This window comes from Lontra canadensis, unplaced genomic scaffold, assembly GCF_010015895.1.
Source record: "Lontra canadensis isolate GAN:19392208 unplaced genomic scaffold, GSC_riverotter_1.0 scaffold17, whole genome shotgun sequence".
Lineage (NCBI taxonomy): Eukaryota > Metazoa > Chordata > Mammalia > Carnivora > Mustelidae > Lontra > Lontra canadensis.
This window is the reverse complement of record NW_022631011.1, coordinates 19,233,659-19,305,747: the sequence shown is the minus strand read 5'-3', so window position 1 is coordinate 19,305,747 and position 72,089 is coordinate 19,233,659. Positions and strand designations below refer to the sequence as shown.

The following is a 72,089-nucleotide window of genomic DNA, read 5'->3' as shown; positions in this document are numbered from 1 at the left end:
CCTGTATCACCCAGGAAGCAGGACACTGAGCCCTTCCTTACTCCAGCGCCCACTAGCAAATCTCTCCCATCCCTATCCCAAGCCCTCCCTTCCGCTCCCTGGGCCAAAGCAATCCTCCCGTAGTTCAAGAAAAAGTCCTCTCCCCTCAAACCTTATTTTATCAAACTCGGCCTGGATCCCAAATCTTCTCAGTTATACCCAGGGCTTGGATTTTTAGAAATGAAAGCTACTTCCTCTTTCTCTTTGACTCCTCGTCAGTCACATCCCTCCCTTAAGGCAATGACTCCCTAGGGCTTACTTCACTGGGTGGAGCAGTAAAGGGAAAGGCAAGAATCAAAGCAAGAGAGGAAGGAAAAAAAAAACATCAGTTAATATTTTAAAACGCCATCACATTTTCCTCTGCTATTACCTGATCTGGAACCGTCTTGTTCTTAAATCTCAGAAGACATTAGTGATTGAAAGATGCCTTCCCTGCAGGTTAATTTCCTATGTTCTCTGATCACGAGCCTTGCTCCCTGCTTATCTCCAGCCTGGAAATATGTTTTACACCATCACTGATAAGCCTGAACCCATCTTTCTAGCAACCACTTCTGTCTCCATTACTCCACGTAGGCATTCTTCTGCCCATGGCTCCTGAACCACTTTTCATTTCATTAGGTGTTTCATCAGAAAGGGAAGGAAGAAGTGGGGTAGCTGAAAATGACTGCCTTCGTTTGCTGATTTCTTTGTTTTGTGCCGGAAAGCATTTCTGCATCTCAGATGGTGTGTTCAAGCACAGTCAAGAGAAACCCCTCCTGTCAATTCCGATTCCACTCCATTTACCAGCATACACAGTTGAACGAGCTGTTTAAGTGGGGTTGTTATGAAATGAAATGAATTGGAATTTGCATTACATATTCTTTCAATTATTTATGGGTTGGGGTAACCCATATGAGTGACTTTTCCCCTCTATCCTCCTGAATCATCAAGAGAAAGCAGAAAGAAAAGTAACTCAGCACTTTTTTGCAGGGCCTGACGGTGATTACTGCTTACTGTGCTGAACAGACCTTCATTAAGGGCTGGTAGCCCGGCTTCTCACCGCAGCCCTTCAGACCTTTGAAGATCTTGAGGTCTAGGGCCACCACTCTGCGGAGCTAAAGAAGACCAAGTGTGGTTCGTGAAGCCCTACCAGGTATCAAGTGTTCTACCCTCCTGAAATCCCCAATATTAAAGTCACTACTTCCAGAAAAACTCTTAACTATTCACTATATGAGTGACTTTGCAGGGGAAGGGGCATGGCCCCTTAAAGGTCACTGGTAGAACGTTATGTTTGTGGCCCACATGCCACAGGGACTCTCCCCTAATTTCATCCCATTATCACCTTAGCTAACCATCGCCTGGGAAGGCTCAGAGACTCCGGCCCCATCGTAGGGGGAGATTTGTAAATAACTTCAGGACTATACTCCGGTTCCTTCTATTGATGAAAGGGAGGGCGTGACTATCCACTTTTCAGCCACCTATCAAGTTCATGCACAGACTCCTAAGAATGTACAGAAAAGGCCCTTACTTTAGAAAATGAACACAATGTCTCCTCAGTTGAACCTTGAAGGCCAAGCACAGGGGATTGAGGCATTTGCCCCCTCCTTCCAGGGCTGAAGCCAGTCACCAAATCCATATTCTTAAGCCTGCCCTCTCCTGATTTAGTCCATTTCCACAACATTTGTTTCCATCAAAGTCTGTGCTGTCATTTTGGTGATTTTGTCAGTTTGGTTTTTGTTTTTTTAAATAAAGGAGGTCTATATTGGAAAATGGAGGTGGGATATTATTAAAAAGCATGTACAAATTTTATTAAACTAATATGGTAACTAAAAGTAGATTACAGAATAAAAGCCTAGAAAAAAAAGTTTAAAAAACAAAATTCAGCGAAGTAACTTTTAGAGATCTGATTCAACAATTCATTACTTGGGTAGCACTGCATCGAGCAGATAGAAAAGAGCTCCGAGGAGCTGTACAAAATGGAAGACTTCTACAGGCAGACGGGAGCAGGACAAGGAAATTATACTAGCGAAAAGTGGGTTGGCTGTGGCCAGATCACCTTCCTTTAGGGAACAGAGGTATAGAAGGATGGAGGGTCTATCAGACAGATTACCTCACTAGTGCTGATCAGGTAGTTCCTGATTAACTGGTTAAAGATTCTATTCCTGGGAGAGGTTAAAATTATAATTAAGGATTAATTCTTGGTTTGGTGACATGGGGCTTAGCATAAGTGACTCCATTTTGGATCTGTTGTCTTATTTTTAACAAAATGAACATAAACAAAATTAAAGGGCAGCCTTTGGAGGTCCTTTAATTACATGGTAATTGGGAGTCAAAGCAGAATCTATTTAGAACCCACAAGGTCTATTAGGAGTCCTGAGAACCAATAGCAAGTCAACCAAAATTAGGAAAAGAAATCAGACTTTAATTGTAAACAGAAGACTAATCATTAGCTGGTCCCTTTCCCTAGAGTAAGTCATGGATAGCTGCCTGACATTTTACATTTTACTTTAAGTTAAAAAAAAAATTACACAAGTGGCCTCCTCATTAGCAGTTTTTTCTGCGGTAGTGGCCATCAGAAATGTAGCTAAAGTCCAAGATTAAAAAACATCTTCCCAATTCCTCCATGACAGCTTACTCTCCAAAGTCCTATATCCACTCCAGGTTCACAAATGCAGACAAAGACCTCCACTTTGCATATGTGCTTGAGAGCTCACCTGTGGCTTTATGCCAAGTCACCACCTGACATGCAGATCAATTACATGTGCATTGAAAATACAGTTAATCAACACTTAGAAATGTGTCTTATTGCTAAGTAGCCAAGAACTCTGTTCAATATAGCTGCCATGTTCATGGGACAGACATAAATAAGGTCAGCGTAAGCCACAATTACACACATATCAATACAGGAGCAGATGATCCTGATTGCTTAACATCTTTTAATAACCGTACTTATAACACAGTAATCAAATGTGATTTTTTTAATACTTAAGTTAATCTGGCCATAATACCTTTAACTGTATTAGGATTCCATTAGCCTAGCACATTAGAGCAACCGTTGTTGAGTTAGAAATGAAATTATGACAGATAGGGTTGAATTGGCAGATTACACTGAAAATCACCAACTGCTAATATATGGAAATATTAAATAATATCTGCTACCCCAATCTCTTAACACTATTTGGCTTCACTTTTAGATCCTAAAATTCCTTCATCAGATGTATATACCAATCTTCTCTGTGTAGGATCTAAGAACATTTCTATGGTTTAAAAAAAAAAAAACAGATTTACTTTTTAAACTTCAGTTTTAATTTCATTTAAATTCTTTCTTATAAGGTTTGGGCAAAATTTCATATCCCAAGAGCTTCACGTTACGAAGTATTAAGAAGATGGCATTAAGTCTTCTGTCCATTCAGTAAGCACCTGGTGAATATAAGGTACTGTGAGAGGCAGTGAGGAGGCTATAAAAAGGTATAAAGTGGCATAGGACTAGTGTAATAAAACAAGGCCAATGGAGCTCAAAGGAGGAGAGAAGGCTTCCAGAGAAAGGATCAGGAAAGACTTCATGGAGGAGACGACACAAGAATGAGGCAGAGAAGAGTAAGGAGAGGGACTCTTGTGCAGGAGCAAGCAGACGCTCCATTCATTCATTTGTAACCTGTGCTGAAAAATGCCACGGGTGAAGACAGCGGGCCGATACACTCAAGCACGCTGCCTTGACTACCAGATGACTGACTCTGAGGAGACTGGCTAAGTTACGGGCAATGCAGTTCAGGGCTGTAGGAGAGATCTGGCTCTCAGGATACAGCAGATGACTCAAGTACCTAAGGGCCAGCCCAGGGAGTCTGGGCTTCACTTCTGGGCAGCACGAAGTCATTGGATGTTACCACCAGGAAAGGAACATCAGCAGCAGGTTTAACTTGAGAGAAACTAGAGTCAAAAAAAATAAGGCAGAGGCTGCACGTGATGTTTCTGGACACCAAGACAAGTCAGAGCTAGTTTTGTTGACTTGGACGGCATGCAAAGATGGTATTCAAAGCCCCAGATTTGCAAGAGATGATCTAGAGGGGAAGATGGCATAGACTAGAGCAACAAGGGAATAAGATCAAAGGATACAAAGTGGAAGCAGACGACAGTGGTCGGGGAAAAGAGAACTGGGGGGTGTGGTGTCTCAGGCACTCAGAAAGCAGAGTTTCAGGAAACAAGGAGTGAACAACTCAGGTTATGCTACAGAGAGGTCTCATAAGATGAAAACTGAAAGTGAGCAATTAGGAGCCCCTGAATACCCAAATGCAAGCAGTTTGGTAGTTTTATAGGGATAGAAGCCAGAATATTGTGGATTTTGAAGAATGAATGAACGGGAGGAAGAGACAAAAACTAGACAGAATACCTGTTCTAGAAATAGGGCTATAACAAGCTCCAGCAAGGGATAGCAGTGTCTTGACTAAAGAAAGAATTATTTAAAATAGGAGAGATCTGGGAACATTTGAGCCAGAGAAAGGGGAAAATTAAAGATACAGGGGGAAAAAGATGAATAAGTTGATACAGTAAGAAAGTAGAATCTAGGAAGTATGTCATAAGAAGTAATAAGGAAAGAACAAATGCCATGGCTTTCCAGAGCCCCTAAAGCCCACCACCACGGATTCAGGAATGACATCAATATGTTGAGGTGGGGTGGGGGAAGATGAAGGAAACAAAAATAAGAAATTCCAACCTGGGCCAGGAATATAAGAAACATAAGACAGTCTTCCATCATGTCAGGATGAGAAACCTCACCCAGAGTGACCTGAAGAACAATCTAGAAGGAGTTTCGCAAGACATACCGACTGCCTCTACTACCAAAGCATTGCAGATGTTCCTGATAATAAAATGAGTTCTGAGATGCAAGTTAGCCCTGGTTTTCAAAGACTGGTCCTTGTAGGTACCTCTGGAAGAGGAGGAGGGGTTTCCTGGCTGTGGGTATGTGGAAGTTACAGGAAGAATGAGGAAGGGTGCATATATACTTAAAAAAGCAATAAAGGCTAGGGTGCCTCAGTCCACCTCCCCTTGGCCACACTGATATAATTCTTGATGACGTTTTAATTAATTAAGTAGAGGAGAATGAGAATGAGCAAGTAAAATGTAGTACGTTATGCAAAAGACTTCCAGTAAATTCCTCAAAAAGTGCCCTCCAATATTTCACTGAGAGATATGCAGGTTTTTGAAATGAAGAAAGTTTACTGCTGAATTTCTAGGGTGAAGGCTTTGAGAAGCGCCTCCATCCCGAGGATATCTCCAGTTGCCATGACTTGCCAAAGCGTGTCTCCCCACAGACCACTGAGCAAGGTCATGTTGTAAAGAGCCTAGGCTGAGGAGGCCTACAGAGAGAGCTGAGGGCTCTCCAAATTACCACAGGGCCTCTTGGCTTTGCCTATTAGAAGGTTAATCCTAATTCCTGTAAATGAACCAGGTTTGAAAATGGGTGTTTAGGAACAGAAGCAGCCCCAACGACATGGCTCACAGAGCAGCCGGGCACGGAGCATGTTCAGTCCACCGTTCAATGATAATAGGTTTACCAAGCGAAATAAATGCTAAATTGGGGATAGGGGAGAGCATTTTACCCTATTTGACCTCTTAGGAAAGTCACCCAGGGAGTCCTGAGGGGAGCAGAGCAGCTAGGAGGGAACTACCAACATGCCCCCTGACTGAGTTGATGGTCCCTTATTACAGAACAAACAAACAAAAAAGAAAATGTCACCAATTACTCTGAAAAGTATTTTCTTTGTTGTTATTTTACACATTGAAGTAAGTCTGTGTTTGTCTCCTGCTCAGCCTCTACTTATTAGGACACAGGGCTGTGCAGGGGACAGCCTCAGTTCCTCCAAATCTCTCCCGGCTCCTGTCCCTGAGGCCACCCTCTGTCCCCACAGGCTAGAGATACCCAAGGACACACCCAGAAATCCTGACGGCACTCCTCAAGGAGAGGCTGAGCAGGAAGGCTGTGGGTGGAATAAACCATAATTTGGGAGCTCTGAAGTTCCACACTGCTTGGTGTTGTTTATTTTGCCAACCCCCAAATTCTGCTTTTAAAAAAATGTTTAAGTCGATCTGTCTATGGAAAAACAAAATTATATGGATTATTAATTCTGTTTATGCCTTTTTGCATAAAGATCATTGGGTTTTCGGACCACTGGCTCTGCACACGCATACACACATCACATTTGAGCAGCCCGTATGCACTCCCTCGCAAATGGTCATGTGTCTTTGTTAATAGGAATTCTTGTAGTGGGTGTGTATAGATATATGCACTATGTACAGTTTTTGAGCCATTTTTGCCCTCCTGATTCCCATCATTTTCCAAAATAATATTTTCCTTACTTGCAAATGGAGTACATGTTTATTACAGAAAATTTAGAAAGGAAAGGAAAGCACAGGGAAGAAAATAAAAATCATTCATAAGCCCCAACCCAGAGATAAACACTCATCATTTTGGTACATATACTTCTCATCTGGTAGTCTACACATTATTACACTTTTTGCTTCCAAAATAGTATTACTATATACTAGTTTATAGACAGCTTTTTTTACTTAATACGTCACACACACGTTTTTTTCTCTATCATTAAGTATTCGTCCAAGCATAATTTTTCCAAGTGACATAATGTGCCACACAATGCATATACCTAGTGATACTCAGCCATCCCCCACTGCTGGGTACTTAAGTTGTTGCCAACATTTTGTTATCCTTAGCCATATTACGTTGAACATCCTTTTATCTTTGCTTAAATCTAGAATTATTTCCTTTGGGTAAAATCTTGTAAATTGAGTTGCTGAGTCATTGGGAGTAGGCAATTATTAAGACTTTCTATAGATTGTAAAATTGCTTTTCAGAAAGATTATACCAATTTTCATCCCTACCAGTAGCATATCAAAGGGCATCTTTCCCCATTTTCCAAAACTAGTTTTCCCATTATTTTGATATTCTGTCTTTTTGGAATGGAACTTGTTGTGACCCTTGTCTTCAAGGCAGTGAAAGAACAGAATGGTGTGATTAGAGTTAAACATGTTCCTATGATGTCTTCTGGAAACCTGTCGGGCCACACCGGCCATCAGCACATTAAATCTGATCACTGAACACTATTCTAATATGGCTCCCACATCTTCACTTTCTATGTTTAGTCTGTTCTTTCTTCATCCACACAAAATGTTTCTGATCAGACATCTACATGCTCTTAAGTAAAAATAAAGGCAATTTCAAACAGTTGGGGACAGAGATTCCAAATATGGTTCTATAAAATGTAATGAGGTTTTGAATTGTAAAACTCTCAGTTGAGGGGAGCGTTCTCGGCAATGACTGTGATGCTCACAGGAAGATCTAAAGAGTAAACAGCTCAGATCCCTGAACGGACCTCAGAGGGATGAAAGCAGGGTAAAAGCTAGCAGGAGTGAACAGAACAGTATCAGAGTAAATAGACTGTACCGATTCCAAGAGGTAAGATTGATAAGATCCAGCGTAGCGCTAATATATCCCACCCACATAGTTCTATAAATAGGAGTGTGGAAGAGCGCTTATGGAACTGTGTGCCCTGAAAATTTTTTTTTATTTTAAAAAGGAAGAAGGAAGGAAGGAAGGGAGGGAGGGAGGGAGGGAGGAAGGAAAGAAGGAAAGAGGGGAGGGAGAGAGAAAGAGAGAAAGAAAGAAAATAGAGCCTGTGTCAGGCCATGGCAGCGGGCTTGCTTTATGTAATGAACAAACTATCTCCCCAAAGAATTCTCCTGAAACAGGATCTGAGCCTGGGAAGGGAATATAAAATGGGATGTACTGAAAATAATTCTTTTAACTAGCAATCCTAGTACCTATTAAGTTATGATCTACATCCAGTTTCTCGTTTAAAACAGTTTGGAGCTCAATAATTAGTATGAAAGGTAACTTCCAGAAATGTCTGACAGGAAAACCCATTATTTCTGTATGAGGCTGCCACCTGGCCTCCATGTTCACTGAAGAAGTAAATGAGTCCCAGAATGCTTAGGAAAAGCTGACACACTGAACTAATCTTTAATTTATTGATTTGCTACTTCACTGAAAAAAAAATAGTATATCAATAAATGGCGTTAGTTAAGAAGTTAAGGTCCAAAAAGAAACGGTGAGGGTTTGCTGGAATACATTGAGTACATCAACATTTGTAGAAAATAAAATTGGGAGCTTCTGGGAGAAAATTGATGTCTGGGAAGGACACTGAGAGCATCAAGCAATATAAACTTTAAGATCAACAAACTTGACGACCTATTTTATAATGTCCTTCCTTTTTTTTCTGCCTTCCTATCTGTACAACAACAACAAAGCAATAAGCTGGAAATTTTCAGATAAACTAATCTAAAAACAGTAAGTGAAATGAATAATTTAGAACTCTAGGATCCAGAAAAACATGACTTTGTAACTTATGACTTTATGCTTAATTATAATGATCAATTAAAGAAATCTCTGTATGAAAATTAAAAATAGGGAATCCTAAAATGATAAAACTAAAAAGGAAAGTAAAAGAGAAAAGGCAATGATGTAAAATTAAAATAATCCTTAATTCTGAAGATGAAAATGGTCCCTGAACATAGTTAAATTACTTCTTGCTCTTGCAGGCTCATATTAGTCTTTCAGAAGAAGAAATTGTAAAATTTTCTTTCATACCAAGAGAAAATGTTGCTGAAACATATTTTGGAGTGCCTATGGTATGACATATTAATAATCTGGAGGTGTACAAACGGACTCCTTCTTAATAAACATGGGAAGTTGATTTTAAATAAAATTTTAAGTACATTGTATAAATACACATGTGGAATAATTGAGAAGTTGTGATTAGTAAAGAGCAGAGTGACCCAGGATATCGTGCCCCAATACAGTTATTAAAACTTTTGTGTATTCTTTTCTAAAATTTTTTATTTCAATTAATGCTTATTACATAGTGGTACATAAAATCGTGTATCCTCCTTTTTTCATTTAACAGCACAGCAGAAGCATCTTAATGGAACTACATGACAGCTACCAAAGAGTACCCACAATGTGTCATGATTTGATTTGATTTTTTTTTTTAGTTGAAGATTGGAGCAAACCCTGTTGAAATCAGCAGAGCTGGTCTAGACAAGAAGAAATGCCAGTGATCCATAAAATCATGAGCCAAAGAACTGGTTATTATTTCAAGCCACTTTGTTTTGGAGGGGTTCGTTATACAGCTTGAAAGCTAACGAATACAGACTTTTCCTGTATTTCTTTAGGCTGCTTTCCCAGAAATGAATTCACTTGGTCAAAGGGCAAGCACACTGACTACTCACTGACTGATAAGCAGTCGGCCATCTCGACATCCAGTAGCCCCAAGAATGAATTAGCCATTCTGCTGCTATAATCTGAGCCGTTCCGACAGTCTTCAAAGACTCTTCTTCATGGAGCCAGAATGTGATCCTTAGGGAGTCAATGGGCTAAGGGTGCCTGTGTGGCTTAGTCAGCTAAGCATCTAACTCTTGATTTTGGCTCAGATCATGATTTCAAGGTTGTGAGATCAAGCCCTGCATCGGACTCCAGGCTCAGCGGGGAGTCAGCACGAGAGTCTCTCCCTCTGACCCTCCCCCTCCCCACTGATCCTGCTCACATGCATGCTTTCTTTCCCCAAATCTCTAAAATAAATATACAAAATCTTTTAAAAAGGAAGAAGAAGATGTCAATGGGCTAAAGGAGAATGCTTTGCCAGGATTTCCTTAAGACCCACAATTTGAACCTCCAGCCCCAGTAAAGAGACACAGGTCCCAAGTCCCACCACTAATGTGGAAAGTTCTCTGCCCTTGGGCATCCTTACTCTCGGGTCTAATGAGGTCCACTCCATGACAGAAGAGCCACCTGTCTTTTATTTTCTTTCATTCATTCATTCAAAATATAATTGCTTAGAGTTTACTAGCTAATGTACCAGGCATTGGGAGGCAGAAAGAAAATGGTTCCTACCTTCCAGATACTTGGTCTTCAGAAGGAGAGAAGTATCTAGCCACACAGATTCTGGCAGCAATCTCTGGACTTTCTATTAAAATATATCCTGAAGCACACTTGTTTACAACTACCCAGCTCCTGCCCTGATCCTAATTTCATTTCTCTTGATTTTGGTAGTAAAGTAGAAAGTGACTTGACCAAAAATAACTTTTTTTAAAGATTTCATTCACTTATTTGATGGAGAGAGAAATCACAAGTTGGCAGAGAGGCAGGCAGAGAGAGAGGGGAAGCAGGCTCCCCATCGAGCCGAGATTCCCAATGCGGGGCTCTATCCCAGGATCCTGAGATCATGACCTGAGCCGAAGGCAGAGGCTCAACGCACTGAGCCACCCAGGCACCCCCCAAAAATAATTTTTATATTAAATACATGTTGAAATGATAAGATCTCGGATACAGTGAGTTAAGTAAAATACATTGTTAAAATTAATGTCACTTGCTTCTTTATTTTTTAATGTTATTTAAAAATTTTAATGCATGGCTCACATTTGTGGCTCACATCTTATTTCTACTGGACAATGCTGCCACCCTAGATACTTTCAAAGCCCGGGTGAAAAGGATGTTGATTTAACTGAGCAGTAAAGAAATTAATTAAGTAAACTTAACTACAATCTGGGCAGAGGCAAAGAGTCACACCAAATAACAGGATTAGGTCAAGGTATGGATATGGAATTCTCCACATGACATTTAGAAACTTGAAAGATTAGCTAAGCCTTGGGTTGGTAACACAGAATCATCACAGAGGCATGTAACCCTCAAGCCCCACATCCCATCTCCTCCTTCTGACCACATCCTGGCCATGACTTGTCCACCCAATAATCAATCTCTACTCACCCACTAGAGGGAATCTTCTAACGGGTATGTATGTTTTCCAGATTGGGAAATTCATTCCCAAATCATGAGAATGAAATATAAATATGATAAAATAAATCTAGCCTACAGTACTCAAAAGTTGATGTAATATTCAAGAGAAAGTTTTATCATTAGGACAATCAGTATATATGAAAGCATTTTTAAGAGAATTTGACATAGGGAATCTGACAGGTTATTTTTTATGATTCTAACATAAAATATGCAAATAATTTCAGAACTGTTTTGAAAGGATTATGAGAAAACATGGTAAATAATACAGGAACAATTCAGACAATTTTTTATGTTTGTCATTTGTTTTGCTACGTTTGCAAACTTAATGTAGATTTACAAGAGATTTTTAAGTGCATGGGAAATTTCTCCTTGATAGAGTCAATAATTTGCCCTTCCAGGCAACCAAAACTGTATAAAAGAAATAAAATCTATTAAATATATTGGTACATGTTTAAATGTTTAAGGAATTTAAATTAGATTTGTAAATAGCACTACTATTTAAGGATTTCTGGTCTTTTAATTTGAGTAAATGAAATAACTGATCTAAGAAAAAGTGGAGTTATTTGCTCTTATTTTAATCACTTTTTATATAGAATACAAGATTTATAAGTTAAAATTAAAAGCTTAATAAACAGATTTAACTTTTTAAACTTTTGTACATTGTTTACCTAAAACTCAAGTGTTATAAGTAGCTCTTTCTATGCACAAAAGCCCTACTCAGGACATGAAAAAAATCAAGCACAGCAGCAAGGGAAGGTATCCAAAATTCCTGGGGGAAAGCCAAGTCCATCCTTGTACTGAAATGATACTTGCTTCCTGAGTAATGTTTCCATTACAGAATTAGAAGGTAGCCTTAATATGAGGTAAAAGAACATTGTGATTGGATGTCACCTCAGACTCCCTATCTGCCTCAGGAGGTCATGGCATCCCCATCCTTGTAAGTATTTGCCTGGTTATGCCTACAATACTTGACTGTGGGTTGTGTGCAAGCACTCTGTGAGCAGCCCTTCAGCTGAGGGGGGCAGGGGTGCTGGGTTACTGGTACAGTGAAGCACTACACCTTTGGCAGAGGTCTCAAACAGTGCCTTCACATCACCTCGAACCATGAATAAAGACAGTGAAAACCAAGCAAGGGTTATCTTGCAGTCCTGGCATTTCTATCTCATTACTGAAAGAACCAAAGTTGGGGTAATCACAGAAAGAGGATTAGTTCCTCATTCTGGTAGTCCCTAAAGTATCTTCTGTACGTCCACAGTAACAACCACATCAAGATACCAGCCCAGATGTGCCTTGTACTTCGATATTCCATATTTTCCTTTCAGAGAGAAGTAGGAATAAGGTTGAAAACACAATGTGGGAGCCAAATCAGAGGACCAGAAACTAAAACCAAAGGGCATTTAGTTTATTTCAAAGGCATTGGCCAAGACTTTAAACTGACAAGTAAATTTATAAAAATAAAAATAATTTAAGAAAAAAAAAAAGCACTTCAAAAAGACCAGTCTTGGGGCCCCCCGGGTGGCTCAGTTGGTTAGGACTCTGTTGCTGATTTCTGCTCATGTCATGATCTCAGGGTTATGAGATCAAGCCCCATGTCTGGCTCGTACTCAGACAGTGTCTGCCTGAGAGAGTCTCTCCCTCTCCTTCTTCCTCTGCCCCTCCCCTGCCTCAAACGCTCTCTAAAATAAGTGGATGAGGGCACCTGGGTGGCTCAGTTGGTTAAGCGACTGCCTTTGGCTGAGGTCGTGGTCCCAGGATCGAGTACCGCATCAGGCTCCCAGCCTTCCTTCCAGGAGGTCCCTCTGATCTTCTCCCCTCTCATGCTTTCTCTCAGTCTCTCTCTCTCTCTCAAATAAATAAATAAAAGTAAAAATAAAACAAAGTAAAATAAATAAGTGGATCAATCTTAAAAAAAAAAAAAAAAAAAAAAAGACCTTCTTTCCCAGTAGCACACATTCAGGGAGATCCTAGAGGTAAGAGACCAGGTAGGAGGTATTGCAAGCACTGCTTTCAATCTGAACTAGTATTGTATCAGCTGTAGGGCAACTAATTTATGGTTCTAACCATGATATTTTTGTGAGTAAAAGAGAATGGTAGCAGAATGGGGGTGTTTGGTGTAAATTTCAACTGTCCTGAGCAAACTGGGATGTATGGTCACTTAAGCCGGTGGGAAGGCAAAGGAAGAAAGATGATAGAGAAATGTGAAGAAAAAAAGCAAGAGGACTTCATGATTTACCCAACTTAAGAGGTCAAGAGGGAAGGAAGAGTCAAATATAATACTGAGCTCTAGGTAACTTGGAGAATACCAGCACCATGAACAGAAACTGGACACACATCGGTGGTGGTTAGGAGAGAAGGTTACCAGGTAGAGATGTCCAGCAAGTAACAAATGCTGGATTAAAACCTGCCCAGATCAGGAGATAGAAATATGGGACTCATCTCCATAAAGAGAGAGGGAAAAGAAGACAGAGAAAGACAGTGTTAGGAATATACTTATAGTAGGAGGAGAAAAGAAAGGGTAGTCAATGAAGGACTCAACAAAGGGGTAGAGACATACAAGGAGGAAAATCAGACACTATCAACCAAAACAAAGTCTTCTGAGTACGTTTGGAGAAAACAGAACAATGAACCAGAGACTTTAGGAAACACCAGTTTCAGAAGAATTAAGTCAAAACTACTGGATTTGCAATCGGGGAGTTACCAGTGAACCAAGAACAGCTCTTTAGAGAGCTGGGAACTGAAGCTACATTGCAAGAAGGTAAGTAGTTAGTGGAGATGAGAAAGCAGAGACACAGGGGATAGACCATCCTCTTTTAAATGCTCGATAAGGAAAGAAGGAGAAAGACTACAGGGTTCTGGGGAGATAATGCAACCCTGTACAGAAAACATATTTTCAATGGCAAATTCCTAAAGCTAAATTCAAGTTCTCTAGCCAGGTAAGAACTATGTGAAAACCACCTGATTCTCTTGGGCTCTGTCTATTCATTTTGGAGCAAGCCCAACAGAGCCCATATAATAACCTACAGCATGTTAACTTCTGTTTGAAGTCTCTCAGAGATTGTAAATTCTGGATCAATTGTTTCAGTTGAATTAAAGTCAAGTGGTTCTTTGTGTTACTGGAATTTTGTCAAAATTTTCATTGCTCATTCAAATTCCCATTTTTGTGTTACTTAGAAGACTGTCCATTTAGTTACACTTCACCTTAGAAATACAATTTTAATGTGTAACTTACGAAGTAAAAGTTTGTCTTCATCTTTAAAAAGGTACAGAAAGGGGAAAGAGGAAGATGGGAAGAACAGAGAAAGGAGGGGCAACTCATTTATATATACATGAAGGTAAATAAAACTCCCTCTAGATTTGTTCATTTGAAGACTTGGTCATTAAACAAGACAGTACTCCAAGAAAATTTAAATTTATTGTCATTGTTGATTGTCCTGTGCTCACCAATCCCCAATCTCTAGCCCCTTTCCTTGAACCTGTCTAGCTCATGGTCGTGATCAGGTTACAGCTACACATCACTTTGCCATTACTGCCCTTTAAAATGGGTCGGCATGAGATGCCATATGAGATTTTCATAATCCTCAACATCCTTTATCACAATCACTTACTTACTGTCTGTCTTCCCCACCAACCAATAGTCTAAGAGGTTAAGAACCATGGCTGTCATTGCAGAGGGCCTAGCATAAAGTAGGTGTCCAATAATACTCAGTAAATGAATAAAAACATAAAGCTCTGAAAAAAATGTGACCATTTATCAGTGCTGGTTCTCTCTCTAGAGAGACTACAGCATTATTTCTTAATTCTTAGACTCAAAAATCATAGTACTTCAGAGTAATAGTGATATTTGAAGATGATCTGGTTCAAACACTTATTTTTTCTTATTTATTTCTTTATCTACTTATCGTTAGAGAAGGGGGAGAAGGAGAAAGAGAATCTTAAGCAGGCTCCAAGCCCAGCTCATAGCTAGTTGTGGGGCCCAATCCATCACCCTGAGATCATGACCTGAGCCAAAATCAGGAGTCAGACACTTAACCGACTGAGTCACCCACGTGCCCAACAAACACTTATTTTTAACAACAGATTTTTTATTTTTTTTCCAAAACACAAGCTTATAAAGGAACTAATTTCTAAGTCAGGTAAAGTAGAGCAGCTCTGATTGAAACATAAGCTGAGGAAACCAGAGCCCTGTCTATTCTCGTTTTCCAGGAAACACACCACACACATCTAACACAGCACCAAAGAAAGTTGAGGCTTACTGGATGACAATCTGAAAACCATGAGACTGAATTAATAGCCACAATATGTTAAAAGCACCTGGAAAGCAACAAGAAAAATTATATGCTAACCAATGAAAAAAGAGTGTGCAAAGTTTATCGAAAGGAAATGTACTGGAAAAGATACACTCATGGCCAGTTAAGGTACGTAAAGATGATGAACATCTCTGCTAGTCAGGGAAATGTAGGTTGAAATAACAGGAAAAAGACTTTACCTGTAATGCTAGTAAAATGCAAATATATCTAATATCAAGAAGGCAAAAAAGCACTGTCATGGAGGTGGAAATGGAGCAGCAATTCCAATTTAAAACTGTATTTGCCCTTTGACCCAGGAATCGATTCTACAGAAATTCCAAGTATGTGCATAAAGATAAACATCCTTGAATATATCTTTGTGCTTTTATTTTTAGGTGCAAATTTCAACCCTTGTTTGTATTTCTTGTTGCAAAAGTTAACCAAAAAATGCAGGCAAAAGAGAATATAAGCAAAAGGCCAAGTTTAAAACAACATTTTCCTTTGGCCAATAAGTTCTAACTTAAAAGTAAGGTATGTTTTTGCATTTAACCAATTATTTTCCTGGAATATTAAAATCTGTTTATTAATGGGTGCCTGGGTGGCTCAGTAGGGTAAGCATCTGACTCTTAGTTTTGGCTCAGGTCATGATCTCAAGTTTGTGAAATCAAGCTCAGCGGGGGTCTGTTTCTCTCTTTCTTCCTCTTTCTCCCTTTCTTCCTCTGTCCTTGCCCCTGCTTGCATGCTCTACCTCTCTCTCTAAAATAAATAAATCTTTCTTAAAAATTTATTTATTGAAACCTGTATCAGTTTACTTCTCCCAAAAACAATATGTCATGGTACTTGTCAGGTGCATGAACACTTACTTAAAAGAAAAACTTAGACCTCACAAATGTTCTATTAATTCGATATAAAATCGGGGCACCTGGGTGGTTCAGATGGTTAAGCATCTGCCTTCAGCTCAGGTCATGATCTCAGGGTCCTGAGATTGAGCCCCACGTCCGGCTCCTGGCTCGGCAGGAAGTCTGCTTCTCCCTCTCCTTTTCCTCTGCCTCTCCCTGTCATGGGTGCTCTGTCTCTTGGTATTTCTCTGCCTCAAATAAGTAAATAAAATCTTTAAAAAGTATATATGATATAGAATCTTCCAAGCAAGTCACATAAATGTGTTTTAAAATGGCTCTTCAGGGGTGCCTAGGTGGCACAGAGAGTTAAGCGTCCAACTCTTGATTTCGGCTCAGGTCGTAATGGTTTTGGCTCAGGTTGTGATCTCAGGGTTGTGGGATCAAACACCCACTGGGGCTCCACGCTCAGTGCATAGTCTACTTAATATTCTCTGTCCCTCCTGTTTGCCTCCCCACTGCACGCACATGAACTCACTCTCTCTCTCCCTCTCACAAATAAATAAATATTTTTACAAAAATAAATTAAACAGTTCATTACACCAGTGCCATGAAACACAATTTGCAAGTTATAATTCACATCTAATTTAAAACATTTTTTGTTATACACATACTTGGTAGCACTCTTTCTTTTTTATGTTTTAAATTTATTACTGAGGTAGTTGACATACAATGCATTATTAGTTTCAGGTGTACAACATAGTGATTTGACAATTCTATACATTACTCAACGCCCACCATGATAAGCGTAGTCACCATCTGCCACCATACAATGTTATTATAGTATTACTGACTATATTCCCTACGCTGTACTTTTTATCTTTGTGACTTGCTTTATAGATGGAAGTTTGTACCTCTTAATCTGTTTCATCTGTATCTCCCATCCCTCCACCCACCTCCCCTCTGCTAGCCACCAGTTTGCTTTCTGTGATTAAGAGTCTATTTTGTTTGTGCATTTGTTTTGTTTTTTAGATTCCATATATAAGTGAAATCATACAGCAGTTATCTTTCTTTGTCTATTTTTTGTGTATTATTTTTAATAAAAGAAATTCAGCAATAACCTAGAATAGAAGGAGATTTAAATAAATCATAACAGTCTCACCATGGAACACTATGAAATCATTCCTTAAATGGTAGATAATAAAAACAATAACAGTAATGGTTGAAATGGTGTAATGTTAACTTGGAAGTTTTAACCAAGGCACCAAGATGTAGTAAATATAGCATGCCAAAGTCAGTACCAATTGAACGTTCAATAAAAATAGTAAACCAAACCTATTACTTGAACTTCCAAACATTTCACCCTACTCAAAGATACAAAGGGATCAATTTATGAGAAATCAAAGGGCTGTGAAGAATACTTCTTTGTGGCAAACCACTGGGGTACAACGAGTAGCACCAAGGCAGAGGCTCTCAGGTGCTCCCAGTGTATCTCAAGTTACAAGTGAAGGACTCCAGAGGGCCTACTCCAAGAAAGAAAGAAACATCTCCTGAGGTTAGCAGGACAGGGGATACAGTGACATGGGGTCTGATCCCATCTGAGAAATCAAGGAGGAGAGGCAGCTGTCTAGCTTCTGGTGGATGAATTGAAGGAGAACTGGCTATGTTGCATGCACCCCCAGAGTTTATGGAAGCAGGAAGACTTCAGTGATTCCCACAGACCAGATGTGCACCGTGAGGGACAAACAGCCAGCCTAATATCTTCTTGGGTCCTGTCCCATGGGGCCAACTGAGAGGGCGGGCCGCCAGGCCTCAGCAGAGAGAAGCTGAAGATAGCAATGTATTTCTCAGGACTGTGTATGGGAAAGCAGCCAGTGGAAGGCCAGTTCATCATTCTTGTCAAGGGAAATTCAGGTGGGAAGCCCCCAGTGGCTGGGGATGTCCCAAAAGAACCCATGCAAACATCCAGAAGAAAAAGAGTCCACTGTTAAAAGCTGCCCAATTCAGAAAGCACAGACTTGCCCAACCATGAAATAGCTTTCCTGTCTCCTTAGTGCCTCTCCTTCTCCCCGCCTCCATGCTGACAGTCTCAGAGACCACAGAAGATGCCAGAAGAGGGGTAGGAAGATAAGATGGAGAAAGAACAACCTGAACTCAACCCACCTTTCACAGGTGTGGCTTCCCACCTACAACAGGTCCTAGCCTGATGAGGGGTTTATGGTTAAACTCTAACGATGTGAAGTAAGGCAAGTTTATTTCTCACATGGTCCTGATGTTCTAATTTTCGAGCTGACACTGTGTTTACAACTTCAGATGACTTCAGGATCTTTTATCACCTAAGGATGATCAAAGAGTTGTGGGACTTCCAGAACTTTCATCTAGTAGCAGGGGAAACAACACCCCCCAATGAATAAAGTTTAAATGATCAAGAGACCATAAACAAATTGCTTTCTGAACATAGCCCTCGGAGCTCCATGTACAGATGCATTCACATTCTTCAAGTGTGAAATTTTTATCATTTAAACTGTAGATGCTGTCAGAGAAAGAAGACACCAAGTTAATAAACTACAGGACAATAAAATAACATTTGAATTAAAAATAAACAAAACAAAGATTGCGTGTGTGTGTTTATGTTCAAGTGTGCATATTTGCAAATGTTCAGGAAAATTAAGAGAATGCATATTAGTCAGGCTCCCCAGAGAAACAGAGCTGACATGATGTGTGTACATTTATAGAAAGAAAGAGAGAGATTTCTCTTCAGGAATTGTCTTACGCTATTGAGAGACAGTGATTCCAAAATCTGATTAGGGAAAGCTGGCAGGCTGCGCACTCGAGGAAGAGCTGCAGTTCGAATCCAAAGATCAGCTGCTCTCAGAATTCCTTCTTGCTCCGAGGATGTCAGTCTTTGTTCTAATTAAGACCATCAGCTAATGAGATGAGGCTCACCCGCATCAAGGAGGGTAATCTGCTTTCCTCAAAGTCCACCAATGTAAATCTTAATCTCACCAAAAAAACACCTTCACTGGGGCCCCTGGGTCCATGAAGAGACTGCCTGCAGCTCAGGTCAGGATCCCAGGGTTCTGGGAGCGAGCCCTGCCTCGGGCTCCCTGCTTAGCAGGAAGTCTGCTTCTCTCTCTTCCTCTGCTCCTCTCCCCATATATGTGCTCTTTCTGTTTCTCTCTCTCTGAATAAATAAAATCTTTAAAATTAAAAAAAAAACACCTTCACAAAAACATTAAGAGTAATGTTTGACCAAATATCTGGGTACCAAATCTCAGTCAAGTTGATACACAAAATTAATCATCCAAGGAGGATACACACCAAACTACCAATAGTACGTGAGTACTTCTGGAAGGCAAGGAGCAAAAGTGAAAGGGACCCAGGCAGGATTTTTACTGCTATCTCTATGGGTGTACGCTCTTCACCTCTAGCCCCAAGTAAGGAGGAAAGCCTCCTGCTCCTGCTCCCACATTACAGACAATGACACTCTGAACCTTCTCAGTTTCGAGCCATTTTCCAGGCTAGGTGCTTTCAGGGCTAAGGACAGATGCCTACTCGGAGGCCTTGCCCACAACATCAGACTGCTTGCACTTCAGGTACCTGGGCCTCTGGAACACCGCTGCTGGGGCTCTTTCCCAAGTCCACCCTCTCCAGCACAGATGCATGGCATTAGTGAGTGCTCTCCTACCCCGACAGGTGGTGAGGGGCAGGTGTTTTTGGGGGCGGAGAGATGGGAGCTGAGGATGGAGTCGGACATACAGATGGGACTTTGCCATGTGAGCCCAGGGCCCCTGGCAGCAGGAGGGCAAGACAGATGGGGCCACAGGCCAGGACCAGCTCTCTCCCCCATGCTATGTTTTGACAGAGAGCTCTAAAGAGTCCATCCACTTGAGCCCCATCTTCTATGTGTGAGGGTGATTTATTTGTCAACAGGAAACATCATTTAAAACCAACTCTTCTCCCAACCCAGAACACTTTCCACAAAGGTACGAGAGAAAGAAAAGAGTTATAGCTGAGTAAAGTATTAAATCAGAATAAGACGTGCATGGCGGACAACATGCTAAGAGACTGAAGGACAGAAAGAAATCTCACCCACTTGCATAGCCAGGCAGACACGACCACTATCTACACATTCTCCAGACAAACAGTATCTACTCCCCAAGTTGGAGGACTTAACAGCACCATTTATGACACACAGTTCATCGAAAATTCACCTGGTCACGGGGTGACCACCTGCATTAGCTGGATGGTTTTATACTTAGGAAGGATACACTTCTATCTTCATGACAGAAAGCAGCTTTGCAACCAGCAAGATAGCCACCGGAAGTTAAGTCCCCACCCTCCAGGAGAAACAATGGGGGTGCTATCTTCCTGGACGATTACATTTCAAAGAGACATTCCTGGGTCATAAAGAGAATCACAAGAGACTTATTTAGCTTACAAAAAGATTTATGTATATTTCAAAGAGACAGAACTTTAGTCACAAGTTTTGTGATGTAAATGCTCTAAGAAAAAGGAGAAAAGGGAAATCTCCTCCCTATTTTTAACAGAAAGAATTAAGCTCCTTATTTTTAATATTTGTCCTTACAACAGGACATACTTTATTCAGGAGTTTGCCACATTAATTTCAAATCTTTAGGTATTCACACATATTACATATGGAGTTCTTTTTATTTTCTTGTCAGGACCTGCCAATATTAGAACCAAGGTCTGCCAGTATATTGGTTGTATTTTTTTTCTAACAATAATAACATATTACTTTGGTCATCTTAAAATGATTTTTTAATTAAAAAAAAAAGAAACTGATAGAGGTTAGCAATTTATTTTACAGATACGTGAACTGAGGCACAAAAACATTGAGCAACTGGCTCAGTCAGGGTGACTCAGGAAGTTAGTGAGAGAAGTACCCAGTCCTCTGGGTAAAGCTCAGTTTTCTATCCACTGAGCCATGTGACTTCCGTTCACTCAGACAGTTTACTATGATTTCAGGCTATTCTGACATATCCTAATACATCTTGATATGGCCCAGCAGTTAAACAGCAGGAAGGACCTCAAAAATAAACCTCCATGTTGAATTTGAATACTTACTTCCAAAAACATGTTTTTAGCACATAATTGTTGCCTAAGCTACTTCTAAATCAATATGTCAGAAGAGGTCACCCAGCACTTCCAGAACTAAGGATCTTTTTAATTGACATGTCCGTTTTCCACCCCCAAGGCAGCTCCAAAATTCACTATAAATCCTGAAGGCTCACAGTCCCTTGAGCTACTCTGGCTCTGACATCCCCCTCCTCTAACTCACTGTCTCACTGGCACTTTACCTCCTCTGCTTCCCTTGGCTCCATACTAAACTACACCTGGAATTCATTCTCATGCTCAGGAAGGCTGCAAGTTATCAGACTTTACTGAAGGTTATCTTTCTCCTTGGAATTCAGCTCCCCAGTCCTACTTGCCATTCCCCTGTTCAAACACACACACACACACACACACACACACACACACACACATCTGGGCTCAAGACTCCCATCTTCCTTCCCTGATTCTCTGTTCTCTGGCCCCCTTCTCCCAAAACTCCATTCTTTTCATTTCATTTTGCAAAGCAGCTTAGGTCTTGCCCACAATTCAGCTGCTACCTTAGTATATCCAGGACTGAAGGACTATCTATTCTGGATAGCATAAAAGACAAGAGAAGAGACTGTAATTTCAATTTTTTCCTTCTCCATCAGTGGAAGATTTTTTTTTCCTCCTGTATCACTTAGGATGATTTCAGCAGTAAGTAACAGAAAACCCAATTCAAAATGATTTAAACAAAAAGGATTTATTATACCATGTATCAGTTCTAGAATTTGGAAGTTTTCAGGATTGACTTCAAAGACACAAACTCCTCAGTCCTTTTTTTTTCTCTGTCATGCTCAGCTTACTGGCTTGGTCCTTACAACTGTCTGCTTATGGGTGCAATATAGCTGCCATAATTCCAGAAGTCAAACATAGACACAACAATGTCCGACTGAAAAACACACTTTTGGAACTGGTCACATGTATTCCCCTAAAAGACTTTCGCAGAGGAACTGAATTATCAAAATTGGCTTAAACCAATCATGATCTGCCTCCTGGGACTAAGAAGGGGCCACTTCCTGAGCCCATTTTTTTACATGACACACTATCCACAAACGTAGTGGCTTAAAACAACAATTTATTAATATCGCTCATAGTTTTGGTTGGACTCAGCTGGTCATTTCTAGGGGCTCTCTTGTGGCTACAGTCAGAAAATGACTGGGTCTAGGGTCTTCTGAAGGCTCAACTGGCTGGATGTTCTCCAAGATGGCTTCCTTGCTCACACATCTGGTCCTTCAGACCTCTCTAACAGAATGACCTAAACTTCTTATGTGGCAGCCACAAAAGACAGGAAGGAGAAGCTGCCAGTCCTTTTGTTTTTAAAGATTTTATTTATTTATTCACTTATTTATTTGAGAGGGAGAGCAAGAGCTCACACATGTGCACATGCACAAACTGGGGGAGGGGCAGAAGGAGAGGAAGATCGAGAATCTCTCAAGCAGACTCCTTGCTGAGCACAGAGCCCAAGTTAGGCTCCATATCACCACCCTGAGATCACAGCCTGAGCTGAAACTAAAAGTCAGATGCTCAACCAACTGAGCCACCATGTACCCTCAGTCCTTTTTATTTTTTTTTTTGTTAAAATAAATAAATATTTATTTATTTGAGAGAGAGAGAGATCACAAGTAGGCAGAGAGACAGGCAGAAAGAGAGGGGGAAGCAGGCTCCAGGCTAAGCAGAGAGCCCAATGCAGGGCTCGGTCCCAGGACCCTGAGATCATGACCTGAGCGGAAGGCAGAGGCTTTAACCCACTGAGCCACCCAGGCGCCCCCCCTCAGTCCTTTTTAATACTAAATCTGGAACTAGCCATATTCTATAGGTCAAATCAGTCCAGCCTAGATTTTAATGATTCCAACTTTTCAGTGGGTGAGTGACAGGCATGTACAGGGAGGGAAGGAATTCATGGCAGCCATCTTTGGAATCAAGTTATTGCTGGATTTCTGACCAATATTCAAATAAAGCTTAGATCTCACTGACAAGGAAAAAGTGGAAAAATAGGTGTTGAGTAGGCAACCACTTCAGCTTTTACTTAGTAAAATCATCTTTGTGGAGAAGAGGTTTGTTTGTAATCCAGCCTAATCACAAAGCTCCATTATGGATCTCAAACCAGCATGGCCATTTGTTAAGAACTACAGAGACTCCTTTGATGTGTTCAATCACTCACTCAGCATTAGTTACCATAATTTTTTTACTCATAAGATATTTTAGCATATAGAAATTTAGAGATCATTTTATCCAACAAACCATCTTACAGATTTAGAAGCAAGGATTCAGAGAAACTACATGCCATGTCCAAGATAAAAGTAAGTGGAAGAGACAGGACATGGACCACTAAGCCTCAGGCATTTCCTACTTCCCCATTCTGCCTTCACAGAATAGAGTTCCCATCTCCAGTTGTGTAGGAGAGTTAAAAGAGCACCGGATTAGGAGTCAGAGACCAAGTCTATGTCTAGCTTTGTATTACACAGATCACTAGTAACCACTCAATATTTGGCCTCACCTTTTCCATAGTAAAAGACCTAATGTTATTTAAGGCATATGCTTAATTAAAACACTGTTATCCCCAAACTTCCTAGTAGAGAGATACAGTCACGTGACAAATTTCTGGCCAATAACATTGAAGCATAAGAGTGAGCCTTCCAGAAGCCTCTTTACAAGCTGGCCTTCGCCCATGGCCTTTTTCTTCCCCCTTTTTGCCCTTCCTCTACTGTGATGTCTGACTCCACGGTGGTAGCCAAAGTGTAAAGGGCCATTTTAGATTTCACAAAGACCACACCCTAGGTAAGCGGGCTCCTGACGACCCAGCACAGCCAGCCACACATGATTTAATCTCCTCCCAAATTTTCTCTCTCTTGGCTTTCCCAATCTCCACATGCAGTCTTATTACCCTCCCAGACAAAAAACTACTTATAACTTTGGCATCATCTCTAGCTCCCTTATTTCTGTCACCTAACAGCAAATCCTTCACCATACCTTTCTGATTTCTTCATCACTGCCTGATTTGACTCTTCCCTCCTGGCCTGGCTCTGCCTGAGCAGTTATCTGACTTCAGTGATAGTGCACCTTACAAGACAGAAAAGAAATGCCAGGGTTCAGACCTTCCTCCAATGCATGCACAGCCTACAAGTACATGCCAGAGGCAGTATGCCATTCATTCATTCGCTCACTCAACTTTTATTCCATGTTTGTTTTGAGCCAGGACCTGAGATGGTGCCAAAGACAGAGAGATGACTGAGACATTGGCCCTGACCTCAAGGACTAACCCTTCTAGGGAGGAAGACAGTCATGTCTAAGTAGAAACCAGAAACAAATAACTAGACGAAAATTTATTTTCGAGAAGAAAGTCCCAAAGCTAAGTTTCCGTTTGCTATTCATGGAAGAACAATGCAACCACCACCCAGAATCTCTTAGGCCCAGTCTACACATTTGGAAGAGAGTCCCAGAGAGCCCATGCAATAACCCACAGCACACTAACTTCTGTTATAATCTCTCAGTGGTTGCAAAATGCCATCTATCGTTTTAGCTAAATGGGATTTGGGTGATTACATTCCTTCCAGCTCTAAATTTCTATGTTCTACGAAATACATAACTAATGACAGTTACAGCTACCCAGACACATATATATGAGTGCTTAGAGGTGCTTAGAGTGATAGGAGTGTCTGGAGAGGAGCGAGTTAATCTAGGAGGGTTTAACAGAGGAACGACCCACAGAGCATTCCAGTAGGAATGAGAACACGTTCCTGTCAATAATACTTCCACGTGAGTAAGAGCCAGAATCGCATCCCTCACTGTGCTTAACATAAAAAATTTGCCGCATATACGTTTCATCAGAAAATAAGACAATACTATTTAATAAACTATTATGGTTTCATTGCACATACTTATCTCATATACTCCTACTGTTTCTAAAAATGGATTTGAAATCACTTATAATGAAAAAAAAAACAGGAGGATTTTGTAAAGGATGAGGGTCAGTGACTTATAACAGAAAACTAAATTAGAATGAATGAATCGATTGGAATACTCACCTCTGAGATTCCTGGTAACAGCTAAGTCAAAATGTAAAACATCCTGCATTAAGTAATTCTCATTAACTGCTTAAAAAGGCGGCTACTGGTTTATTGGGATCTTTTTGTTGTTGTTGTTTCCCCATCCTTACGCCCTGCCTCTGGCAACCACGGATCTGTTTTCTGTATCTATGAGCTTTGGGGCTTTTTTGGGGAGGGGGGATTGTTTTTTCAGATTCCAAATATAAGAAAGGTCATACAGTAATTGTCTCTCTCTAATTATTTCACTTAGCATAATGCCCTTTAGGTCTACCCATGTTGTCACAAACAGCAAGATTTCATTCTTTGTGGCTGAATAATATTCCAGTATATGCATACACACACCTGCATGCCACAATTTCTTTTTTTTTTTTTAAAGATTTTATTTATTTATTTGACAGACAGAGATCACAAGTAGGCAGAGAGGCAGGCAGAGAGAGAGGCGGGATGGCGGGGGAAGCAGGCTCCCTGCTGAGCAGAGAGTCCAATGTGGGGCTCGATCCCAGGACCCTGAGATCATGACCTGAGCTGAAGGCAGAGGGCTTAACCCACTGAGCCACCCAGGCGCCCCCACAATTTCTTTATCCAGTCATCCATCAGCGAACTCTCAGCTTGTTTCTGTGTCTTCACTACTGTAAATAATGTCGCAATGAACATAGGGGTGCATATATCTTTTTGACTTAGCGTTTTTGTTTTCTTCAGATAAACACCTAGGAGTAGAAGCCCTGAATCATATGGGAATTCTGTTTTTAATTTTTTGAGGAACCTCCATGCTATTTTCCACTGTGGCTGCACCAGTTGACATTCCCACGAAGCAGTGCACGAGGGTTCCCTCTTCTCTACATCCTTGCCAACACTTGTTATTTCTTGTCTTTTTGATAATAGCATTCTAACTGGCATGAGGTGAGATCTCATTTTTGGTTTTGACTTGCATTTCCCTGAAAATTAATGATGTTGAACAGTTTTTCATGTACCTGTTGGCTATCTGTATGTCTTTAGAAAAATGTCTACTTAGATCTTCTGCCCATTTAAAAAAAGATCTCTTTATAAATTTTGAGAGGTTCTTATCATATGGAGCTTTATCAAAAGGACACTGAACAATTTGAGAATATATTCAAGGGCAGATTTACAAATATTTTAAATCAATGCTCAATAAAACACCAGAGCATTGAATCATGTTATAGTCTGGGTAGGACTATCTAATTTAATGTGGCTGCTACGTACAGCCACATTATTTTTTTTAGAAGGAATGAAGGTCCACTGCTAACGAATCTTATAAAATTCAATGTCCTACGTTCAACTGCCTACTTAGCTGAGCTGTCACTTGCACAGATACACACTTCTCTGTGACCTGGAACTTTGCAACAGGACTGCGAGGTTCTCTGAATTCTCAGTCAACACTTGCTGACCGCTCGACCAAGGTAAGACAAACTGGTCCACCAAGTCCTGCTCTGCAAGCTCTCAGAGAATTCTCTCATTCTCAGCTGGCTCATCCTGAGCTCTGAGTGCCCGGAACTCCACGGAAGGCCACGGGCAGCACCTGGACAGCCTTCCCAGATGGACCAGGTGTGTTTCCATGGTGCCAGATGTGAGAGACTGAAGCTTGCTCATTCTCTCTCCAAACGTTCCAAGAGCATGGATTCCGCTAGTACCCCAGATGGATGCTGCTTTGTCCCTTTGACATCTCAGGTTTGGTCCAACTCGGATCACCGTACAGCTGCCCGGGGGCCACCTAGCTTCGAATCCCTAAGAAAGGAGAAACAGTGCTCAGCACCCAGTGCTATTCAAGGAACAAGGACTCTGGACACCAAAAGCAAATCTTCCAGAGCAAGACAGGAGTCTAGCGACTGCTTTCCAAACTTGGTTTCCCAAGAGTTTCCTGGAGGATTTAGAACCTACTTCTTACCCTGAATCCCCAGACCTCCCTAAATCCATAAAGCAGATGCAGAGAGCTCCAGAGGACTTTACACTCCGTTCCCTAAATCATTCTGGGTCTCACAGATCCAAAGTATAGCCCACAGAGGAGTGCAGGATAGGAAGTGGTGTATTTGTATGTGCTCCTTCTCCAGATGGACCTGCCTCTCTCTTGTTCATCTATCAAAATCCTGTTCATCCTTCAGAACCCAGGTCAGGCATTATCACTTCTGGAAACATTTCCCTAACAGTGTCCCCTCTCTCTGTGAAAACAAATCACTCCCAACCCTGTACTTTCTCCTTCACCGTGTACAGATTCCATGACTGCCTCTGTCAGTTCATGTATGTAGTTCTCATGTTCAACCCTATACTTAGGAGGCAGAGGTTCCTTCCACTTCTTTGGAATCCTCAGAGCCAGCAGAGGCCTTACCACTTTCCAGGGGCCTACACAGCATTTGTCAAACTATCTGATTAAGAGTTTTAAGCATGATTAAAAATTCCAAGGGTGACATCCAGGCTCTGCTGGGCTCCCGGATGGCCTGGGTCAGGTCTTCATACCTTCAGTGGAGTCCACCATGCTTCAAACCCGATTAAGAGTTAGTAGAATTGAGGGGGGTACCTGGGTGGCTCAGTGGGTTGGGCCTCTGCCTTCAGCTCAGGTCATGATCCCAGGGTCCTGGGATTGAGCCCCGCATCGGGCTCTCTGCTCAGCGGGGAGCCTACTTGCCCCCCACCCCATCTCTAGGCCTGCCTCTCTGCCTACTTGTGATCTCTCTCTGTGTCAAATAAATAAATAAAATCTTTAAAAAAAAAAAAAGAGTTACTAGAGTAGAACTTTTGTAATTTAGAACCTGTGCCAGTGACAAGTTGGGATAAGGAGGGACTGTGCGCTCACTGGTGTTATAGAACTCGTAGAAGGAAAGTGTTCTGAAATCTTCTTCTCTATGGTGCCCAGCTTCTCCCCATTCCCACCCCAGGCCCCGTGGATTCTTCCACAGTAGTTCTTACTGAAAGCCTCTTCAGCTCATGGTGAAAAAGTCTCTCACTGGGAACCGACAAAGATTCTTTGCTTGACCTAACTTCAATTTGGTTCCCGAACCTTCTCCTGGGTCCATCTGTGCTCCTTCTTGGGAAATCTAGTTTAAGCAAGAACCCTGTTAAGTCAGTCTAATAAGAAACCCCCTCAACCTCCCGGTATCTGATCATCTCGACATCTGACTGAGTTCCCCACCCTCCACCACCTCCCAGATGATGGCTGATCACCCTGACTTCAAGCATCCTGTTAGGTCAGGTTAGCCAAAATGCCCTTCGTCCTGATGTTTCTTCCAGTAACTTCCCATTCACTGGCCCCCACCACCACCCTAGCCTGTTCCTTGACTACAAATTCCCACCTACCCATGCTGTATTCAAAGTTGAGCCCAATCTTTTTCCCCCACAGCAAAATGCCAGCACAGTGGACCTACAGCGATGATGATGGTCCTGAGTAGAGTCTGGCTGGCCGTCTTTTACAAGTGTCATTGAATATCTTTTTTCTTTAATAGAACCAGTAGGAAAAAGTCAAGCAAGTAACTATTTCAGGGAAAAACAAACATCTATTAATCTAAATCCAAGGAGAAAAACTCAAATGCATATTTGCAAAGTGGGTTTTTTCTGTTCTTAGAAAGAAGAAAATGTTCCTTTCTCAGCCAGGAATGGAAGAAGAGTGACCACACCCTGGGGGGAGAGTTAGAGAAGAAAACTACTGGATCCAAGGGCACTGAGCACCCCCACCCCATTCCTGTGGCCAAGGACCCCCAGCTGACCACAGCCAACAGCATGCCCAGACATTCTCTGGGCTGGGGGGACCTCTTAAGTCACCAGAATTTTGCCTGTCTTCCTTCCCCACCCATCCTTTTAAACAACCCCGTGTGCCACGAATACCCGAGATGGTGGCAAACTCCTCTCAGAAGGGGTTGGGAATGTGAAACATCACTTTCAGGGTGAGGGCAAAAAGGGAAAGGCTCCTAACAGGCAGGGGCCATATGGAATCATTTTGAAATCGGCCACCCATCAGCACAGCGGGGCCCACATCATCCCCAGTACAACAGCCTTCCAATTCTGCAGTGTTCAGAAACACAGAACTTTCGCGTTAGACATCAGACAGCTCAGCGCCGAGGTTCTGCTGGTCCCTACAGGACTCGAGTTAAGTGATCTATGGCTGGGGGAAGGAGCCAAAGTCTCTGTCCCCAGGTGATGTAGTTACTCCAGTGTTTTTGACTGTGAGGAGCCCTTCAGATACTCTCACCCGGCTTCCAGCTCTTACCCCAGCTTCCAGGACTGGGGGACTCACTTCAAAACTGTGCTTGAAGTTAAAAATCTAACCTAAAATACACATTTTTTTTTTTTTTAGTTGGTGACTGAGGCATGAAGTGGAATCATGTGGGATCAGGAAGTGGCAGAGTAGAACAAAGAAACAATACCAACAACACAGAAATTAGTGTTTTCTGAGCTCTGGGAAACACATGTTTGAGAAAGTTAATTCCCTGGGAAGTACTTGCTTCTATGTTGTAGTTTTTTCTGTTCTACTCTACCACTTCCTTATCCCATGTGATTCTGTTTCATGGCTCAGTCACTGAAAAGAAAATGTATATTTTAATTTTGAAGTGTGAATTCTAAAATATCTTTGAAGTGTGCATTGGTGCAACAAAGCCGAATCCCTGGGCCTAACAGATCAGCAACAGAGGTGAGAGGATGGAAAGAAAAGTTGAGAGCACAAACAGTTGATTCAGCAAGAAAATTTTGGATGGCATTAGGTGGCGAGGAAGAAAATACGTGGCAAGCTAATCTACTGTTGCTCAAAATCAGGTAAATATTCAGACCACCAAAAACCAAAAGAATTTAGGCACCTCCTGAAAGCAGGTGGTAGCAATTAACAGGAGAACAAAGAAGTGGTAAAGGTTCAGTTGGGGGTTGGGGGGGTGGTTTTGCTTTGTTTTGTTTTGCATTAATTTTTCTCGGAGAAAAGCAAGGCAGGGTTTGAGCCCAATTTAAAAAAAAAAAAAAAAAGTGTGATGTTAGTCGCTTCACTTGCAAAGAAGAATAAATCCAAAAGAAAGGTGTGTACAATGCTATTGTTTGTTTGTTTGTTTTAATCAGAAACACCATTTTAAGTTCAGTCACATTTTTTAACGGCGAAGAGAGCTACAATTGTTTTTCCAAGACAGTTATTCAATAATTCTTACCCTGTTTGTTGTTAGAGGGAAATCTTTGGAATGAGGGAACTGACGGTCAAAGAGGCACAAGACCTGCAGAAGTTTCAAGACAAAAACGCTGCTTAGGTCTGGCGGCTGGTCTTGCCTAAGTCAAGGGCCATCTGGTACTTGACCGGCAACTGTATTTGCGCTTTTTAAAATTTTATTTATCATAATTTCTTTTTGCCGTTCTAAAAAAATGGAAGGAAGGAAGGGAGGGAGAGAAGGAAGAAAGGAGAGAGGGAGAGGAGGGAGGAAGAAGGGAGAGAGGGAGAGAGACAGGGTGAAAGGGAAAAGGGGGAAGGGAAGGGAAGGGAAGAAGGAAGAAGGCTCACCTTCTTGTATCCTGAGAGGTAATTTCTAATCTCAGTGGGAAAAAGCTTTATGCTCATGTATTTTGGCAAGAATAACAACATTTGCGTTACCCAAGCAGCCGCCTCCTGGAGACTACAATAAAAATCGATTGTTCAAAAAGAGACATGATTCCTGAGATAGTTGTCATGCTTCCATTTTTTTATTGCAGCAAAGGAGAAAGAAGGTTGATTTCTCAAGCCCTCACTGCACTGCTAAGGGATCTCAAGACTCAAGACTTTGATGATTCAAAAAATCCTGCAGTGTTGTATGAGGACAGCCATGTGTATGGAATAGGCCTGAATGTTATGGACTTAGTAAAAAAAAAAACAAAAACAAAAAAAAAAAAAAAAAAACAAAGAAGTGTGGGAAGAAGAGGAGTCTTGAAATAAAGAGTCAAAGAATCCCAGGAGAGCAATGGGCCAGCTGTCCCTCAAAAGAGCCCTTTAGCTGACGGCACATCTTTTCGGACTTCGTCAGTAGACAAGTTCAATTATCTGTTAAACCTCTCCTGACCCTTTCACGGGCACCTTTTCACGCGTATCTGTTACTTACAACAAAGTGAGACAAATAACCCAAACGGGGAAACAAAACTGTATAGCAATGCTTACTATTACCAAGAACTTAGAACTTGGCCCTTAAAAATGAGTTATAAAAGTTTTGAATAACTTTGGCTATTTGTCATTTTTATGTAAGAATAAAATGTACAGAATCTGCAGAATGTTCATATGTGCAAATGGCTCAGGAGGCATATGTATAAATTCAGAGATAAAATCCCTTTGGTGTTTCACATATTTGAGCTCGTGTAAGTCAACAAACTTTGAAGTTATGGATTTCTAAAGCAACCAGAATTTTCCAATTCCTCCACAGTGAATACTTTATACTTTTAAAAATATATATGCAAAACCAAATTGAGAGACGTTCAACAAAATCACTGATCTGCCCTCTTCAAAATGTCAAGGTCACAACAAAGACACACTGGAGATTGTTCCAGATTGAAGGAGATTAAAGAGACTTGATGGTTGAAGCTAATGCATGATCTGGGATTTTCTTTTGGTACAAAGGAAATTATTGGGAAAATCAGCAATTTGAACAAGGCAGATTAGATAATAGCATTACATCAATGCTAATTGTACGATTTTGATGATTGACTGTGGTTATGTTAGGGAAAGTCCTTGCTTTAGGAGACACACAATGAAGTTAAGGGAACAGGAGCATCATATCTGCAACTTACTCTTCAAAACAGTTCAAAGAAGACTAATAAAGTGCATATACGTGTGTAAACATGCATCATACACATGTGCACACGGAATGGGGAGGCATAAAGCCAATGTAGTATAACATAAAAATCTAGAGAATCTAACTATTATAGGGCACACTTTGTACTATATTTACAAGGTCTCTGTAAATCTGAAACTACATCAAAATAAAGAGCAAATAAAAATATTTTAAAATAAAAATGTATAAGATTAATTTTTTTACTCCATATATTCCTACGTGACCTTAGCTGTACTTAATAAGAAGACTGTATTAAAAGGTCAAGTCTCTACTAGGGTATTTTATCCTAAAATTACGTATGAAGGAGCACTATTTCAAAAAGGAACTATCTAGCAATAAGAAGTTAAAAAAAAAAAAAAACAGAGATCATTACATTCACAATCTGATATCTGGAAAAAGGCTTTAGAATGGAGACAAGTTCCTGACAGGTTAGCAATAAATATATTTTAGCATCTAAAGTTTACTTATTTTCAAAAGGGGAAAACATTATTATCAAAGGAAAAAATTATGCCTCCCAAAATATCAATACCTTTTAAAAGAGCAAGATTTTTTCCTACCTCCTACTGTGCTAAACACAGAAGTCTGAGGATAGGAAGTTGATGGGAATAGAAGTAACAATACCCATCATTGACAGAAGTCCCAGAGCAAAAAATGCCTTCAACTGGGTCTTACTCTTGGCTTCACTGGGACTGCTTTAACAAATGGTTTTCAATGAGCACATAAGAGTTCTTCAACCTCTTTTACACCAGGCAGTGGATCCCTCCTTCTAACCATGAAAATCGCTCTCCATTTTATTTTAACTCTAAACCACAAAATGGAGAAAAATATCCTGTAGATTAATTTATCTGGAACAGAGAAATCAAGTGATGGCCCTAGACAGTCTGCAAAATCCAGTGGCAAAACCAAGAAGAGCATGTGCCTCCTGGGTTCTGTTTTATGTATTTAATATTAATAATTTGGTCATAAACTTAATAACATCACTTTTAAAAATGTCCCTACTTTTCAAGTTAATGTCTAGGAGAATGGGTCGGTCTTCCCACTCTCTACAACACAAGTTCTCCAGACTACAATTAGAGGACCCCATCATAAAACATGAAATAATAAGGCCACATTACCAATCCTACTTTTTTTCAATTTCAGTAAAATTTCAAACCCCAGTGCTTAATTTCCCAATCTAAACATTTTATTAACATGTATGTTTGCATTTAATTTTATGAGTACAAAAACTCCTCAGTACCGAACAAAGCAAATTTAAAAATTATTCAAGTGGTAACTTGTTTTAGTCCTACCCAAGCCTCTCTAAAAAACCCTGTGAATTGTCATCAGTTGTCTAAATGCCAGGACACGGCTTCAATTTTTCATAGTCCCATCTAAAAAATATGAAACCATTTTTTTTTCTAATTGGACTTCATCTTCCTTGCTCAATGAAAAACTCTACTCACATACAGTTTGAAGTTTATGGCTTCAGCTTTCTGAGTTATATAAACCCAAAAAGCTCAGATCACTTATTTTAAAGAAGGAAGGTAGTTTTTTTACCCTCCTCTGACTCAAATATAGCTAAAGTGACCCAGCTGAAGGTTTAAAATGACTCACCTACCAGTAATCTGGAAAGTTTTAACTTTAGACAATAGAATCCATAACTTAAAATGAGACTTTTCGGCAGCATGTTCTTTTTTTTTTTTTTTAAGATTTTATTTATTAACTTGAGAGAAGGGAGAGAGAGAGAGAGAGAGCAAGAAGTGGAATGGGGGACAGAGGGAGAGAATCTCAAGCAGACTCCCTGCTGAGCACAGAGCCTGACACAGAGTTCAGTCTCATGACCCTGAGACCATGACCTAGCTGAAAGCAACAATGGGACGCTAAACCTACTGAGCCACCCAGGTGCCCCCCTTTTTAAGATTCTATTTATTAAGTAGTAGGTTCTTAAATTACCTTGATTACATGTTCTATAGCAACATATGCAACCATTTATCAAAGTTATCAAGTCTTAAACTCATAAGGTTTAAGAATTTAACAAAATTATTGTTTGATTTGGCAATACCCTTCCTAGACTTCAAAGAAAGAGGCTACAAGTGTATTAATAAATACATTTTTAAAGTAAAGCTGTTCAGTTAAACAAATAGGGCCAGTAGTCATAAAGTAACTATACTTGTTTCCCACTGTCTGGAGCTAGTTTTCCCTACCTCCTTGAATGAAAATTAGGGCAGCTCCCATAGCTTTTCTGATACTCAGGCCACAAAAGTTCCTCTGGTGACTCCTGTCCCTCAAAGAGTACCAGTTCATTAATAAACTGTTCAATCCCTGATACCTGTTGAACTCTCCAACCATGCTTAATGTTTAGTTATCTTCCCTTCTGCAGCCAGGCCTGATTCAGGCTGGACATCAACAACGGTGAAGGTGAGCAAGGGTCACCTCATCATTTACTCATCCAGCAGCATCATCCCCTCCCAACTGTAACCAACTCTGTTCCAGCCACACCTTAAGCGTGGAGGAGGGGGGGAGATGGGTAGGAGGAGCCACATCGTGTGAAACTGTCTTCCAGAAGACTTTCTCGACTGACTATCCCTCTCATGGGCTCTCCCAGGGGATCTTGGGCCATAGAGGATCTCTTACTTGTCAATTCTCACATCTTGGAAAAAGGGTCTTCTTGGGCTGGGAACTTACACCTACTCACTCAGTCCCTACCATCTGGCTATATTGTTCCAGTATCTTTAGGCCAGGGTCTCCTTACTGTTCCAGCTGGACCCTTGGGTCAGAATCTTGGACAATCCCATACCAGTTCTCACTCTCTAGTGGCCCACACTGGTTCTAGAGAAACCATCAGGCATTTGATGTTCCACAAACCCTGAGTGAGGTCTGTCCCCTTCCCAGTAACCAATATGCCCCATTCTGTCAAAACAAGCAACCAATGTCAGCCCCATTGAAGTATCTTTCCCTGGGCCTGAGATGACATAAACACCACTTCCTCCTCTTCCTTTGGAATTGTAGAATATTTCCTAAACTTGCCCCAAAATTCCTCCCCCTCCCCCTCAACTCTCCTGTTAGTCTCTCCAACAGCTCTTACAGACTAGAACAGCTAAGAGTTATAAAACCATTTCCCAGCAACCCTTTCACAATTCCCAAGTTGGTAGTCTGGAACTCAGGAATAGTTGGCACCTACTGTCCTGTGACCTGAGCCAAAAATGATCACATTTTTAACATCCTGTTCTTAATACTTTTGCAATATCTGTTGAGATAATTACAATTACATTGGAACGTAACAAAGCCAGGATTGGAAAATGTGGTAGTAAGCATTCGGCTTATACTGTTTTAATACATTATTTTTAGATGCAATATTGTATGTACAAATAAATCTAGAAGGAGGGAAAAAATATATATTACATTCTTATACCAATAATAAGGTGCTTGAGAGTTCCTTTCATAACATAAAACTCTAGTGGAACTATTAAGAGTAGTGTATCCACATGCATGACTTCTGTCTATAATTACCTCGTGACCAGATGCACTGACATTCTTCCACAGAGTTCTACAGGACCACTTCAGAAGGATTCGCAGACCCCAACATGGTACTGAGTAAAGAATTTCCTCCCCACCAGAGACTTGGGGAACAAGCAACAAACCCTCCACCCTTCATGTTTTTTCTTACTTTTCTCCAATGCGTCTGGAAGTAACTAAATGAGGTCTACGTAACTACAAATAAAGTTGACCCTAAAATTAATTATAATAACATTGCACAATTTGGTTCTTTATAACATAAGCTAATATAAAGCTATTTGTTCCCTTCCATAAGTAACTTTATATTTGTAATATTTCGTTTCTTTCACTTCCGTTTTAATGGAAAGAGAAAACATACGATAAAGGGAGAACCTATTCTATCCAAATTATTGCATGACGATACTTATCCCTTCATTTCTCTCCATCTAACAATGCAAATTATAGGATTCTGATACTTCTGGAACAAAACAGACTTTAGGAATAATTTGTTCCAAACTAACTGTGTAAGTTTCTTATGGCTGCTGTAACAAATGATCACAAACCCTAGAGGCTTAAAACAAAGGAAATTCTTTCTTTCACAGTTCTGGAAGCTGTCCAACTGAAATGAGTATCCCTGGGCCCAAATCTCGGTGCTGGCAGGTCTCAGCTCCCTCCAGAGGCGCCGGGGCAAGTCCATACTTGCTTCTTGCAGCTTCTGGGGGCTGCCAACCCTCTTTAGCTCATGGCTGCCTCACTGAAGTCTCTGTCTCTGGGGTCACAGTGCGTCTTCCTTTTCTGGGTGAAATCCCACTCTGCCTCCCCCTCAGAAGGACACCTGTGATTATATTTAACATCATCCAGGAAAACCTCCCTTCTCAAAACCCTTAATCTAATCACATCAAGCCCTTTGTCTTCTTAAGGTAAGATTTATAGGTTCCAGGGTTTGGGACGTGATCTCTCTGGAGGCTATTAGTCAGCCTACTAACCTGCCTATTTTAGAAACAAGGAAACCAAGACCAAGAGAAGAGATGTTGCCCCCCAAATCACACAACTAGTTAGAAGTAAAGTCAACACAGAAACATAAATTTCATGATCCCCAGGTGAGCGCAGCCCCCTTCGTTACAATGGCTCTGTGATTTTTTTCTATATTTGTAAAATTACAAACTACATGGGTACACATGCATTTGCTTCTCAAAACTGGCATCATAATGTATATATTATTTGGCATAAACTTCTTTCCATGTCGATTATTATTCTTTCATTTCATTTTTAATCACTAGGTACCATTTTGTGGCAGTTAAGTCAGCAAAATACATATATCACTATTCTTAAATTCTGGGATATTTAGATTGTTTCAAGTTTTTTTGTCAATGAACTTCTCTGCACTGCAATGAATATACCTGAAAATCTTTGCATATATTTGCATCTTGTATGTATTTCTGATTGATTTCTAATGACAAAATCTGAGAAACACAATTGTAGGGGTGCCTGGGTGGCGTGTTTAGTTAAGTGTCTTACTTTGGCGAAGGTCATGACCTCAGGGTCCTGGGATTGAGCCCCACATCCATCAGTCTCCACACTCAGTGGGGAGTCTGCCTGTCACTCGCCCTGCGCCCCTCCTCTGACTCCAGCACGCTCTCATTCACTCTGTCTAGTAAGTAAATAAAATCTTTTCAAAAATGAAATACAATTGTACATGACAGAGTATGTATATTTTTGAGGTCATAAAATAAACTGCCCTCCATAAAGAACAAATGTCAGCGTGTTTATGAGTGCCCTTCCCCCAATGCTCTTGTCACCAACAAAAATTGACATTCTTCTTAAATTTTATCTGGAAAATTAAAAATGGTGTCCTACTGTTGTTTTAATTTAAAACCAACTACTCTTCATCCATTCATGTTTATTACTTGATATATTGCCTACTCTCTCTCTTTTTTCTTTTTTTGGGCCTACTTTTCTAGTGGGATTTCTATCTTTTTGATATTGATTTTCTGAGCCTGAGCCCAAGGTTCGGGACTTTCCACTTCAGCTCCAAACAAACAGCTCAGATTTTCCCTGTTTCTTTATTGGGCTTCCAAAAAATGTTCCATTTTTTTCCTAAAGAGTGCCTCTCAGAAACAAAACCCTAATCAAAAGCAGTCTACTTCTTTACAAAAGCCACTCGTGGGCTTTCAATTTCCTATCACCCTCATTGTCTTGGTCTCTGGTAGAACTCCATAAATGTTGGCTGGATTAAGTCACTTGCCCAAAACACAACTGGTGAATGCTAAGTGGGGATGGAACCTAGGACTCCAGAGACCCAGCCCAGCGTTATTAATGCCACTGTCACATTGCTTACAGTTCATATGACCCTAAGTTTTATAAATATTTGCTGAATAATTGTGCTAATCTCCTACTCCATAGAAAAATAGATGCATGCTTCAAAAAAAATACTTTTCAGTCCTATTGTCATGGTTGGTCATGGTTGGTCACCTTGGCTTTTCTCAAGACTTAGCCTTGAATTGAGGGTCCCCTAGGTGGCAGAATTTGGAGAGAAGTGGCTATGGCAATACCTGAGAAGTTCCAACTCCCAGAAGTCCTTTTATAGAGAATCCTGTTCATCATACTCTTGTTCTTTTAGTATAAAATTTTGCATCACCAGAAGTTCCTTTTTCTAATGCAAATGCTCTTGGATAGGCCAGTTCCTTTGGTCCTTAAAAACCTTCAAAATGAATCAGAACAATGCTTCCTATGACTGTGCCTATCCTTCTCTGGAACTCTTGTTATAAAGCTCCCTGATCCAGCTATTCTGGAGCGAGGCCTGGCTTTCTGCATTTTAAACAACCTCCCAGGCTAGGGGCAGGGGGCAGAGGGTGCGGGGTGTGGAAGGGCAACGTGGTTTTCCTGAGCTGGGTGAAATTTCTGGACTGAAACTTCAGTCCATCTGAAATGAGCAAACACATCTCCAGAGAAGATCAAGAGGGAAGAGAATAGAGGCATAAATCTGATGGCAATGAGGCTTCTGCATGAGCTCCAGACTCAGAAAGGCCAACCCTCGGCAGGGGGCGGGGGTGTACTGTAGGAGGGTCTAAAAAAAATTCTAGGAAGGGCCTGTATGTGCTCATGAGGGGCAAAAAAAGAACACCAAAAACTCTGCTTTCCTGGAAGCTGCCTCATTTGAAAATAATAATAATAATAGTACAAAGTTGGGTTCATCAAAGGGAATGGGTGAGTCTTACAATGAGCAATCTATATGCCTAGCACCCACCTGGGCCTCGAGGAGAGCGGAATGTCCTGCTTTGTTTAATAAGACCCACTTAGCAGTCTCCCTTGACTTTCAGGTTAACAGCTCCGGGGGGTGACTGAGCCATGAGCACGCTCGGGGGTCGCACCCAGGCCCGTGATGGCAGCGGTAGCATCTGACCGGAGATGATCTCCATCAAGTCTGGGGGACCAGCGCGTTGGCTGAGCGGAGTTTCAGTGAGACCCTCACAAAGCTCTGTAGGCAGTTCGCCTCCGAGCAGGCAATATTCAGCCTTCCTCCCTCTGTGGCCTTATGCAGGGGCTCAGAGCTTCATTAGCCCCAGCTTAATTTTTACCAGATCCCTGCTGAGCATATACAGAAGCAATGTGTTTAATTGGCTATTTTTTTATATTTTGTACTTTTCCTTCTTCCCCCCCCTTTTTTTTTTAAACTTACACAAATACTACCGCACCAGGGAAATGAGTCATTGGCAAAGTCTGAAGAAGTGGTGTTGGTTAAGACATTTCGAAGGCATTACGGTAATAATGTTCTTCTCTTAAAAATAAATAAATAAAAATCAATGAACACCGTTTAAAAGAACATTCTTCTCTTTAAACCTCTCTGACTTAGAAATATATTTGGAGAGAGATTCATTAATGATGGGCAATATCTTTGTATGACAAAATAAAGAAAAACTAGCTCTAAAATATTTCCCCAACTACTGCATATGTAAAATGTATCATTCATTAATTTGCCCAATTAAGTGTAAATTTAATTTCTAGACATGACAGTTATGCACGCTGTGCTTATCTTGAAAACATCTTTTCTCTTATTGAAAAAAAATGGATTGTTTTCCTTCTGACTCGTCAGTCAGAAGCTTGAGACAAACCCGAGCTAGCCCCATCTTGAACTCTCTGTTTGTTGACACCAGTTCGCAGTTCCAGAAACTGCTTTGGAGACGCAGTACCCCGTCATGGAGGTGTTTCAATTAGTCAGCACTCAGCCCTCCTCTTCCCAGAAAAGCAAAATTTCCTGCTGGTGATGAGGGCATTCTACCAGGGTTTTTCTAGCTCTGATCTGCACGTCCCATGTTGAGAAGTTTTCCTCCTCTTTTTCTACCACTGGAAAGTTAATGTTATTTTAAAATGTCCCCTGTCACAGCCCAGATTCTCCCGAGGAGCGTATTCCTTTCCATAGAATGGGCATTTTCACAACTTAATATCTTACATTTGATTACCACTGGTGCATATTTAAGTGCTGTCTTGCTCATCTTGTTTATTACATATATGTATTAAAAACTAATAAAAGCAAAATAATACGAAAAAGGAGCATTTCATTTTGGCATCCTCTCTGCTACAAAACCCTACAGATGTTTGGCTGCCTGTGATATATTTTGGAGGATGGAATTTGCAATTGTTATAATTAAGCAATACCATTAAGTCACCCGAGAGTAAATTAGAAGCTAAACTGGTGCTGTGTGCTCAGGAACCCAAGATTATGGGCTGAGATCTCTATTCAGAGGATGAAGTCAGCTCCTTTCAAACGGATTCTGAAATAAAAGGTGTTATTTCTATTCCCCACCCCCCAAATACATAAGTGTATTAAACATGTCCTTAATATCGATTTGGCATGCCAGTTATAATCTTAAATTGTAGGGGGAAAATGTTTTAGTAAATAGAGCTATTTCTATTTTGTTACTACTGTTTCAGTTGTAATGGGCAAGAGAAATGTGTATGTCTGGATTATTTCCAGGGATCTGGCTGAGATCCATGTACTTGGTAGCGATTTAAAAAAAAAAGCGGGGGGGGGGGAGAAAGAGAAATCAAGAGAAAGGGGAAGGAGTCCTACATCCTGTTGCAGTTAGAAATGATAAAGGTAATGTCACTTCTTGGGTTTTCCCCGCATAATACCATCTGGAGAGAGATGATCAAATCCCAACAACCGAAAATAACAAATTGTCAGTGATGTGAATAGGACACTGATACAAGAGTTGTCACCAAAGGCAGCGTCCGCAACCTAAAATCCAATATATTTAGAAGATTAACAATTACAAACATGTTAAATAACTACCTAATAAAATTAAACATATAATCTCAAACATACCACTGTACTAAAAAGTCCTCTTTGACAACAATTTAAGTTGCCCAAACTATGACATAGTGGTCGGGACCCTTGTTATTAGCTCCTCCGAATATGGTGTTTAGAAGTAGCCCCTGGCTCCTCAAGCTGTGGTCATTGAAACAGCATTATGAGCACGGTCTGGGAGTTGGCTGGAAATGCAGAATCTCGGGGCCACCGAAGGCCTACCGTATCAGAACCTACATTTTACCAAGATGCCCAGCTGACTCATTCACATATTTAAGTTTGAGAACCACTAATCCAAGACCCTTGGCTTCCTGGTTCCAGGCACCTGGGCAGCCCAGTTCACAAAGGCTCTCAGTCCCAGGACAACTGGCATCTTTTCTCTCCCCACTTGTCAATCACTGCCTTGGCTTTTGCAGTTTGGCTGATCTCCCAAAAAACACATTCTGTTTTGGCAGCTTCCAAGAGTTCTTCACAGATACCACTGATCTAGAGGACTGAATCCCCTCTCTTGTTTCCAGAGGAGCTGCTTTCACTGGGCTCCTCACAGAAACAATGACAAGATATTGATGCTGTATGGGCTCAACTTAGTCTTTAGACAGATCTTCCTGGACCTGAACTGCTGCTGGGATGGATCCCTTTCCTCCTCATCCCTGACATATGTCTCCCCCAATCTCACAACCTGCTGCAACTTAGCAGCCTACATTCATGAAGTTTTCTGTTCTTCCAGTCTGTCTTCTCGATATTATTCTGCTTTTCTTCTTCGTCTGTCTGGAATGAACTGGTTTTTATCCGACAGTCTTTATCCAAAAAAAGCAACTCTTTTAGAGGAACATTTGTCCTTTATGTATCTGGCCCACCGGGAGTGTGTCCTCCAGAATGATTCCGCAGGCCTTCTTCCATGGCCTTCTCAGGCTCCCACTCTTTCACCCTATCCCAACAACGGGACAGAACACCGTTTCCCATTTTCTACGATTTTGGCGGAAGACTGCGAAGGACATCTATACATGAGGGCACAGACCTTCTAGTGATCTTTAAGTAAAAGAAAAAACACAAAAACAAACCTAGCTACACGAGGCCCATGGCGTCATATTTACTCAGATACAAAACGATTTAATTATAGCAAAGTTCAGTCAATCATTATGGTAACTCGTATATCGACCAAAAGGCTGAGGCTGGCTTTGTGCTCAAGGCAACCTCCATAGATTCTCCTCCTCCCCAAAATATACTCGCTTGTCAGCTGCCTCCATGATTATGTTCCATCTAAGTGTGACATAGGGTTTGCTTTTATTTCTACTTGGCAATTTCAGTATTGCTCTGCCTTCCATGATCTCTAGATCATGAATCACTTGAACAAATAATGAGCCAATAAGCTCAAATCTGAGGGAAATTTCTGCAAAGCTGTCTTTTAACTCTATTTTCACACAGAGTGAAGTGTTTCTTGTCAGAGAATAATAATCTGAGAAAACAAATTCTCGCTAGATCCACTACTTGGTTTCAGCGTATTATTTTCTTATGTTGGAATAAACATTCCTTTATTCAATCCATATCTTTTCAGCGCCTACTATATGCAAGAACAAAAGAACAAAGGAACAACTCTTACAGCTAAATGATCTTTTTCTTATTTCTTCTCCAATCTAACACAAGGGCCTCCCGGCTAACTGAAAGGTCTCCATGGCTCTCCCTATTCTTAAACCCTCACGTCGGCCCTGGGAGCATCATCAATTCAGAAGAGGCCTTGAACGCTTTTCAGCTCCCCATGGAGGCACTCTCCCAAGCATCTAGAAGAGGGAGCAATTGATGGCAAATCAAACATAATTTTAGTTAATATGTTTCTTAGTCATCTCAGCTTAATTTTTGTCCTCCCCCCACATGGACCATTTTTCACACGACTTCCAATGGTAACAATTTCCCAGCCTCTTGAAACCCTCTGTGCTTAGCACCGTGGGACCTAATCAGGTTTTCTGAACAGCTCCATGCTGCGCTCTCAGCACTCTGGGACAGGGGAAGACAACTCTGAAATAAATCAGGGGGAAACAGGTTTTTCCTTCCCGATTCCCAAGCAGGTAGTTGGTTCTCAACAAGTTTGCTTCTGATGGAGCAGGTGGTCATAAAACCTCTGGGTCCCACTGAGAATCCCTGCCCCACCACGATGCATTCCAAGGCCCTGAGAGACTCCTGGGACAGCTGGGGACATGCGCCAGACAAAGGAGGGGCGGCTCGGGAGAGCAAGTCTCCACGCTGAATGCTGGCTGCGTAAGTCAGCGGCCAAGGAGAGAGATGTACGTAAGCAAACAGAACCTCACGGTGATGAAAGCGCTCCAGGTTTCCGATACCTGCTCTGATCTAGACTGTTTTCCAGTTGCGATGTCCTTCACCTTGGAAGAACTCTTTATTCTATTTGCCTAAAATATTCCCTAGTAAATTCCTCTCTCTTGTAGATGGTAACTTTTTTGTTGTTTTATTGTTGTTGTTGTTGTTGTTGTTGTTGTTGTTGTTTCCAGATCCTTCCTTTCTGTTTCCCCAGAGCTTCACACAACCACTTTTAGGAGATACCATAAGAAAAAACCACCAACAGAATTATTCAGTTTCGACAAATGCTGTCCGATTCTCAGACTGCCAACAACAAGATTCAGCTATCGCTACCTAGAAAAACAAACCTTATTAATAATCATATGATGCTGCTGATACATTCCCTACTTTCTACTTTGTAAATGAGTCTGCTGTTTTCATCAGTCATCCCTCAGGGTTGGCGAGAAGAGCACTGGAGCCCCAGGTAATATTTTTTTGGCAACCCCTCCCCAAAACAACAAAGCCAGTACCCCACTGCTCGCGCTTCTCCATTCCTCAGGTCGTCCCCATCTCTCTAATTGGTATTCATCCAACGCGGAACAGTAGCTATCAGTACTTGATGATTAACAGCCTTGTGAGACCTTGTGCTAGCAGCAAGAGTTGGCTCTTGTAGCCACCATTTAAAAGGGACGCTAGAATGTGAGAGTCTTGTTTCAAAGAGGTACAGATGGATGGCATTGTGTCTCCACTATCTGAACTGGTCATGGAAGCAAGAGATGTGCAGTGGAGGACAGCCACCGAAGTCCCTCTCCGACACTGCGATCCCTCTCAACGCTGCTCTATTGCTCTATACGAGGGAACTCATTGATCTTGATCTTGATTCTACATTGCCCCAACATAAATAAATTACTTGACTGTTCCATGTTGAGATACCCCTTTGTATTTCAAAGGGCCTTATGATCTTCATTCATTTTTCCCCACACTGATCTTTGTGCAGTCCAGCCCCTCTGACCCCCAGCAACCACAGACGAGCTCGGGACTCTGGACTCCTCACACTGAGCCAACTTCGTGGAGTCACGGAAAATTGGGGTCATGTGTAGGTATAGACTCTACCAGGGCATAACCCAGAGCTACAGACAGAATTCAGCTTCTATTCTGAACGACCCTAAAGATCCCTAGTTACAAAGAATTTCACATGTCAAGATTATGATCCCACCATATGGGGCTCTTTGCTTTGCATTGGAGTTGGCCACGGGATTTCAGAAAGATGTTTTGGGTCTCTTGGAACTACCAAGTCTGTCTGGAGTGCACCAGATTTTATAAGCCATGGAGCAAATGTAAATACTTTTGGATGCTGTTACACATTTTATAAATAATTCTGGCAGTGTTTTAATTCTCTAGGACTTCAGGGGTTTGTTATATTCCATTTTTCATTATTTGTTCATTTCCATGTGGCCTTATTTCTGCAAACACGGTTTCTTGAAAAACGGAATTAGGTCCAGATTTAGCAAATACAAAAGGATGATTTGTAACATTTCTCTCATAAACTGGATTCAAGCAAAGCCAAAATGAACTCATTTATACTTAGTGAAACATAATTGTCAATTTACACATAAAAGTTGAAGAGGAAATTGATATTTTAAATTTCGCCAGTCTCTACAGTCACTATCCTCTCAGGGTGACCAGGCCTTTCTCTCTCGGTCAGTTTTATGCCCATGATCCCAAAGGGGCTGTACACTTGACTAGGGGAAGCAATGACCAAGTGGCCCCAGTGACCAGTTACGCTCAATGGAACTATTTCTTCTTCAAGGGCTTCATACTCACCACTCTGAGTTGGTTCTGCAGAGTGACTCAAGGAGAAAAGAAATGGCTAATGTTAAGGGAAAAGTCCCGAGCTGTTCACACGAGGACGTCCCCCCACCTGAAGCCGTCTTCAAACAGGTGTCACCACGGCCTCACTCACTCACCTTCGGATCACTCAGCTGCCACCTTAAGGAGGATTTCCTCGACTACTTGTTTAAAACTGCAACCCCTGCACCCCCAGACCCCCTTCCCCCCTCTCCACCCGCTTGCTCTCCAGAGCCCATGTGCACACGCACACAGACACACACAGACACACGCCCCACCAGGATACAGGTGCCATGGGGAAAGAGATCTCATTTTTGTCTTTTTTTGTTTACTCCTGTGTCCCTCATTCCCAGAATAGCACATAGCACAAGAGAAACAATCAGTAAATATTTGCTGAATCAGCTAATGCCTGCAGTCCATAAACATGGCGCATACACACACTGTCAGCCGCCTCGTCAGGGTATGCTCGTGCTCCCACAGTCACGCCTGCCCTCGACTCTGCCTTACTGAGACAGAATGCTTGACATCCCCTTTAACCTGCTTTCATCTCTACAAAGGTTGGAGGGAGGAGAAAAGGCATCTCCTAAACGCTCCACTTTACTACAAGGAACCAGTCAAGCCTCTAAATGACGTGTCCGTGCCATTATGTCCCCAACAGGCTCACTCCTCGCCTCCTTCACTCTCCATTCTGAGCCCGCTCAGCTGCACAAGAGCACTGGGATTCTTCTAGCCCAATCCCCAAATTCAAGTGAACAAGTTTCCACGTCTCTCCCTCTCTCCTTTCCCTTCCTCCCTTCTCATTTCCCTTCCCTCGTCCTTCCCTCCCTCCTGCCCATCTTTCCTTCCTTTCCCTCTCTTCTCTCCCGGCCGGCCAGCGGGCCACATTTGCTGGGACTGAGGGCTCCTTTCATTTGCGAGTGGCCTTCTTAGTGGCTGTCCAGCCAGTTGCCGGGGCTTATCCATTAGATGCCGGGGTTCAGGGCTCAACCTACCATTGACAACTGGTAATTCCCCAGGGCCTGTCTCCAGCTCAGGTCTTGCCTCCAAATGTCACACTATGATTTCTACTCATTCGTTTATCTCCACTCAATGTTTCACAACCCCTCGGACTCTACACACCCAGAACCCAACTGCTCATTTCCATGTTCCCTCTCACTGAAAGGTATCACCGGCTGCCCAGTCGACTAAATTAAAAACTTTGGACATTCCCCTCACCCTCAAAATACTTCCATGTGACAGAGGTCACCAAACCAGAGTAGGAAGCAGAGGCTTTGGGGCAAAGCAAACCTGGGCTCAAATCTGGACTCTGTGTGACCCTGGGCAAATGATTTAAACTCTCTGAGCCTTAAATTTCTTAAATATAAAATGGAGACTTCTGTCATATAATAACAATGCCTATCTTTTTTTAAAAAAGATTTGATTTATCTATTTGAGGGACAGAGAGGTAGGGAGAGAGAGCACAAGGCAGTGGGGAAAGGGAGAAGCAGGCTCCTCGTTGAGCAGGGAGTCCTATGCGGGACTCGATCCCAGGACCATGGGATCACGACCTGAGCCGAAGGCAGACACTTCACTGGCTGAGCCACCCAGGTGCCCAACAATGCTTATCTTTAAGAATTGTCATAGGGCTCGTTCAATCATTCTACAGAAAGCAACGTGTCAGGTACTATGCCAGACACCACAGTTCAACAATGAACAAATTCGGTTGCCTACTCTCTGAACCACATGCTGTAGGAAACCATGAGTTAAGTATGTAAAACATCTTGTCCTAAATCTAACAGTGCCCAGAACACAGTAGGTGCTCAATAATTGGAAGCTATCTTCATTATTATCCCAGTCACTAAGATCTGTTAAATTTACACTATTGATATCTATCAAATCCATACCAACCTCTTCCTCCCCTTCCTCAGATCAGGCCCTTATTATTCTATGCCTGACTTATTTGTTGGAATTCCTCTCCTTCTGCCATAGACCAAATGTCTGTTCCCTCTCCACCACCCCCCCCCCAGAATTCCTATGTTGAAATGATGAGGGTGTAGTCCTCATGAATGGCATTAGTGCCCTTATAAAAGAGACCCCAGGGGGCTCCCTCAGCCCTTCCACCATGTAAGGACACAGCAAGAAGACAGTTGACTATGAACCAGGAAGCAGTCTCTCTCCAGATAAAAAAATATTCTGGCACCTTGATTTTGGCTTTCCAATCCCCAGAATGATGAGAAATAAATTTCTGTTGTTTACAAGACATCTAAACAATATTCCATTATAGGAGCTTGAACTGAGACATCTTCTACAAGGTTTCTTTACTACCATTCATTCGGCATTCTTTCAACAAATACTTAAGCTCCTACTTTGTGCTAACCAGATAAATAGTATTCCAGAATCTGACAACATAACAGTAAAAAAAAAAAAAAAAAAAAAAATAGTCCCACCTGCTCCAAAAAAATCCCTTCCTCATGGAATTTGCATGCTAGTGGGTCTTACCTCACTTTGGTTCATTCTCCCTAACGATGTCGCAAGGCTGTTCCCTGCTCTACACTCATTCTTCAGGCTGGAGCTGAAATGCCACACGCTCAGGAGAGCTTTTCCTCTCCTTACAGACTGGGTTGGGTGCCCAGGTCAGATGTTTTCACAGTGTCCTGCCTCTCTTCATTATGGTCCTCATAACTCTTGAAACTGCTTAAAGATGAAATTCAAACTCTTCACCAAGATTTGATAGATGGCTTTTACTGCTGGTGGATCCAACCGGTGTGTCCACACTTCCCCTGTGCCCCGTTCATCACCACAGCAGCTTTCCCTCAGTGCATGGCAGGCTCTCCGTTCTCTGGGCCTTTGCTCGGAACAGGAGCCAGCACTGCCTGAAATAGGTCAAACATGGTACCAGGCACTTTTAATATACTATCTCATTTAGCCTTCAAAACAACCTGTCTAGTCAGAAATTAAAAAAAAAAAAAAAAAGATTTTATTTATTTGAGAGAGAGAAAGAGCACAAGCCAGTAGAGGAGCAGAAGGAGAGAGAGAAACAGACTCACTGCTGAAAAGGGAACCTGATATGGGACACAATCTTAGGACCCTGGGATCATGACCTGAGCTAAAGAGAGACACCCAACCAAATGAGGCACCCAGTTGCCTGATATTTTTGTTTTCATGCCATGGGACAGAGACCCTGGCAGAAAGCAGCTTATACCTAAAGGAGATCTGATTCGTAATAGAAAAGAGAAGTAAAGCTGGTGTCAGGCTTGGCCTCACGAAGGTAACAGCAAGAACCTTGAGACCCACTTTTCCTTTTCCTACTTCCTACCCCTATTTTCCTTATATTTGCATTTCTGTGGGATTTGGGTGGCTATAGAAGTTCTAACCCTACATAATTCTAGGTTCAAGGCTTCCCAGAAAAAGAGAGAATGCAAACAAAAGTCTCAAAATTGAATCTTACCGGCTGTCATGTGCCTCATAGATGAACCACTGCCATTGGGAAGATGCGAGGCATTGAGTGGCCCAGGCCAAAGGCATACATATGTCTCCCCTGGAAGCCAGAGTGAGCTCTGTCCTACAAGGCTCAACTGAAGATGAGAGAAGGGTGGTTTCTCCAAAGCAAAATCCGCATACATTAATAATAAGAAAGAGAGATGAAGGAATAACTAACAAAAATAACTAATGTCCAATATGTAATCTGATCATAAATAATGTCCCCCCCTTTACAGTTCTGGCAACTAAGGCTCACAGAAGTTAAGGCATCTGGCAAAGATCACAGAAGCCAGTATGGTATGGTATGACCAGTGCTTCCTAACACCTCTCTGCTCCCTTTGTCTAGAAGGTTCTTAACCTATTTCCTCAACTGTCTAGCTCCAAAATGTGCTTTGAAATTCAGTTCAAGTGTGACTCTCTTTTGGAAACCTTCTCTCCTGCCCATGCTGATAAGCTGATACTCCACTGGGCAATCTCCCTACTGCCATAACTTTTTCTCTCTTCCTCCATAAGCCTTGACTGCTCATTTGTCTTCCAACAGAAAAATTTGGGAGCACATGGGTGGCTCAGTCAGTTAACTCTTTATCTCAGCTCAGGTCTTTGGCTTAGGGTCTTGATCCCAGGGTCATGAGTTCAAGCCCTGCCTTGGGCTCCATGCTGGGTGTGGAGCCTACTTTAAAAATAAAACAAAAAATGTAACTTATTCATCTGTAGACCCTAGTGCCTCAATAATTTTTTTGAGCAAACTGAGCTAACATGGTGCTTTAATGTCACAAAACCGTATGAGACAGATTATCTGCTCCATTCTATATATGGGAAAATCTGTGGCTTAGAGAACTGATGTGTATCTCCTCTGTTCATAGTATCTTGAGTGAGCCAGAGTGGGAACTAGGTCACCATGGGCTGGAGTTAACACTGGATTACTCGGGTAAAAGAGACTAAGAGTGAAGTGAGTTTGAATCCAGGTTTTAAAGAATGCTGGGAGTTAAGAGAGGAGCAAGACAGAAATACAGGATGCTTGGAAGCATGGGGACACAAGCCAAGCAAGGAGGAGTCTAAACAATTCCCACAAAACAGAAGAGCTGTCCGCATATCCAAGATTTACATTTACAGGCTGGTGGGTGGAATTGGTCTGAAAATGTTGCAGCCAGGACTCCAAGCTGAGACCCTCTCCCACTAAGTCAAATGCTGTTAACGTTGGTTTTCATGGTATAAAGCTCTTGGTCTCCTTAATCCATTGGGTTGCAGATGTCATTCCATCCAACATTTAATAATTTCCCTTGTGTAGCTCAAATCTGGAAGGTGATTAGGAATCAGGAATGTGTACTGAAATAATTTACCTCCACTTTTATGTTAGTAGGAAAAGGGCAAGGGAAGAAGAAAAGAATTGGGAGGTCTATGGCTTCAAATACCATGGCTAACAGGGGCACCTCAAGTTAAGGCCATCCACTGCTGCCTAGTCTTGCCAGGGACAGAGCCTCCTCATTCTGAAAGGGCAGCTGAAGACCTAGCTGCTCAGGTCAGGTGCAGTGTGCTTTCCAAGAAGGCACTGATGCAATGGGCAAGAAAACTGCCTTCCAGGAAGGGGAAACTGGAGAGAAATGACCCCGTGCCTCCTGAGAGAAGGTAAAAATGATTCAGGAGAGGTAAACATGAGTAAATGTGACACAATAACAATATTTGGGTCTACTAATAATGTGACTTAGAGGACTTTTTTATGATTCTTGTTTTGGGAGAACTATTTTAAAATCCTTCACTGGCCAAGGCAGACCTGGTACTGTTAGCTGGACCGATTAATTCTACAGCTGTTCTAATGTAAATAGCCAACAGGCATATTATTTCCACATTCCTAAAGGTTGGTGAATAGCAGTGGAATTAATTCTTGAGTACATATGAGAACATGCTCTCCTATTTATATCCCACCATGGTTTTTTGTTTGTTTTTTTTTTTTTCCTTAGAGATGACACATAAGCAAGAGTTTCCATTCACCATCCCTGATTTCTTACTAAGGCAACCGGATCCCTTCAAAAATTGGAACTAAAAGGTTTTAGAGTTTCTAGTATATGAATGCTACAAAAACTGAAATTCATCTAAACTGTGATCCTGGATTTGATTTAGATAAGCTCCTAATAATAACTATAACAAAGTATTTGTTAACATTTGGTTTTCCTCGTGGGGTTTACTTCTCAGAGTAGGTTTTCCATCCAAGTCTAACCCAACAGGGGGAAGGGGAGATATGTGTGTGTGTGTGTGTGTGTGTGTGTGTGTGTATATATATGTTAAGTATTACATTTCATTAGTTACTGTACTGTAGAATTGAACACTATTCAAATAGAAAGCACAGAAAAATATCACTGGAATCTTAGACCTTCAGAGAATATAAAAATGAATTAATAATGGCCCTTGCCCCCTGGAAGTTTATAAGCTAGCAAGAGGAGAAAACAGTAGGCTTACATTAGAGAGCTTCAAAGAAAATGCAGTGTGGATTCAAAGGAAAAGGATGGGTTGAGTGAGAGATAGGGACTGTTGCATTTGAGGTTCCTGAAACATGTTGGCAGGAATATATCAAGGCAATGAAGAGGAATAGAAATTCGTAGAGTGGCAGACATCTCAGAGGATAAGAAAGCGTGGATATTCCCACCCCATTGCCCTTGGTTCTGAACACTGATCTGTAAGGAACTGCATGATTTCACTTTTTCTGAAAAAACCAAATTGATTATTAATACTGCACCACCGATTTTTAAAATGTTTTTCTGTTTTAATCATCAGGGCTGTTGATCACCAATCAGTAAGCAAATTCTTGATGTTTATCTGGGCATAACAATCAAAAGAATCTGAATAAATCAAGCTAATTTAATGGCTAATGTGAACATGCCAGATCTTCTATTCATGATTCATTTTTTATTTGCCAGTTGACCCCACAGTTGCAGTCTTTGACAATGAATAAACAATGTGTACGGAGATCTCAAAATCAGAACTTGCCCCTCAGTCCATGCAAACATGGTATTATATAAGACCACTGCCTCAACTTCCTCAACAGACGATCCAGCAACCACCCCCTTGAGAATTATCTGGAGTGACTATTTATGAAGTTAAATCACTCAACATTCATCTTTCCTCTCCTACTAATATATCTTTCCTTTGGAAATGTGCAGAGAAAAAGCAAGCATAATATAATACACATGATAATAATCCAGCAGAACTAACTATAACCAAGGAAAGGGATTTCATGTAGTATAAGAGATAGAAGGACTTTACACTTGAACTCAGACATGCCCAAGTGATAACCTTCTCTAACTCTTCATGTTGCCCTGCCTGTAAAATGGGGCTAATTCAACTCACCTAGATAACCCACAGACATGATGGGAAGATTAATTATTCAGGGTTTACTGAGTGCTTTCAATATGAAAAGCACGATGTATGTCACAAACAGAGGGCTGTGGCTTCAGGGGAGACAATAAACAGCAGGCACAGATGAACTTTTAAAAAACAAAGGCCCTATTCTCATGTAAATACTCAATAATAAAAGCTATGGAAAGAAAGCCACAGGAAATATAAAATATAAACAGAATATTTTCCATGAGGAGTCAGCAGATTTTATCAAGTTAATAAATTATTACAATAGAGTATATAAAATCAAACTCATGCAGAATCAGACCAGAGAATACAACGCATGGCTGCTGGGATTATCTGGTGGGAAAGATCTCATTGATTTTTGTAGAGCATTGGATCTGGGAGATTTTTAAATTAGGCAAGGATGATGACCCAGTTTGGGTGGGAAAAGCTTAGAGGTTCCCAAGGAAGAATACAGCCCAAGAAGAAATCTCTAGAGGTAGTTATTTTTAACTTTTCAGACCTGCTTGACATGAAGAGAATTCTGAACACTGAATGCAAAAAGTAAACATTTTAAGAACTTTGGTATCATTTCTCATTGTTATGATCCTAGCAAATAATTTAAAAGAACAGGCAAAGTTTATTTACAATTAAGTAGGGATTTGAGGAAAATAAAACTGAGCTTGTTTTATATTTACCAGTATATGAGGAAACAAAGTTGGGTGAATTTTCTCTTGGACTGTGACTCGACTAAGAAATCCTTGTACAAAATAAAGATCATAAGCATCAAATACAAGACATATTAGAGGTAAGTGTACCAAACTTAAAAATCAGTGGAAACATTATAGGAGCACTAAGAACATTTTTTTAAATTCTTTTAAAATTTTTTAATGCCAGTTAGCTATTGCCAAAGCAATGGTGCATAACCACAACCATAAAAACTAGTGACATACAACAATAAGCACTCATTCTAACGTTCCTTTGAATCATGTGGTGTTGTTCCACTTCACAAATGACTCTGGGTCTGCTCCTCTTGTCTCTCATCCTCCTTGAACCAGCCAGCTTATGCTCACATCATGCTTCTAGACTCACAACTAAAAACTTCCATTCCATTAGCCAATGCAAGAGATACGGACCAGCTCAAAGTCAAGGAGTGGGGAGGTGCCCTCCATCCATGTCATGAGGATCCAGCAAGGATGTGAATGCCAGGAAGGGTGAAGAATGAGCCCAAGAATCCCAACCACAATTTGTTCCAAAATTACATATATTTAAAAAAAATAAATAAATAACTCTGGAAAAATGGCTGAGAGACAGAAATCAAGACGGACCTGAGATCCAGAAACAAAAGCTTTTAACAAAACCTTTGTTACAATAATGATGTTTTTAGGGCGCCTGGGTGGCTCAGTGGGTTAAGCCTCTGCCTTCGGCTCAGGTCATGATCCCAGAGTCCGGGGATCGAGCCCCACATCGGGCTCTCTGCCCGCCTCTCTGCCTACTTGTGATCTCTGTCAAATAAATAAATAAAATCTTAAAAAAAAATGATGTTTTTAATTTCCTTTCCATCTATGTGTATATTTTCATACTATGCATATACGTATTATATTATGCATATGATAATCTTAATGGCTGACAATCTATTCTTGCTGATAAAATCATCTAAGAAATTTTTCTTTTTAAAGAATTTTTAAATGGCCCTATAACATGGAGGGCTTAGCTCCTTTGGAAAGCATTCCCCACAGTGAAAAATTTTGACTCATTTCTGCATGACAAGTAAACTCCCAAAAGGCGTTCTACCAAGGGACCATCTCCAACCATAGACGTGAATTCCATTTCCATGAATTTAGGTAGAGCTTCAAACTCACCAAGAGTGAAGGCAGCAGCCCCAGAATTTCTATACCATCTTCGTCATCTCGATAAAATTTATAATGGAACCTCAGGAAAGGTAACTACTAAATATACTTTTGAATTCAACTACCCAGAGAACATTTTCTATCCGCAGTATCAACCGTCCTGGTGTGAGTTTCTCTTTCACCACCATGATTATTATTTTAAAAAGCTTCTTAAAACCTAACTTTAACCAACAGTGCGCCTGGTGGTCCCGCGGTTCTCTTATTTCAACAGTGTTTGGACAGAACAGAACCAGGGACGCCTCTTCTACCAACCTCCAACCACCCTCCAACCTTTTTTCCAGTCGCAACCCTCAGAACCATCTTCTTGGAAAACAGCCAACACCCTATTTTGAGCTCAGTTCCTGATTACGGATCAACGTGAGCCCCCAGATCCGTCAGAACTTTCCCACCCAGGTGGAGGCAGCAGGCAACCTCGGGGTCAGTGTGCCTCTGCGGGCCTCCTACGCCTACCTCTCTCTGGGCTTCTACTTCGACCCCAGCCACGTGGCTCCGGAGGTCATGGCCACTTCCGCGAACTGGCTGAGAAGCACGAGGGCGCCCAGCGTCTCTTGAAAATGCCAAACCAGCCGGTCGGCAGCGCCCTCTTCCAAGAGGTGTAGAACCTGTCCCAAGATGAGCGTGTAAAACACCGGACGCCGTGCAAGCCACGCTGGCTCTGGACAAGAACCTGAACCAGGCTCGTGTGCGTGCGCATGCCCTGGGTTCTGCCTGCGTGCACACGCACCTCTCCCCCGCCCCACACCCCCTTACCCCGGGGACTGCCAGGAGAGCCACTTCCTGGATGAGGAGGTGAAACTTATCCAGGACCTGGGTGACCACCTGACTCACTTCTGCAGGCTGGCCATCCCCAGGCTGGGCTGCGCGAGGAGCTCTTGGAAAGGCTTACCCTCAAGCATGTCTACGACCCTCGAGCCCCGAAGCCTTTGAGGGGCCCCTCTGCCATCCCCTTGTTGCCCGGCCTTGTGCCTGAGCCTCTCCCTGCAGCCACTACGCAGCTTTTTAACCACCCTGGAAACAATACTTTTTGCAGCAAAAATCAATAAAAATATATGTGTGTGTGTTTGTATACACATACATATATATATACATATATATCTATACATGTACATTTAAATTTTACACATAGGCAAAACTTGAACCAATCAGATAGAAATACTGATAATGTTCTGTGTTGGTAAAGAATTAAGCAGTATTGGGGCGCCTGGGTAGCTGAGTAGGTTAAGTGTCTGCCTTCAGCTCAGGTCATAATCCTAGGGTCCTGGAATAGAGCCCTACATCAGGGTCCCTGCTGTGCTGGGAGCCTCCTTCTCCCTCTCCCTCTGCCTGGTGCTCCCCCTGCTTATTCTCTTTGTCTAATGAATTAATTAATTAATTTTTAAAAAAGAATTAAAGAGTATTTACACTGTTTACTGGGAAGTAAATTTAGACAAATTTTTGGAAAGCTGTCCGTGTGTATCTGAGAGTTAACTGATCTGTGAGACTGTCATACCCTTTGATCCCATAAGCCCTCTTCTAGGAATTTATCTAAAGTAACTAAGTATAAAAAGGAGTATACATAAATTTTCATTGTTCTGGTATTTATAATAATAAAAAAGTAGAATCTATTTAGATTCTCATTAATGGAAAATTTGTTCAATACCATGGAATATAGATAACTATGAAAAAGAAGCAACACTGATCATGTAAAAACACCCAAGATACATTATTTTTTTATATATTTTATTTATTTATTTGACAGAGATAGATCACAAGTATGCAGAGAGGCGGGCAGAGAGAGAGGGGGAGAAGCAGGCTCCCTGCTGAGCAGAGAGCCTGATGCGGGGCTCAATCCCAGGACCCTGAGATCATGACCCGAGCCGAAGGCAGAGGCTTAACCCTCTGAGCCACCAAGGTGCCCCCCCAAGATACATTATTGACAGAAAGACATTACGTTAAAGACCAGAATATTGTGTATAATATGTAATATATTTGTGTGTGTGTGTGTATATATATCTGTATATAAATATATACATACATATACATAAATATATACAGATATATACATATGGAAATTCCATAGTGCTTCTATATGTAAGAGGAGCTATATACTAACTAAAACTGTTAACAATGATTATCTCTGGGAAGAAAGGGTTTTCTGGTAGAATGAGGAGATGGTTACTTTTGTTTTTCCTTCTTACATTCCTACAATTTTTGATTTATAAAGAATATGTATTACTTTCACTTTCTTTTTTTTCCATGTATCAATTAATTTTTTTTAGATGAGTACTTTATTTTTAATTTTATTTTTTATAAACATATAATATATTTTTCCCCCAGGGGTACAAGTCTGTGAATCGCCAGGTTTACACACTTCACCGCACTCACCATAGCACATACCCTCCCCAATGTCCATAATAACCCCACCCCCCAACCCCCCTCCCCCCAGCAACCCTCAGTTTGTTTTGTGAGATTAAGAGTCACTTATGGTTTATCTCCCTCCCAATCCCATCTTGCTTCATTTACTCTTCTCCTACCCCCTTAACCCCCATGCTGCATCTCCTCTCCCTCATATCAGGGAGATCATATGATAGTTGTCTTTCTCCGATTGACTTATTTCGCTAAGCATGATACCCTCTAGTTCCATTGACGTCGTCGCAAATGACAAGATTTCATTTCTTTTGATGGCTGCATAGTATTCCATTGTGTATATATACCACATCTTCTTTATCCATTCGTCTGTTGATGGACATCTAGGTTCTTTCCATAGTTTGGCTATTGTAGACATTGCTGCTATAAACATTCGGGTGCACGTGCTCCTTCGGATCACTACGTTTGTATCTTTAGGGTAAATACCCAGCGGTGCAATTGCTGGGTCATAGGGTAGTTCTATTTTCAACATTTTGAGGAACCTCCATGCTGTTTTCCAGAGTGGTTGCACCAGCTTGCTTCCCACCAACAGTGTAGGAGGGTTCCCCTTTCTCTACATCCTCGCCAGCGTCTGTCATTTCCTGACTTGTTAATTTTAGCCATTCTGACTGGTGTGAGGTAATATCTCATTGTGGTTTTGATTTGTATGTCCCTGAGGCCAAGTGATGTGGAGCACTTTTTCATGTGTCTGTTGGCCATCTGGATGTCTTCTTTGCAGAAATGTCTGTTCATGTCTTCTGCCCATTTCTTGATTGGATTATTTGTTCTTTGGGTGTTGAGTTTGCTAAGGTCTTTATAGATTTTGGACACTAGCCCTTTATCTGATATGTCGTTTGCAAATATCTTCTCCCATTCTGTCAGTTGTCTTTTGGTTTTGGTAACTGTTTCCTTTGCTGTGCAAAAGCTTTCAATCTTGCTGAAATCCCAATAGTTCATTTTTGCCCTTGCTTCCCTTGCCTTTGGCGATGTTCCTAGGAAGATGTTGCTGCGGCTGAGGTCGAAGAGGTTGCTGCCTGTGTTCTCCTCAAGGATTTGGATGGATTCCTTTCTCACATGAGGTCCTTCATCCATTTTGAGTCTATTTTCGTGTGTGGTGTAAGGAAATGATCCAATTTCATTTTTCTGCATGTGGCCGTCCAATTTTCCCAACACCATTTATTGAAGAGGCTGTCTTTTTTCCATTGGACATTCTTTCCTGCTTTGTCGAAGATTAGTTGACCATAGAGTTGAGGGTCTATTTCTGGGCTCTCTATTCTGTTCCATTGATCTATGTGTCTGTTTTTGTGCCAGTACCATGCTGTCTTGATGAGGACAGCTTTGTAATAGAGCTTGAAGTCCGGAATTGTGATGTCACCAACTTTGGCTTTCTTTTTCAATATTCCTCTGGCTATTCGAGGTCTTTTCTGGTTCCATATAAATTTTAGGATTATTTGTTCCATTTCTTTGAAAAAAATGGATGGTACTTTGATAGGAATTGCATTAAATGTGTAGATTGCTTTAGGTAGCATAGACATTTTCACAATATTTATTCTTCCAATCCAGGAGCATGGAACATTTTTCCATTTCTTTGTGTCTTCCTCAGTTTCTTTCATGAGTACTTTATAGTTTTCTGTGTATAGATTCTTAGTCTCTTTGGTTAGGTTTATTCCTAGGTATCTTATCGTTTTGGGTGCAATTGTAAATGGGATTGACTCCTTAATTTCTCTTTCTTCTGTCTTTCTTTGAAAGAATTAATAAGATTGATTTGGTTTCTTCAAAGAAATGCAACTGATTTCCGTGCATTGATTTTATATCCTCACACTTTACTGAATTCCTGTACCAGTTCTAGCAGTTTTGGAGTGGAGTCTTTTGGGTTTTCCACATATAGTATCATATCATCTGCGAAGAGTGATAGTTTGACTTCTTCTTTGCCGATTTGGATGCCTTTAATTTCTTTTTGTTGTCTGATTGCTGAGGCTAGGACTTCTAGTACTATGTTGAATAGCAGTGGTGATAACGGACATCCCTGCCGTGTTCCTGACCTTAGCAGAAATGCTTTCAGTTTTTCTCCATTGAGAATGATATTTGCAATGGGTTTTTCATAGATGGCTTTGATAATATTGAGGTATGTGCCCTCTATGCCTACACTTTGAAGAGTTTTGATCAGGAAGGGATGCTGTACTTTGTCAAATGGTTTTTCAGCATCTATGGAGAGTATCATATGGTTCTTGTTCTTTCTTTTATTAATGTGTTGTATCACATGGATTGATTTGCGGATGTTGAACCAACCTTGCAGCCCTGGAATAAATCCCACTTGGTCGTGGTGAATAATCCTTTTAATGTACTGTTGAATCCTATTGGCTAGTATTTTGGTGAGAATTTTTGCATCTGTGTTCGTCAAGGATATTGGTCTGTAGTTCTCTTTTTTGACGGGATCCTTGTCTGGTTTGGGGATCAAGGTGATGCCGGCCTCATAAAATGAGTTTGGAAGTTTTCCTTCCATTTCTATTTTTTGGAAGAGTTTCAGGAGAATAGGAATTAGTTCTTCCTTAAATGTTTGGTAGAATTCCCCCAGGAAGCCATCTGGCCCTGGGCTTTTGTTTATTTGGAGATTTTTGATGACTGTTTAATCTCCTTACTGGTTATGGGTCTGTTCAGGCTTTCTATTTCTTCCTGATTCAGTTGTGGTAGTTTATATGTCTCTAGGAATGCATCCATTTCTTCCAGATTGTCAAATTTGTTGGCATAGAGTTGCTCATAATATGTTCTTATGATTGTCTGTATTTCTTTGGTGTTAGTTGTGATCTCTCCCTTTCATTCATGATTTTATTTATTTGGGTCCTTTCTCTTTTCTTTTTGATAAGTCTGGCCAGGGGTTTATCAATCTTATTAATTCTTTCAAAGAACCAGCTCCTAGTTTTGTTGATCTGTTCTATTGTTTTTTGGTTTCTATTTCATTGATTTCTGCTCTGATCTTTATGATTTCTCTTCTCCTGCTGGGTTTGGGGTTTCTTTCTTGTTCTTTCTCCAGCTCCTTTAGGTGTAGGGTTAGGTTGTGTACCTGAGACCTTTCTTGTTTCTTGAGAAAGGCTTGTACCGCTATATATTTTCCTCTCAGGACTGCCTTTGTTGTGTCCTACAGATTTTGTACCATTGTATTTTCATTATCATTTGTTTCCATGAATTTTTTAAATTCTTCTTTAATTTCCTGGTTGACCCATTCATTCTTTAGAAGGATGCTGTTTAGTCTCCATGTATTTGGGTTCTTTCCAAATTTCCTCTCGTGATTGAGTTCTAGCTTCAGAGCATTGTGGTCTGAAAATATGCAGGGAATGATCCCAATCTTTTGATACCGGTTGAGACCTGATTTAAGACCGAGGATGTGATCTATTCTGGAGAATGTTCCATGGGCTCTGTCTCTGTAGCCAGCTTCCCCGTTCTAATACCTGTAAGCTCTGCGACACTCAGACACCCCCGATCCTTCTGTGACCCTGCGGGACCTGAGGCCACGCTGACCCCGCGTGGGCTTCACCCCGGTTAAGCCTCTGGAGTGATGTCCCTCAGCAGAACAGACTTTTAAAATTCCTGATTTTGTGCTCCGTTGCTCCGACGCTTGCCGGGAGCCGGCCCCTCACCCCGCGGTCTATCTTCCCGTCGCTTTGGATTCACTTCTCCGCCAGTCCTACCTTTCAGAAAGTGGTTGATTTTCTGTTTCTAGAATTGCCGTTCTTCTTCTCTTCGATCTCCTGTTGGATTTGTAGGTGTTTGCAATCTTTAGATAAGCTATCTAGCTGATCTCCCGCTACCTGAAGTAGTCTCAGCCTGCTACTTCTCCGCCATCTTGACTCCTCCCTCTCCTACTTTCACTTTCTTTAACAAAAAATACCTTTCAACTATTTTCACTCTCTGTCCTCAAAAATCCTTTTCAACTGTTTTCACTTTGTCCTCCATACCACCTATACACAATAAAACTCCACCAAAATCCCATGTATGCAGAAGCCAAAACATTGATTGATTAATATGTGTTATTATAAAGTTAATGGAAGTTTGGATGAGCCTGTAGAGCTAGCTACCCGTGGTCCTGGGGCAGGTGCTGGATCCAAACCTGGTTTGATTGAGGTCTGGTTTGCCTATCAGTTGCGATGTCTACTCTGATTTAAATATCAATAAGGACAACTCTGGGCTCATAACTGGCTAGATCTCAAAGGCAGTGCCAACAACCCAGTTACCACCTTGTTAATTGGTACCCATTTCCAGTTGTGGAAGTAAGACTAAGAGATTACTGAGATGTGGCAACACACTCTTTGCCTCCCAGCTTCCAAAGATGGGCTTACATGCTACTCTCCTAGCCAGGCCTCTATCCAAGCCACTGCCACCCTCTTACCCTCAGTATAAGAAACTTAGCCTGCCGCTATTTAAGAACGGGGCTGAGTAAGAACAAGAGCCAATGCCAACCACTCTATCTGATTTTACTTATTGTGGGTGCCTTGTTGCAGATTTTACTATATATACTTTTAAATCATCAGTCTCTGGTACCAGATTGCTTTCGTGCATTTTTTTCCATGCTTTCTCTACATTATTCCCTTCCACATTTCCCCATGGAGATTTTTTCCCCCCACTGGCACTTCAAGAGGCAGCTCAAATGCAGGGCCGTTTATGTGAAGCCATAGAAATTCCTGTCCTCATCTCAGAAAATGCTTCTCTCTCTGATCTTACCCACTACTTGTACATCTATTGAAGCACTGTGAACAGTCTTGCCCTGTAATTTGTTGTGTACATTTCTGCCTTCCCAAAAGGTGGTAGGAGCCTTCAAAAACTCTCTTACCACCATCCTCATGCTTTACATACTCTTTTCTGCCTGCACCATACTTACCCAGCAAAATGTCAACACTGGGTTAAGCCAAACACCTGCCTTTTGCACCCCTACACTGAGACTGCTGAAGAATATAACTAACAATGAAAAATGCTGTCACTACTCCATGTCTCCAACAGTAGCTGGACCCTGAGTACTGCCGGGGGCAGCTCCTCCCCCACTGCTTACACAGAGCCGTTGCACCCTACTCAAGCTGTCTGCGCCCATCAGCTTCCTCCCCACATTCAGCAGGTAATTTGGATTACTATTTTAGAGACCACTCACCAGGAAATGCCTCAATCCCTTCTCCACTTCCATCTTTCCCCCACTTATCCCTGTGTATGTAGGCACACCACAGTGGATGCTATTGGTGCCCCACTGAGATCCCCTTTAGTGGCAGGTTTTCTTGTCCCATAGCTGTTCCAAGGACTGGTTGTTCAAAATTCATAGCTACTGCCTTCCCTAGAGAATTGCCTTCAGCCAGACAAAGCCCACATAGCCTGCAAGATTATGTCCCATTCCTCTGATGAGCAGACATTAATCAATGAATGACTGGCACAGGAGGAAAAGGCCAATCTGGGCCTCTGGGCCTCTGGGTCAGCAACCCTGGGTGCAGTCTGTGATGCTGCCTTTCCCTCTATGTTCACAGCTGATGTTAGTTTCCAGTCAAGATCACAATCGCTTAGCTTTCTTCCCTTATCCTATCCTATGTCTCTCATTCCTTCTCCTGAGAGCACCGCTGACCCATAATCACTTGAACGAGAAACTCCGTCCAGGCTTTGTTCCTAGAGAACCTAACTTAGGAGACATCCTGATTCCCACCTCCTTTCCTCATGGCAGTGTGGAAAAGGTGACTCTCTTCTGTCCAAGGCCAATGCGCTCCGGTCCCTGCCTTTTACTTCCTTCTCACGAATTATCCTGTCATCTGTTCCCTCTCTTTCCTGGAGCTTCCAGTTCTCTCCTCTTCATTGCCTCTTTCCCATATGAATATATTCAAGATCATTCTTTCTTACAGCCTAACTAAACAAAATACTCCATCAACTATCTCCTTATTTTCTTTCCAGTCTTGATAGATGACACATATGGAAAAAGCAACCTATAACTACTGTTTTCACTTTTTTTTCCTCCTAGGGCATATAATTCTCTAAGATACAGAGTTTCAAAAGAGGAGAAGACATTAGAAGGAAAATGAATTCTGTTTCTGATATGTGAAGTCTGAGATGTCTATCATAATAAATTTAAAATGTCTAATAGACAACTGATTTTGAGGGTTTCAAGAAGTGATGTGATGGTAAATATTTAACTGGCTCTCTGGTGGACAGGGGAATGCACACATATATCTGTACATAAGTTGTATACATTTACTGACATAGAGGACATGTAGTTCCTAATTTACAAATAAAATGAAGCACATACTACTCTTTAGTGTAAATTTCCTATCACCAATCAATTCTCACAAAATGTTTCTGTTGACTTTTGTGAACTCTTGTATCCACAGCCAACCTGTGATTGCAGGTGATGAATAAGGACACTTATGGCACAAGCATGGTTAGTTATGTTTACATGAGGAAGTGAGAGAAAGTGAAACGCTGAAATCATGGGACAGAACTTCTCCTGTGGCACCTGGGTGGCTCAGTCAGTTAAGCGTCTTCCTTCAGCTCAGGTCATGATCTCAGGGGTCCTGGGATTAAGCCCCATATCAGGATCCTTGCTCAGTGGGGAGTCTGCTTCTCCCTCTCTGGCTGCCCCTCCCTCTGGCTAATGCTCTCTCTCTAATAAATAAATAAATAAATAAATAAATAAATAAATAAAATCTTTTTAAAAAAAGAACTTCTCTCATTCACTAGTGATAAGAGCACAATTTTTTGCTGAATCAAATAATAGTTTTTTAATATTAGAATATTTCTTCAATTTTTTGTGTTACCATGTAACAGCTATAGATCACACTATTAAGTGTAATCTACATTATATACATTTTCTTAGTCACTTTCTTAAGTCTAGACAATCAATAGAACAATAGACTAAGCCTTGATTTGCAGCATTTCCTGATTTCTATGGTGTAGACACCCTACTGCAGCAGTTTTCAAGTGGCCAACGTGACATCACTGAACACGGAGTTGGAAGAGACATGCAGTTGCCCACCATTTTATAGGATTTCCAAAACTACAGTAGATATGTAAAATCTCAAGAGCATTGATAATAAAAGAGTATCAAGATTGTTAGAAAGTGAGTTTTAAAGTATCTATTACCTTTGTTTTTAATATACTTTTCATTGTCAATTTATATAGTTTTCATAATGGCTGGGTTTGCAACCCACTGTCTTACATGATTCTGGAAAAATTAACAATTGGCTCTCATGAGCCGGTACAGGCTGGCTACAATGCACCACGGGTTTAAAATGACGCGGAGCAATCTGGCCCAGGAAGGAAAGTGCATGTGTGGCAGTCAAACCAGGTATATGGATGGAATTTCCTCAGGGAAAATATATTTAATAAAAAGGTAAGAGATGGTAGTGAGGATGAAACCCTGAAGGAAACCACCATTTAAAGGGCAGACAATAAAATGTGAGCCTGGGAGAAGATGAGAAATAGCTGATAAGGTAGAAATGGAGGCAGCAGAGGGCATCGGTTGCGCAAGAAACAGGGAGTGGTCAACAGTATAAATGACACCAAGAGACGATCACAAGGAATGAAAATTATCCATTCATATATAGGATCATTTGTTCATTCATTCAACATTTATCTATTTATTTATTTGTTTGTTTATTTTGAGCACTCTTGAGTGCTTGGAAATCCAGTGTATTAAAGTGGACCTTTTTTAGCTTTACCTTAGGCTGAGGTCCAAAACACACTCCAAATAAGGTGCTAGCACACCTAGATAGGACTTTGTTAAGCCTTTTTTTCTCAACACCAACTACAAGAGCATGAAAGATACAAAGTCATGGGCCCGTGGAAATAGAAATTCCTGAAGACAGTTTTCAAAGAGCTGTGAGTGATACCCCCACACATATTCCCCTCACTGTAAAGCCCAGTATGCCCTTCGCAACTGCTTTGGAATGCATCCCCCAAGGTCCCTGGAGCTCGAGGGGCATGATAGACCGGTGGCTAACTTACTCCAGAAGAAAGGGTACACCTAAAAGAAGTAGTGAGCTGGGGCGCCTGGGTGGCTCAGTGGGTTAAAGCCTCTGCCTTCGGCTCAGGTCATGATCTCAAGGACCAGGGATCGAGCCCCGCATCGGGCTCTCTGCTCAGCAGGGATCCTGCTTCCTCCTCTCTCTCTGCCTGCTTCTCTGCCTACTTGTGATCTCTGTCTGTCAAATAAATAAAATCTTAAAAAAAAAAAAAAAAAAGAAGAAGTAGTGAGCTAGTCTACAGCCACGGTCTACAGCTAGTTGCTCTCTGTAGAAAGGCTGGACATGTGTGTTTGGAAGCAGAGATCATACCACCCACTTACTATACCAGCGTTTCTCCCCTGAGTTTCTGTGACATAATTTCTCCTGCTTCTCTTACTTCTTGATCCCTCACATTGTCTCACTAATGCTCTGTACCTACCCACTCCCCTCAGATGCTTCTCTCTCCCAGAGTTCAGTCCTCCTTATAATACCTGAACTCCTCAGGTCATCTCATCCCCTCCATGGCTTCAACACCACCTCTGTGCTTTATGACTCACAATTTCCTAGCACTAGCCTCACCTGTCTCCTTGGTTCTGTATTTAGATTTGCAATCGCCTATAAGCAACTCCATGTTAGTTCAAACTTGAACCCTTCATTGTCCAACTCAAATCTTTGTGCATGTTTGGGAGTTTCTTAAAAACTTAAGGATACGGGCACCTGGGTGGCTCAGTTGGTTAAGCAAATGCCTTCGGCTCAGGTCATGATCCTGGAGTTCCGGGATCGAGTCCCACATCGGGCTCCCAGCTCTGGGGGCAGTCTGCTTCTCCCTCTGACCTTCTCCCCTCTCATGCTCTCTCTCTCTCTCAAATAAATAAATAAAATCTTAAAAAAAAAAAAAAACTTAAGGATATATCTACCATAAAACCCAGAAATTTCACTCCCAGATATTTACCAAACAGAAATGAAAATAAATGGACAAAGATGTGTCAACAAATGCTGACAGCAACATTATTCATAAGTACCTAGAACTGGGAACAATGCAAATGCCCATCAACTGATGAATGAAAAAGCAAAATACGGTATATTCGTACAATGGAATACTACTCACCTATAAAGAGGAAAACTACTGATATGCACAACAAGGATGAACCTCAAAATCACCAGTGAAAAACCTTAGAAATAAAAAATAGCATACTGTATGACTACAGTTATATGACATTTCTGCAAAAGGCAAAATTATAGCACCAGAAATCAGAACAGTGGTTGCTGGATCAGGGATTAGAACAGATACTATCTACAAATGGGTATGAGAAATGCTTTGGAAGTGTTCTAAAACTGGATTGTGGTGATGGCTCCCCAACTGCAGGAATTTACCAAAACTTGTTGAGCAGTATACCCCAGACTTCTCACTGGTAAATATTTCAGTGTATAAAGAGAGAGAGGGAGAGGGAGGAGAGAGAGGAGAGAGCTGTACTTAAACTGGGTGAATTTCATGGCATATGAAGTATACATCAATAAAACCATTTTAAAAAGAAGTTTCCAAATAATCTGCAATGTGCATGATATAATCATTTGAAAAGTAAACAAAAATGTATTATTTGTACAGGCATACCTCAGAGATATTGCAGGCTCAATTCCAGACCATTGCAATAAAGCAAGTCAAATAACATTTGCTTGGTTTCCCAGTGCATAGAAAAGTTAGGGTCACACTATACTGTAACCATTAAGTGTGCAGTAGCAGTGAAAAAAAAAAATACAATATACATACCTTAACTAAAAATTACTGGTAAAAAATGCTAACCATCATCTGAGCTTTCAGCAAATTATAATCTTTGCTGGTGAAGGGTCTTGCCTTGATGTTGATGGCTGCTGGCTGCTCAAGATGGTGGCTGTTGAAGGTTGGGGTGGCCATAGCAATTTCTTAAAATAGGACAATGGAGTTTGCCACATTGAATGACTCCTTTCACAAATGATTTTTCTATAGCATGTGATGCTATTTGATAGGATTTTACCCTTAGAACTTCTTTCCAAACTGCAGTCAATCCTCTCAAACCCTGCCACTGCTTTCTAACTAAGCTAAGGAAATGTTCTAAATCCTTTATTGCAATTTCAACAATCTTCACACGGTCTTCCCCAGGAGTAGATTTCATCTCAAGGGGAACCACTTTCTTTGCTCATCCATAAGAAGCAACTCTTCATTGGTTCAGGTTTGATCATGAGTTTGCAGCAATTCAGTCACACCTTCAGGCTTCCCTTCTAATTCTTGCTATTCCCACTACGTATGTAGTGACTTCCTCCACATAAGTCCGGAAGTCCTCCAAGTCATCCATAAAGATTGGAATTAACTTCTTCCAAACTCCTATAAATGTTGATATTTTTACCTCCTCTCATGAATCACGAATTTTTTAATGGCATCTAGAATACAGAACCCTTTCCCAAACGTTTCCAATTGACTTGCCCAGATCCATCTGAGGAATCACTATCAGTGGCAACTATGGCCTTATGAAATGTATTTCCTTAATAAGAAGACTTGAAAGTCAAAACTACTCCTTGATCCATTGGCTGCAGAACAGATGCTGCGTTAGCAGGAATAAAAACAGGACTAATTTTAATGTGGCACCTGGGTGGCCCAGTTGGTTACACATGGGACTATTGATTTCAGATCAGGTCATGATCTCAGGGTCATGAGATCAAGTCCCACGTAGACTCCATGCTGAGTGTGCTTCTCTCCTTCTCCCTCTGCCCCTCCCCCTGCTCAGGCATGTGTGATCTCTCTCCCTCTCTAAAATAAATAAATAAATCTTAAAAAAAATACTCTCATTGTACATCTCTATCAGAGCTCTTGGATGACTAGAGGCACTGTCAATGAGCAGTAATATTTTGAAAGAAAATATTTTTTCTGAGCAATAGTGAACATAGCATATCATTTGATTATATGAACTTGGAAAAAAAATTAGATAAAGGGAATAGGAAGTACCCAGAGGGAAGAGGTTCCTATTTTAAAATGGGAAAACCATACTAATAAGATGACACTGTCCAGAGACCTGGAGAGAGGAGTATGGAGTGAGCCATGTGGTTATCTGAGGGAAAAGCAAAATCAAAGGTCTTGAGACAAAAATGTCATTGGCAGAACAGCACTGGAGTGTAACATCCTTAAATTAAAAGAGATTATACACCTAAAACAGTTACAGTGGTGGGGTTTAGGACAAGGATATAATAATGAAATAAGACAAAGAGGCCAGAAAAGATGCTAATATACAAAAAAGGAAACAGCAAGAATAACAAAATTATATCATGCAAAGGGGGGGAGGGAAGAACTCCAAAATGTTAATAATGGTTATTACTAAATAGTAGAATTATAGACAATTTTAGTTTTCTTCCTTATTAACTTTTCTGTATTTTCTAGTTGTTCTAAAATTAGCATGTATTACTTTTAAAAATATTTTAAGAGGAATGGATTAATCAATAAATGTGGTGGGGAAGGTGATAAGCTATTTGAGAAAAAATATTTTTAAAATATGACAAATTAACTAAAGTTACATGTAAAAAATAAATCTAAACATCATAAAACAAAGAAAAAGGACTTTCCAAGCTTTCAAGAAACAAAATATATTTTCCTACACAAAAAATCAAAATCATATATGTATAAAAGCCAAAATGAAAAAAAAACAAACTAGTAAGGAAAGTATAACCCTCTGCATAACTTATCCAAATAGATTATAAAAGTGTAACTTTTACCTACTGAAATTATCCAAACGTATAAGAAGCCTGTTAAAATCATTGAGCATAAATAGATTTTTTTTTTTTAAAACAAGGAAATACAAATGGTTAATATACAGGACAATATTCAATTCAACCACACTAATAACCAAATAAATAGATATTAGAATAAACTGTCATCTTCACCTACGAGATTAGCAAAGAGTTATCTTTAAAAATGCTAAAAATTGGCAAAAGTGGGATAATATATATTCAATCCATTCTAGGAGTACAAATTAATATAATCTAATTGTGAAGAAAAATCACAGTATTTACCAGAGCCTTAGAAAATGTTTCTACACTTTGACAAGATAATTCTACTTCTAGGAAACTATCCTAAAGAAACAATAAAAATTTACACTTATATAGCACGTACTCTGTGCCAGGCACTACTCAATCTCATATATTAACATGTAATGACATTAGGAAGTTTGAGTAGTATATATCTCATTTAATTCTTACAATCCTGGGGTAGGTATCTCTAGTTTAGGGGTGCAGCACCTGCTGCACAGAGAGGTTCAGTCATTGCCTAAGGTTTTATAACTAGTAAGTGAAGGAACCAAGATTCAAAACCAGGCAGTCTGATTTCAAATCCTATGTGCTTAACCACTCTGCTGTCTTGCCTCTCTATAGAAGAAGCATACATGCAAAGATCTTTACCTCAGCAAAAATGATAACAAGATTTTCTGCAAGCCAAATTTTATACAATAGGAGAAATGAGTAACCAAAAGTTAGCAAAGGCAACATAGTATGCTTGTTTTTTAAAGATACGGTTTTTCTATTATAGGCTTTTCATTAATTTAGGTTATTATAGGTTCTAAGAAACTTTAGTCTACTAAGAAAATGAAAAAGATGTAAGTAACATGGCATACTTTTAAAAAGTTATATTGTAATTCATGTAGTCTAAAACACTATTAATTTTAAGAGTAAGATACACCATTATTTTATGTATTATCAAGAGAGAAAAATAGTCCCTATTTCAGAGATATTAAAATGTGAATTAAATGGGTCTTAGATTAGATGAAACATAGTATATTTGGTTCAGATGAGGAGGTAGTATTTCTTTTTGAAGATAATTACAGATCTGAGTTTCCAAATACAAAGTGATAGGATATGGCTTCTTATCCTTTTCAGCCTTAATTTTTTTTTTTTTAAAGATTTTATTTATTTATTTGACAGAGATCACAAGTAGGCAGAGAGGTAGGCAGAGAGAGAGAGAGGAAGAAGCAGGCTCCTTGCCGAGCAGAAAGTCCAATGTGGGACTCAGTCCCAGAACCCTGTAATCATGACCTGAGCCGAAGGCAGAGGCTTAACCCACTGAGCCACCCAGATGCCCTCAGCCTGAATTTTCATTCATCTTCCTGTGGCAAACGTACTGATGTGTCAGCCAAAAGATGAGTATACAGATCCCACGCATGCTTACCAAGGAGCTCTTGCTATTTTTCATAGAAGAAGAGAAATTATTGCTAATAATTATACATGCTAGGCCAGCAGCCCATCATCACCCCTCATATAAGGGAGCTGTCTACTATAGGAACTTGGAAATGCTTAGAAGCCATAAAATGTTAATAAAAGAAACAGGTTTAACAGGCAACTTGAACATGGTTGAGTGAATATTACGCAGTAAGGAAAGCCACTTGGAATGTGACCGAATGTTTGGGGAGGGTAATAAAGAGAACGGAGAAACACAGAGAAATAGAAGGAGCATTGTGAAGGCAGAATGGGCAGACAGCCAAGGCCAGGAAGGAGATGTGGAGGGGAGGCCCAAGGAAGCTCACAATGGTAAGATCGTTATATGTATCATATAGCTGGCTATACCGGCGCAGGAGCAAGAGAGCCCGTTTTCCTAGCAAGTTGTAGAATCTTAATGATTTCACTCTGGGCACAGACTAGAGGATCAGAGACCAAAAGAGGAAGGCTGGCATCAATGTCATCATGTTTGCGTCTGCACCCCCACAAGAATATTCTCCCCCAAGGAGACCTTTTTTTTTTTTTTTTAACAAGGGAAAATAAAATAAAGTTAGCTATGCTTACCATTTTATAACCATTCATAAAATGATTGCAATGCTATAATTCATTAATAAATCACCAGTATGACCAGGCAACTGCCCCTGGCCTATTTAAAAATGAAATGTATCCTTTTATTATATGGCTTAAAGATAGGCATTTACACAGGTTCGCAGCCCTTTCTCCCAAACTAGGACCAGATGCGTGCATACAGTGTACATTACGCGGTACCTCCAGGGCAATGAGTCAGATAAAGACAGACTATATATAACCTCACCATAGGTCAGGCTAGGTATTGTGGCCAGATACCTCAGGATAAGTCAGGATTGTGAATTGTGTTGAAGGCATTGTGGACCTTACATTAAAGGCACTGTGTTAAGGACCTGGCTTTTATCTCTAACCCATCTGTTTTATTACTTCATCTACAATTCCAAATTCCTGCATACATACCATTCAGAACCAACATTCTTTTTTTTTTTTTTTTTTTAAAGATTTTATTTATTTGTCAGAGAGACGGGGAGAGAGAGCGAGCACAGGCAGACAGAATGGCAGGCAGAGGCAGAGGGAGAAGCAGGCTCCCTGCCGAGCAAGGAGCCCGATGCGGGACTCGATCCCAGGACGCTGGGATCATGACCTGAGCTGAAGGCAGCTGCTTAACCAACTGAGCCACTCAGGGGTCCCCAGAACCAACATTCTTAACACCGTCTTTCAACCCATACTTAATGAAACCTCCATTACATATTAGAAGTTATTCTACATAGCGGGTGGCCAGCAGTAGACAAAAACAAAGTCTCCACATTCAGGGAGCTGGAAATTCATCAATGAGCCATAGGTGATTAAAGAATTCAGTTTGAGGGGCATCTAGGTGGCTCGGTTAAGTCGGTTAAGCATCTGCCTTCAGCCCAGGTCAGGATCTCAGGGTCCTGGGATGGAGCTCTGCATCACCTTCCTGCTCAGCAGGGAGTCCGCTTCTCCCTCTCCTTCTGCCTCCCATCCCTGCCCCCCCTCATGCTCTTTCTCTCAAATAAATAAAATGTTAAAAAAAATATTCAGTTTGATTCCTAAAGTCAAGGGTTCCGAAAGGGCCAGAGACCATATCCTATGTGGTCACGTCTATTTATATTTTGTGATATTAATGTTGAATATAAGAAGTTCCTAACTAGGCCTGCTGTATGGCCCTTATGGTATACCATATGCTGTATGGTACACTTTTAGCAAATATTTGGAAAACATAGCACATTTCTAGTCACACTCCTGTTCCTCTTTCTAAAATTGCTTACTTGTGCCTTTTTTGTCAATTTATAGCTATTATTTTTCAGAGATTTGGTTGTTTTTAGTGATCCTCTTATTGTTCTTATGTCATTTCTTTATGCTCTTCGCCTTATTATTCCCTTTAAAATCCTTCCTTATCATTGCCTTATCTGCATTTAATTTTAGCTTCCTCATCAATATTTCTTAGTTGGATTCATTTTCCATGTTTTTTGTTTTTATATAAAGGCATTTAAGGCTATCAATTTATTTTTGACAACTGTCCTCTCAGCCCCTCACAAGTTTTGCCACTGACAAATTTTATTGTAGCTTAGTTCTAAAAATTTTTTGGTTTTTTTTTATTAACATATAATGTATTATTAGCCCTAGGGGTACAGGTCTGTGAATCATCAGGCTTACACACTTCACAGCACTCACCATAGCACATACCTTCCCCGATGTCCATAATCTAACCACCCTCTCCCTAGTTCTAAAAATTTTTATATCTCCACTGCAACTTTCTAACCACAAGTTGTTTATTAGTAAATTTTAGAACTTCCTAGCAAATGTACTATTTTCAGAGAAAGTGATTTATGATATTCCTTAAAATTTGATCAGAGTTTTGCAAATTCGCATAAGGTCAATTTTTAAAATATATATTACATATACTTGAAAAATGTATAACATCATATATAAGAGCTGAGATCTATCAGATTTACTGCATCAAGGCTATCCAGTATAGTAGCCTCAGACGAGTAGCCCGACTGAGCACTTGAAATGTAACTAGTGATGTACTATAAGCTGAAATACAAGCTAGATTCTTTCCTTGAAAAAAAAAAAAAAAAAAAAAATATATATATATATATATATATAAAATGTCTCGTGAATCCTACTTATGTTGAAGTAGCATTCTGGATATACTGGGTTAAATAAAATACACTAAAGCTTTCCCTGTTTCTGTATTTTTTACTGTAGCTACTAGAAAATTTTAACTTACATACGAGGCAGACACTGTATTTCTATTTAACAGACTGTTCTGTACTTGTTGTCTGAGCCAAGTTTCTGCTTTAAGTAGATTAAAATCCTTCCACTACGGTTTTAGAGTTCTACATTTTTGCTCCTAATTCTGTTTTTGGTTTGTATATTCCAAAGTTATTATATAGTACA

The 72,089-nt window shown here is 40.9% G+C and overlaps 1 pseudogene; it reads left to right on the top strand.

Moving 5' to 3' along the window:
- The first annotated feature begins 42,912 nt into the window (after nucleotides 1–42,912).
- LOC116868843 lies at nucleotides 42,913–54,602 on the top strand (annotated as a pseudogene).
- Nucleotides 54,603–72,089: the final 17,487 nt, after the last annotated feature.